The sequence below is a fragment of the Chiloscyllium plagiosum genome, unplaced genomic scaffold, assembly GCF_037043375.1.
Source record: "Chiloscyllium plagiosum isolate Xiang-an unplaced genomic scaffold, Cpla_swu_hap1 HiC_scaffold_21, whole genome shotgun sequence".
Taxonomy (NCBI): Eukaryota; Metazoa; Chordata; class Chondrichthyes; order Orectolobiformes; family Hemiscylliidae; genus Chiloscyllium; species Chiloscyllium plagiosum.
The window spans coordinates 63,637,698-63,709,786 of NW_028270159.1; the positions used below are offsets into that span (position 1 = coordinate 63,637,698).

The 72,089-nt window shown below is 44.7% G+C and overlaps 1 long non-coding RNA gene across 1 annotated transcript; it reads right to left on the reverse strand.

Annotated features, from left to right (window-relative positions):
• Window positions 1-8,244: 8,244 nt before the first annotated feature.
• On the reverse strand, window positions 8,245-40,924 carry LOC148146287 (uncharacterized). Its single transcript, XR_015760802.1, has 3 exons — window positions 40,862-40,924; window positions 28,849-28,934; window positions 8,245-8,348 (listed from the first exon to the last, which is right to left on the reverse strand). It is a non-coding gene; the product is annotated as an uncharacterized LOC148146287 (long non-coding RNA).
• Between the last annotated feature and the right edge of the window lie 31,165 nt (window positions 40,925-72,089).

A 72,089-nucleotide genomic window follows, 5' to 3' on the forward strand; every position in this document is an offset into this window, starting at 1 on the left:
ATCCTAGGCAAACTGAGCAATGGGAGAGTCTGACAGGAGAGAAACGACAGGAAGGTTCTGTTCGGAAGCAGGGACAGCTGGGAGACAGTATGGCCTGGAGGCTTGGGCATGTTTTCTAATCAGCCTCTTCAAAGATGCTGTTACTCAACTCTGAACCCGATCCTCCTGATCCAGAGGTAAGGACACATCCACCATTTCCTGGTGGGCTAGTGGAAAGAAGGGAAGATTTTCTCAATCTCACTCAACTGGAAACTCCATGAGCTCCTCACACTTATTGTCTACGGTGGGGATGGAGGAGACAGAGCAGATGGGAGTGGGTGAGGGATATAAGAACTGCTTTTCAAATGGAACTAACCCGTGTTGGTGATATTAATAAGAGTCAATGCACAGTCACTGACACAAAGCTAGTGTATGTGAACTTTATTGAGAATATTTAACACCGATAACCTAGTAACACCTGCGCAGATACCAATGTACAGAGTTAAGTCCAGTAAATTAATAACAGCTTTGCGCGTAGAAGATCATGTCTCATGAACTGGACTGAGTTTACTGAAGCAGTAACAAAGAGGATTGCTAAGCGACGAGCAGCGGACATGATCGACATGGACTTAAGTAATCCATTCAACAAGGTTCCTCATGGAAGACTGGTTAGCAATGTTATATCTCATAGAATACAGGGAGAACTCACCATTTGAATGCAGCACTGGATCAAAGGTAGAAGACACAGGGTGGTGCCGGAGGAATGCTTTTCGGGCTGGAGGCCTGTGACCAGTGGAGTGCCACAGGGATCGGTGCTGGATCCACTACTTTTCGTCATTTATATCAATGATTTGAATGTGAACATAAGAGGTATTGTTAGTAAGTTTGCAGATGACACTAAAATTGGAGGTATGGTGGAAAGTGAAAAAGGTTACCTCAAAGTACAAGGGGATTTCAATCAGATAGAATATATAACATAGAAAAATACAGCGTAGAACAGGCCCTTCGACCCTCGATGTTGCGCCGACCTGTGGACTTTTCTCAGCTCGTCCCCCTACACTATCCCAAAATCATCCATGAGCTTACCTAAGGATTGTTTAAATCTCCCTAATGTGGCTAAGGTGACTACCTTAGCAGGTAGGATAGTGAAGACGACAGTTGATCTGCTTTCATTTACTGGTCAGTGAATTGAGTTTCGGGTTGGGAGGTCATATTGCGGCTGTACAGGACATTGATTCGGCAACATTTGGAACATGACATGCAATTCTGGTCTCCTTCCGGTCGGAAGGATGTTCTCAAACTTGAAAGGGATCAGAAAATAATTACAAGGATATTGCCAGTGTTGGATAGGATATTTTCGTTGGGGCATCGGAGGCTGAGAGGTGACATTATAGAGATTAAAATAATCAGGCCAGACATGGGTAGGATAAATAGCCAAGGTCTTTTCCCTGTGATTGGGGAGTACAGAACTAGGGGATAGGGACGGGGGCTGGGTAGAGGGTGTGGGGTTAGAGAGGGGTGGCACAGAAACGGGTGGGGGGAGGGAAGAGGGGAACAGACTGGGGGACATGCAGGGGGAGACGAGGGGGGAAAACAGAGGGGGGGAAAACAGAGGGGGGGAAAACAGAGGGGGGGAAAACAGAGGGGGGGAAAACAGAGGGGGGGAAAACAGAGGGGGGGGAAACAGAGGGGGGGAAACAGAGGGGGGGGAAACAGAGGGGGGGGAAACAGAGGGGGGGGAAACAGAGGGGGGGGAAACAGAGGGGGGGAAACAGAGGGGGGGAAACAGAGGGGGGGAAACAGAGGGGGGGAAACAGAGGGGGGGAAACAGAGGGGGGAAACAGGAGTGGGAGGGGTAACAAAGAGACGGGGGAACAGAGAGAGGGAGAACGGAGAGGGGGAAGAGAGGGGGGGAACAGAGAGGGGGAAAGGAGAGTGGGAAACAGAGAGGTGGAACACAGAGAGAGAGGGCACAAAGAGAGGGGGGACACAGAGAGTGGGACAGAGAGAGGGGGGCACTGAGAGGGTGATAAGAGAGGGAGGACACTGTTATTTTATAGATCTACAACTCCATCCTGTTCCTGTTTTCTCCTCCTCACCTTCAATCCCTCTGAAGGGCTCAGAACAATTGCATAGTTACTGGAAAGTAGAGTTTCATGGAGATCACATGCTGATGGTGGCATTGGGACGCTGACCTTTATTGGTCTGTGCACTGATCAATAAAGAGACCCGGGTTCGATTCCACTCTGTGTGGTGATTGCATTTCTCCCTCTGTGCGTCTCCGTGGTGTTCCTCTGGGTGCTGTGGTTTCCTCCCACAATCCAAAGTCGTGCGAGTTAGGGGGATTAGCTATGGAAAAAATGCTTGGTTACATAGTTCAGGTGGGATGCTCTTCCGATGTTTGGTATGGCATCATGGGCCGAATGGCCTGCTTCCAAACTGTAGGGATTATGTCACTGAGTACCGGAGTTAGGAGATCATGCTGTGGCTGCATAGGGTATTGGTGAGGCCAGTTTCAGAATACTGCATTCAATTGTAGTCTCCCTCATTTCGGAAAGATGTTTCCAGGATAGGACACAACCTCATAATGGTAGGTTCCTGGGAAGTGCTGACGAAAAAATAGACCATGCAGTGTGGGTTGTTAGATCTTTGGAAGTGGGGTTAAATGTAGACAGGGTCGAGTTTAGAGTGGTGTTGGAAAAGCACAGCAGGTTAGGTAGCATCCAAGGAGCAGGAAAATCGACGTTTTGGGCAAAAAGCCTTTCATAAGGAATAGAGGTAGGGTGCCTGCAGAGTGGAGAGATAAATGAGAGGGGGTGGGGGTCTGGAGAAAGTAGCATAGAGTACAATAGGTGAATGGGAGTGGGGATGTAGATTAATAGGCCAGAGAGGAGGGTGGGGGAAGTTAGCAAAGAGTACAATAGGAGAATGGGGGTGGGGGTGGGGGGGGGGGGGGGGGGGGGGGCGAGGTGGGGATGGATGTAATAGGTTAGAGAGGAGGGTCAGGTAGAGAGGTGGAAAGGAAGATAGGCAGGTAGGACAGGTCATGAGGGCGGTGCTGAGTTGGAAGACTGGAACTGGGGTGAGGTGGCTGAAGGGGAAATGAGGAAACTGGTGAAATCCACATTGATTCCATGGGGTTGACGTGTTCCGAGGCAGAAGATGAGGCATTCTTCCTCTAGGCGTCAGGTGGTGAGGGAGCGGAGGTGGAGGAGGCGCAGGACCTGCGTGTCCTCGGCAGAGTGAGTGGAAGGGTTGAAATGTTGGGCAACAGGGCGGTGGGGTTGATCAGTGCGGGTGTCCCGGAGATGTTCCCTAAAGTGCTCTAGTAGGAAGCATCCTGTCTCCCCAATGTAGAGGAGACTGCATCAGGAGCAACGGATACAATAAATGATATAGATAGATGTGCAGGTGAAACTTTGATGGATGTGGAAGGGTCCTTTGAGGCCTTGGATGGAGGTGAGGGAGGAGGTTTGGGCGCAGGTTATGCAATTCCTGCAGTGGTAGGGGAAGGTACCAGGATGGGAGGGTGGGTTGTAGGGGGGCGTGGACCTGACCAGGTAGTCACGGAGGGAACGGTCTTTGCGGAAAGTGGAAATGAGTGGGTAGGGAAATATATCCCTGGTGGTAGGGGCAGTTTGGAGTTGGCGGAAATATTGTTGCATGTTGTGGTTTATGCGAAGGTTGGTAGGGTGGAATATGAGCACCGGGGGGGTTCTGTCCTTGTTACGGTTGGAGGGTTGGGACTTGAGAGCAGAGGTGCAGGATGTGGACGAGATGCATTGGAGGGCATCTTTAAACATGTGGGAAGGGAAATTGCGGTCGCTAAAGGAGGCGGCCATCTGGTGTGTTCTGTGGTGGAACTGGTCCTCATGGGAGCAGATATGGCGAAGGTGGAGGAATTGGGAATACGGGATGGTATTTTTGCAGGAGGTAGAGTGGGAAGAGGTATAATCCAGGTAGCTGTGGGAGTCGGTGGGTTTGTAAAACGTGTCAGTGTCAAGTCGGTCGTCATTAATGGAGATGGAGATGTCCAGGAAGGGGAAGGTGGTGTCAGAGATGGTCCAGGTGAATTTAAGATTGGATGGCAATGTGTTGGTGAAGTTGATTAACTGCCCAACATCCTCGCGGGAGCAGGAGGTGGTGCCAATGCAGTCATCAATGTAACGGAGGAAGAGGTGGGTAGTGGTGACGGTGTAATTACAGAAGACTGGCTGTTCTACGTAGCCAACAAAGACAGGCATAGCTGGGGCCCATACATGTGCAAATGTCTACCCTTTTGGTCTGGAGGAAGTGGGAGGAATCAAAGGAGAAATTGTTAAGGGTGAGGACCAGTTCAGCCAAACGAAAGAGTGTCGGTGGAAGGGTACTGTTGGGGACGTCGGGAGAGGAAGAAATGGAGGGCTTGGAGCCCTGGTCATGGCGGATGTAGGTGTAGGTGTATTGGATTTCCATGGTGAAGATGAGGCATTGGGAGTCAGGGAAACAGAAGTCCTGGAGGTACACTAGGGCGTGGGTGGTATCTCGAACATATATGGCAAGTTCCAGGATTGGGGGGGTGAGGACAGTGTCAAGGTAAGTGGAGATGAGTTCGGAGGGGCAATAGCATGCTGAAACAATGAGTCAGCCAGGGTGGTCAGGCTTGTGGATCTTGGCAAGGAGGTAGAACATTATGTGATGAGGTTCTGTATGGGCATGGATTTGATGGTTTGGTGATGGGGGGTGGGGGTCATGGTCGAGGGGTCGGTAGGAGGAGGTGTCTTCGAGTTGGCCCCTGGCTTCAGCGGTGCAGCGGTCAGTGCGCCAGACTACCACTGCACCCCTTTATCTGCTGGTTTGATAGTGAGGTTGGGATTGGAGCAGAGGTAGTGGGGGGTTGCGTGTTGTGAGGGTGAGAGGTTGGAGTGGGGGAGGGGGTAGACAGGTTAAGGTGGTTAATGTCCTAGCTGCAGTTGGAAATGAAGAGGTCGAGGGCGGGTAATAGGCCAACATGGAGTGTCCAGGTAAATGGAGTGTGCTGGAGACAGGCGAAGGGGTCCACGGAAGGTGGGTGGGCGGGAGGCCTGATTGTAAAAGTAAGCTCAGAGACGGCGGAAGAAGTGTTCGACGTCTCGGCTTGTAATAAATTCATTGATGCGTGGACGGAGGGGGAAAAAGGTGAGGATGTATACAGGTCAGTGAGGTGGTGTTTGGTATGCTAACTGTTACTGGGCAGTGTATTGAGTATAAGAGTTGGGAGATCATGTTTCAGCTGTATAGTGTATTAGCTCGGCCACTTTTGGAATTCCCAGACTGCTTTCACTTCCAATCTCCCTGCTATAGGATGGATGTTGGGAAACTTGAAAGAGTTCAGAAAAGATTTACAACGGTGTTGCCAGGATTGGAACATTTGAACCATAGGGAGGGGCTGAGGATATTTTCCCTGGAGCAGTGGACGCTGTGGGATAGCATTACAGAACTTTATAAAATTGTGAGGAGCAATGACAGGGTGACTCATCACAGTTTCTTTATTCCCAGGGTAGGGGAGTCCAAAAGCAGAGGGCATAGGTTTAACGTGAGAGGAGAAAGACTTCAAGGGGACCGTAGGGACAACTTGCTGCACACAGACAAAGGTTGGTGCATGTATAGAATGGGCTGGTTGGCATGGACGAGTAGGACCGAAGGGTCTGTTTCCATTCTATACATCCCTGAGTCTGTTTTTCTGAACTTGAAGGGTTTCAGAAAATATCTACAACGTTGTTGTTAGGATTATGGAGTTAAAGAGAGAGGTTGACTAGGCTGGGGCTTTTTTTTAAGATTAGATTACTTACAGTGTGGAAGTACGCCCTTCGGCCAAAGACGTCAATACCAACCCATTCCACTAACCGTACAGGCAATTTAGCATGGCCAATTCACTTAACCTGCACATTTCTGGACTGTGGGAGGAAACCGGAGCACACAGAGTAAACACACACAGACACGGGGAGAATGTGCAAACTCCACACAGTTTGTTGCCTGAGGCGGGAAATGAACCCGGGTTTCTAGCGCTGTGAGGCAGCAGACCTAACAACTGTGGCAAGCTGTGGCGCTTCAGAGACTGCAGGATTACCTTATAGAGGAGCTTCACCTTCTCCTTGTCTCACATCGCTCTGTTTACACCCAACTCCAAAACACTCTCATTGAGTCAAGCAGCACTCACAGTGCTGCCCTGTCATTTCCATCATCTGTTCACACCGACACTGCCCTCAGCCTCCTGTATAGAAGGTCAGGCATGATCGGAGGAGCTGGAAAGTTGACATTTTGGCTCAGGACCCTTTGTCAGTCTTGATGTAATAGTCTTGACCCGAAACGTTGACTTTCCAACCCCATCGTATTTATGCTGGTCACCTAGCCTCTATTTATTCGAGTTCCACGTTCTGGCACTCAGCATGTAATCGATATTGTAGTGCCTGGTGTGATCATCTCAGCACTTCTTCAAGGGTGCAATGTTTCCTGCAAATGGCACCATTTTAGATGCTGTCAGACCTGCTGATGATCTCCAGCAAATTTCGTATTTATTGTAGATTTCCACCATTTTGCTGAAGCACTTAGAGAAAGAGAGCTGTCGAGCTCCATATTTTGTTGACTCTGATTCCTGGGATGTCAGGACTGATGGATGAAGAAGGACTCAATTTTTGTTTAATCCTCCCTCCCTTTGGCTTTCTGAGCTGGTGACTACATCACTGATATCCTACCTCCCATTCCCTGACTTGAATCTGACCCATCTAAGCCTACACTTTAGTTCACATCCCCCTGCCAGACTAGTTAAAACCTCACCAATGGGACTGGCACCAGGAGATTTCTCCCAGCCCTACCCAGGGGTAGCCGGTCAGGCTTGTACAGGTGCCACCTAATCTAGAAACCGTCCCAATGCCTGAAGATTCTGAACCCTTCTCTGGTACACCATTTCTCTAGCCACACATCCAGTTGATCCACCCTCTTGTCCCTGCTCTCAACAGCACGTGACTATTAAATCCCCTGTCACGATAGCCCTGCCACTCTCATTCCTCCTCTTCTGTGCAGCAGAGTTCTGAGTGGCGTCATGACCCTGGCAGGTGCTGATTTCCCGAGTGGCCACCCTACCCATTACCGCCCTCTACAGAATCCCAAGCAGTGTACAGTATCTGTTTGAGAGGGGCATAACCATTGGGGAGTCCTGCACTCCCTTCCTGAGCCTTTTACTTGATCTGATGGTCATCCATTCCCTTTCTGCCTGTGTAACCCTCACCTGAAGTGTGACTAACTCACCAAATGTGCTGTCCATAACATTCTCAGTATCGCAGATGCTCCATAGTGAGGCCACTCACAGCTCCACCTCTGACAAGCAGTTTCCCAGTAGCTGCAGATGGACACACTCCCGGCGCACATTGCCGTCAGGGACACTGGAAGCATCCCTTATTTCCCACATGGTGCAAGTGGAGCACGCCACTGGTCTGGGGGCTACTGTCACACCATCTCTCTTGATTCAGCTAGTTACTCCCTTTAAGAGAATTGAAATGAGCTATCAATCTTCCTTAACTTCAAACATTTCCATTATAATCAAAAGCTGATATGTTACATTTTAAAAACTGTTCGAAAATGCTCCGTGGCATCGCTTACAAACTGGCTGCTCCCATTGGGGCAATGTGAATTTCTCAATGGCCTGAACTAAAACTGAGTTTCAGCTTCACCTTCTCCCTGTCTCAAATCACTCTGTTTACACCCAAGTCCAAAACACTCTCATTGAGTCAACCAGCACTCACAGTGCAGCCCTGTCATTTCCATCGTCTGCTCACACCTACACTGCCCTCAGCCTCCTATAGTGTTGCAATGCATCTCAATCGGAGCTCAGGAACAGCATCTCATCTTTCAATTCTGCCCTTTGTATCCCCAGAGTTAACATGGCACAGTTTCTAAATGAATGGACAGTTGTCAGAATCTGGAATATTCCACCTGAAAAGGTGCTGGAATTTGAGTCCATAAGGAATTTTAATGGGTAGTTTTCAGGGATTTGAAAATAAGGGGTTTACAGGTTAACACCATGAAGTGAGGGGCTGGGTCTAAATCTGAATGTTGCTACAAAGAGACGAGGTGTAATTTGGATAACTCTGTGCTCCCTCTCAGGGCAATATCTGCTTCCTCAACTGCAGTGCCTAGAACAGAACAAATACCCCAAGGTGATCCAACCAGGAGCATGAACAACATTTTGCTATTTGCTTGACAAACAAATATGAGATACTTTCCCACAGACAGAACAGACAAACCTTTCTCTTTCCACAGCTAAATGACAATAATATTCAGATCCTGATGACTCCGCTGACTGTAGAAACTTGCTTTTGAGATCCCGGACTCAATTATTCTCAATTAATATCCTATAAATAGAATTCACAAAAGAAAACTCAGTCAGTGCAGGGTGAATGGTAAAGACAAATAATTCTCTGGTATGTGTAAATGCTCCTCTTCAAATCCGCCCCCCCCCCACCCCCAGCCAGGAAGAGGACATGCGCATGTGCCTCGCTCTACCTTGTCCCCAGTAATGACGGTGACAATAACCCAGGACATATCACTGCCTGAGGGCCGCAGATATTTTCCAATTTGCTGTAAATGTGGGACCAAGAGTTTCTGATTCAGGAATAATGACCTGCACAGCGTGTACTTAAACACTCCCAGTCTAAACTGAATTATTTCATCCGGTTTCCGCTGCCACTCTCCCTTTTCCCGTTTTCGCCTCCTGCACACACCAAGGGTCATTCCGGATCCAGTGATCATTCCTCAGAACCGATGGCAACTGGGCAAGTTAGAATCCCGACAGTGTGGAAACAGGACCTTCGGTCCAACAAGCCCACACGCACCCTGTGAAGAGCATCCCACCCAAACCCATTCCCTGACCCTATTACTCTACATTTCCCCTGACTAATGCACCTATCTACACATCCTGGAACGCGACGAGAAATTTAGATTGGCCAATTCACCTATCCTGCATATCTTTGGACTGCAGCAGATAGGAGTTAAAGAGCGAATAATAGGTGGGGACAGAACCCAACGGAACATTTGGAAAGACAAAGGAGTGGATAACAATCTGGCTTGGAGGGTGCATAGCTGTTAATGGAGGGGACATTAATGTGTCAGTCAGCATCTCAGTGGAGGTGGTGGAAATGGTGGCTGATGATCTCCGTTCTGCTGCAAAAATACCCTGAGCTTCCAGTTTCCTGCTACTTTAACACACGAGCCTGTTCCCTGGCCAACATCTCTGTCTCATGCTTACTGCAGTGTTCTAGTTAAGCTTGATGCAATCTGGCAGAACACCCGAGAACATACCAAATGGTCTCCTATTTCAAAGACTGTAATTTTCCCTTCCATGTGGTCAACAATACACTCCAGTGTATCTCCTCGACTTCCCACAACTCTGCCGTTGAAATACACCCCTCCAACCCCAGCAAGGATAGTACCCTCAGTCCTCACCTTCCACCCAAATACAACTCATTATCCTCTGCCATTTCCACCACCTACAATTAGCCCCCACCACCAGAGAAACATTTCCATCCCCATCCCTTTCAGCATTCTGCAGAGACCTTTCCCTCTGCGACTTCCTCGTTAGATCCACGCTCCCGACCAACCCACCCTCTGCTCCTGGTACCTTCGCTTGCCACTGCAAGAGTTGTAAAACCTGTGCCCACACCTCCCCACTCACCTCCATCCAAGGCAGCAAAGGATTCTTCCACATCCAGCAGAGACATTCCTGCACATCCAAACACCTTCACCTATTGTGTCCTTTGCTCTCTCCCCTGCACTGGGGAGACAGGACGCAAACTTGCAGAATATTTCAAGGAACCTTTCTGGGACACATGCATCAACCAACCCGAGTGACGTGTTGTCAACCACTTCAACTCGCCCATCCATTCCACCAAGGACATGCAAGTCCTAGGCCACCTCCAAAGCCAAATCCGAGCCACCCGACGTCTGGAGGATAAGGCACCTCATCTTCCACCTTGGGACCCTTCAACCACACGGCATCAAAGTTTCCTCATCTCCCCTCCCCCACTTTATCTCTGATCCAACCCTCCAACTTCGCACTGGCCTCCTGAACTGTCCTACCTGTCCATCTTCCTTCACAATTATCCAGTCCACCCTCTCACCATTAGCCCCACCTGCATCTACCTATTCCCTTGCCAGCTACCTGCGCCCCCAACTCACACATTCCTTCTACTTATCTCTCAGTCCACTTCTCCATCCCCCACATTCCTGATGAAGGGCGTATGCCTAAAACATCAATTCTCCTGCTCCTTGGATGCTGCCTCACCTGCTGTGCTTTTCCAGCACCACATTTTAATGTAAGCTGGAAGAAGAACACCTCATCACCCACTTGGGGACCCTGCAACCCTCTGGTGTCAATATCAAATTCAATAATTTTAGGTCCTGAACTCTCTCACGTACTAGCGCCTTAGTCCTCACCCCACAGACCAGTCCTTGTTATTACATAGCCTGCCAATACCCAATACATATGGTTATCCACTAACAGTCCCCATAAACAGCTATTCACCCTCCCCCAGCCAAATCGTTATCCATTCCTTTGTTCAACTGCTCCCATCTCTTTTATTGGACTATATCCCCACCTATCATTTACTCCTTAACCCCTACCTTCTGCATATAAACTGACAATTGTTTCTCAGTTACATCAGTTCTCAGGAAGGGTCATGGGAACCAAAATGTTAACTGTGATTTCACTCACAGATGGTGTCAGTCCGGCATTGATTTACCAGTACCTTTTGGTTGCTGTATGATTTACTGCATCTGTAGTTCTTTTGATTCTAATTTTCCCAGAAATTCTAATTCAGGTCGAGCAGCCTACGCTGTATGTTTATTAACCCTCCCACTCTCTCCCACTCCCTTCACACTCACTGAGTCCCCCCTCACAGTGACACTGCGCCTGCACAGCTGGGCATGTATGGGCCTGCTGGACCCAGCTCCTCATTCACTCCCATTGGCTAGACGATCACGCCAACTCTCCTGAAGCTGCCGTCAATCAGCCGGGCCCCATTGTGACATGGTGTTGGGCTCCGCCCAGGAGCATTGGAGGATGAGGGTGGCCTCATAGAGGTTTATAAAATCATGAGCAACATGAATGGGATAATTAGACAAGGTATTTTCCCTGACGTGGGGTGTGGGTGGGGTGGGGTGGGGTGGGGGGCGAAAGAGTCCAGAATGAGACAGCATAGGTTTAAGATGTGAGCGTAAAGATTTAAAAGGGACCAGAGGGTCAACTTTTTTCACACTGAGATTGGTGCGTGTATGGAATCTTCGGTCAGGGGAAATGGTAGAGGCTGGTACAATAATGCCATTTGGCATCAGGATTGGTATATTAATAGGAAGGGTGGAGAAGAATATGTGCCAAGTATTGGAAAATGGGACTAGATTAGTGTAGGATAATTGGTCAGCATGGACGAGTTTAACCAAACGGTTTGTTTTCGTGCTGTACATCTGTATGCATCTGCCCTGGGATGAGCTTCAACATTCAAAGTGAATGGGGCAGTATCACAGAGCGCAGGGTCTGGGGGCTATTCATCCCATTGGGGCTGTACTCTCTCACTCTGGAGATGGCGCCAGTCAGTCCCAACTCACCTCCCATTTGCCTGTGGCCCTCCAAAGTCTTCCTTAAAAACGTTAAATTCCAAATTTGTTTTGACAATAACTATGAAATCTGCATCCAGCCTCAGTTCAAACTGTTCCAAATGCTCAGAACGTAGTGAGTAAAATGATCTTTGCATTTTTACACTGCATTATTTGTCAGGCACCTGAAAGTAGTTACTAAAAATTATGACGTTGATACTTTCTCAGTCTGTCTATCTGCAAATTAAATATCCTGGAAACAAATCTGCTCCTGGTTGAAATCACACCTTAACCTTCTCAGCTCCAAGGAGAATTGTCTGACCTTCTGCTGCCTCTTCATAAAAGAGAAAACTATCTTAATTTTAATTTATTAGTATCATAGAGATGTACAGCACAGAAACAGACAACTTGTCCATGCCGACCAGATATCCTAAATTAATCTCGTCCCATATGCCAGTACTTGGCCCATATCCTTCCAAACCTTTGCTAAGCACATACAACATTTCAAAGTCATAATTGGGTAATTATACCAGCCTCTACATTTTCTCTGGCAGCTCATTCCCTTCACATATCACGTTCAGCTTGAAAACATTGCCTCTTAAATCTCTTTTACATCTTTTCCCTCACACATTAAGCCTGTGCCCCCTAGTTCTGGACTCACCTAACCAGGGAATAAGACCCTGACTGTTTACCCTATCCATGCCCCTCACGATTGTATCAACCACTAACGTCATCTCTCAGCATCGGATGCTCCAGAGACAACAGACCCAGCCTATTCAGCCTCTGTCTATATACCTCAAAATCTCAACTCTGGCAACATCTTTGTACATCTTTTCTGAACCCTCTCAAGTGTTACAATATCCATCCTTCAGCAGGGAGACCAGGACTGAAAGCAGAATTCCAGAAGTGGCAGAAGCAATGTCCTATACAAAAACAAAATGATGTCACAACTCCTATACTCAATGCAATGACCAATAAAGGCAAGTACACCAAACACCTTCTTCACTACGCTGCCTATCTCTGATTCCACTTTCAAGGAACTATGAACCTGCACTCCAAGGTCTCTTTGTTCAGTAACACTCCCGAGGGCCTTCCCATATAGTGCATAAGTCACGCCCTGATTTGATTTTCCAAAATGCAGAACCTCACATTTATCTGAAATAAACTCCATCTGCCACTCCTCAGCCCATTTGATTGAAGTCCCATTGTACTTTGAGATAACCTTCTTCGCCATCCACTGCATCTCCAATTTTAGCGTCTACTGTAAAACGACTAACCATACCTCCTATATCCACATAAAAATCAATTATATAAATGATGAAAAGCAGTGGACCCAGCACTGATTCTTCCAGCAGATTGCTCATCACAGGTCTACAGTGCGAAAAGCAACCATCCACCCATTATTCTCTGTCTCCAAGCTTCTAAACAATTTTGTATCCAAATAGCTAGTTCTCCCTGTATCCCATGTTGTCTAAATTGCTGACCATTCTGTTATGTGGAACCTTGTTGAACACCTTTTCGAAGTCCAAGTTAGTCATTTATGTACAAAGCCATGCTGACTATCCCTAATCATTTCTTACCTTTCCAATTACATGCAAATCCTGTCCTTTAGAATGCCTTCCAACAACTTTCCTGCCACTGACTTCAGCCGCACCGCTCTATACTTAACTGTCTTTTCCTTACCACCTTTCCCAAATAATGGCACCTGTCTTGCAGCACCCCACCTGAGGCAATCGATGATACAAATATCGCAACGAGGGGCCAGCAATCACTTTCCTAGCTTCCCACAAAGTTCTGATCACGTACACCTGATCACGTACCAGAGATATTCAGCTTTATGTATTATAAGATATCCAGTACCTCCTCCTCTGTAATATGGACACCGGTCAAATTATCACTATTGATTTCTCCAATCTCTCTGGCTTCCATATCGTCTTGCAGTAAAAGCTGACATGAAATCCTCGGATAGTATCTCTCCCACCTCCTGTGGTTCCACAGACACCCTTGCTCGTCTTTGCGGTTCCTTATTCTCTGCCTGGATGCTCTTTTGTCCTTCGTGTACTTGTAGAATCTCTTTGGATTCTCCTTAAACCTGTTTTCCTAAGCTATCTCATGTCCTTTTTGTGCCCTCCTAGTATACTCCTACTGCCCCATACACCTCCAGGTTTTCACACAAACCCAGCTTCTGTACCTGTCATATCCCTCATTTATTTTCTCTGCCAGAGCCTCAATTTCTCTTGACAGGCAGCATTCCCTACACCGACCAGCCTTGGCCTTAACAGGAACATACTGTCTGTGTACTCACATTGTCTCCATAGGCCTGAAAAATGAGACAATTTGAATAAGTAATCAGTAAAGCAGCAATGTTGGGAAAGATAATAGCCTAAAGGTAGATGCATCTCCTGGCCATGATGGAATGTATCCCGGGGGACTATAAGAGACGGTGAATGGAATATTGTCCTTCACTGCTAGAGGGATGGTTGTGCTGAATCTGTATAGGGTGCCAGTGATGCCACACCTCGAATACTGTGTACAGGTTTGGTCTCCTTACGTCAGCAAGAATGGACTGGCACTGGAGGGAGTGCAGAGGAGGTTCACTAGATTCAGCCTGGAGTTGAGAGAGTTGGCGTATGTGGAGACATTGAGTAGACTTGGACTATATTCTTTGGGATTTAGAAGAATGCGACGTTGCATCGGAAAATAATAAATTTAAGAAGGGAATAGATAAGATTGAAGCAGGGAGTTCATTTCCACCGGGGCCGGTGAAACTAGACAACATAGCGTCAAAATAAGGGGGAGTAGACTTAGGACTGAGTTGAGGAGGAACTTCTTCAGCTAAATGGTTCTGAATCTATGGAATTCCCTGCTGAGTGAAGCAGTTGAGGTTTTCATCTTGAATGTCTTTAAGGCAAAAGCAGATTTGTTAAATGGAAAGGAATTCGGGGTTATGGTGAGGGAGTAGGAAAGTGGAGCTGAGGACATGAAAGGATCAACCCTGATTTTATTGAATGGCAGAGCATGCTTGAGGGGCCAGATGGCCTCCTCCCGCTGCTATTCCGTATATTCCTATGTTCCCACTTTCCAGCCGTTCCTTTACCTGGGAATAGCAAAGAAATATTGAAAGTTCTCGCCTTGTGCCGTCAAAATTCTCCTTTTTTCCAATTTAAAACACCAACTTGTAGGTCTGGTCTATATTTTCTGTAACTGTTTTAAATCTAGTAGAATTATCAGAGAATTCTGACAGTGTGGAAGTGGACCATTCGACCCATCACATCTACAATGACCCTGACAGCCTCCCAACTTACCTCTGTAAAACTGCATTTCCCATGGCTCATTGAACGAACCTGCACATCCCTGAACACTATTGGCAATTCAGCCTGGATAATCCACCCACCCGGCACACCCCTGAACACTATAGGCAATTCAGTCTGGATAATCCACCCAACCTGCACATCCTTGAACTCTATGGGCAATTCAGCCTGGATAATCCACCCAACCTGCACATCCCTGAACACTATGGGCAATTCAGCCTGAATAATCCACTCAACCAGCACACCCTAGAACACTATGGGCAATTCAGTCTGGATAATCCACCCTAACCTGCATATTCCTGAACAGCATTGTCAATTCAGCCTGGATCATCCACTCAACCTGCACATCTTTGGACTGTGGGAGGAAACCAGCGCACCCAAATGAAATCCACACAGACAACTGCAAAAAAGTGATCATCCCTTTTTTATTTCCCAGTTCCACCCAAATAACTTCACCGGACGTACTCCAGGAATATTCTCCCTAAGCACAACCATAATCAAAGATACCACTCTGCCTCCTCTCGTCTCCCTTTCTGTCCTTCCATAGCATCTATATCCTGGAATATTAAGCTGCCAGCCCTATCTATCCTTGAGCCACGTTTCTTTAATACCCATGATATCCCAGTCCCATGTTCAAAACCATATCCTAAGCTCACCTGCTTTCCCTGTCAAGCTCTTGCATTGATATCGAAAGGACAGACTGATGGGCAGATGGGGGATGGTGGCCCTGTTGGTGAGGGATAATATTCAGTCCCTTGCGAAGGCGGGCGCGTGGGGGTGGGGGTGCGACATAGAATCAGGAGATGTCGTATCAGTATGGATAGAGCTGAGAAATTGCAAGGATCGAAAGACCCTAATGGGAGTTATCTACTTGCCCCCAGACAGTAGTCTAGACGTAGCTTGTAATTCGAAGAAGGAGTTGAAATTAGCCAGTTGCAAATGTATGACGACAGTTGTTATGGGGAATTTCAACATGCAGGTGGACTACGAGAATCAGGATGGTACTGGACTCCAAGAAATGGAGTTTGGGGAGTGTCTCCGAGATAGATTCTTAGAACAGCTTGTACTGTAGCCTACCAGGGAGAAGGCAATACTGGATCTGGTGTTGTGTAACAACCGGATTTGAACTGGGACCTCGAAGTAAAGGAGCAATTAGGAGGTAGTGACCATAATATGATCAGTTTTAATCTGCAACTTGAGAGGGAGAAGGGCGAATCACAAGTGTCAGTATTGCAGTTGAACAAAGGGAACTATGGAGCTGGTCAAAGTTCCATGGATTAATCGCCTAGCAGGGATGGCAGGGGAACAACAATGGCATGTATTTCTGGATACTATGCAGAAGGTGCATGATCAGTTCACTCCAAAGAGGAAGAAATATCCTAAGGGGAGGCAGGAAGTTAAGGACAATATGAAGATAAAAGGTAAGAATAACATAGCAAAGATGAGTGGGAAGCCGGAGGACTGGGCAAACTTTAAAGACCAACCGAGGATATTGAGAAAGGCAATACGTGGTGAGAACATGACGTACAAAGGCAAACTGGCCAAAAATATAAAGGAGGATAGTAAAAGCTTTTTCAGGTAAATGAAAAGAAACAGAATTGTTAAGACTAAAATTTGCCCCTTGAAGACAGAAACGGGTGAATTTACTACGCGGAAGAAGGAAATGGCAGAAGAGTCGAATTGGTACTTTGGATCTCTCTTCACTGGGGAAGACTCAATCAATCTCCCAGATGTAATAATGGCTGAAGGACCTAGGGTAATGGATGAACTGAAGGAAATGTATCTTAGGCAGGAAATGGTGTTGGATAGACTGTAAGGTCTGAAGGTAACTAGTCCCTGGAACCTGATGGGTTGCATCCTACGGTACTTAAGGAGGTGGTTCTGGAAATCATGGACGCATTGGTAATCATTTTGCAATGTTCTATAGATTCAGGATCAGTTCCTTTGGATTCGAGGGTGGCTAACGTTATCCCACTTTTCAAGACAGGAGGGAGAGAGAAAACAAGGAATTGTAAACTGGTTATCCTGACGTCAGTAGTGGCATAGATGCGGTAGGCAATTATAAAAGATGAAATTACGACTCATTTGGAGAGCACTAATAGTATTCATCAGGGTCAGCATAGATATACGAAGGGGAAAGCGTGCCTGACGAACCTCTGGGATTTTTTGAGGATGTAACTATGAAGATGGACAAGGGAGAAGCAGTGGATGCAGTGTACCTGGACTATCAGAAAGCCTTTGATAAAATCCTACATAGGAGATTAGTGAGCAAAATTAGGGCACATGGTACTGGAGGCAAAATACTGACTTTGATTGAAAATTGGCTGGCTGGCATGAAGCAGAGAGTAGTGATAAACATGTCCCTTTCAGAATGGCAGGTGGTGATGTGGTGCCACAAGGTCCGGTGCTGGGACAGCAGCTGCTTACAATATACATTAATGGTATAGATGAAGGCATTAAGGTAATATTAGCAAATTTACTAATGACACAAATTTGGGTGGCAGGGTGAAATGTGAGGAAGATGTTATGAGAATACAGGGTGACTTGGACAGGATCGGTGAGTAGACGGATGCATGGCAGATGCAGTTTAATGTGGATAAATGTGTGGTTATCCACTTTGGTGTCAAAAAAGAAAGTCAGATTACTATCTAAAAGGAGTCACATTTGTTAAAGGGGAAGTACAATGAGATCGAGGTATTCTTGTACATCAGCCAATGAAAGCAAGCGTGCAGGTACAGCAGGCAGTAAAGAAAGCTCATGGCATTCTGGTGTTCATAACAAGAGGAATTGTATCGAAGCAAAGACGTCGTTCTGCAGTTGTATAGGGCCCTGGAGAGAGCGCGCCTGGTGTATTGTGTGCAGTTTTTGTCTCCAAATTTGAGGAAGTACATTCTGGCTATTGAGGGAGTGCAGGGTAGGTTCACGAAGTCAATTCCCGGAATGGTGAGGCTATCTTACGCTGAAAGATTGGATCGACTGGGTTTGTATACGCTTGAGTTTAGAAGGATGAGAGGGGTCTGATTGAGGCGTGTAAGATGATTAAAGGATTGGACACTTTGGAGGCAGGAAGCATGTTTCCGCTGACAAGAGAGTTCAGCACCAGAGGACATAGTTTAAAACAAGGGGTAGGTCATTCAGAACAGAGTTGAGGAGAAGCTTCTTCACTCAGTGAGTAGTGGACACATGGAATGCTCTGTCCTAGAAGACAGTGGAGGCCAAGTCTCTGGATGCTTTCAAGGAAGAGCTGAATAGAGCTCTTAAATATCGTCGAAACAAGGTTTATGGGTTAAGGCAGGAACAGGATACTGATTGTGGATGATCTACCATGATCATAATGAATGGTGGTTCTGACTCAAAAGGTCGAATGGCCTACTCCTGCACCTATTGTCCATTGGAACTTGTCAGTCCTACGTTATTCTGTGCCTTCCCCTTGCCTGTCCTGGCTGTCTAACTTCTCAACTGTACCAGCCTCAGACATACCTCTTTTCTCACTATCACTTTGGGTTTTGCCCCCCTCCCTCACTGGTTAAATGCCTCACGAGTAGCGCTAGCAAATCTCTCTACCTGGACTTTAGACACCTTCCAATTCAGGAACAATGCATCCTTCTTATGCAGAACAATTCTACCCCAGAGATTCCAAGGGTCCAAAAATGTGAATCCTTCTCCCCTGCTCCAGATTCTTAGCCACACATTCTTCTGCTCTATCATGCGATTCCTACTCTCACTAGGATTTGGCACCAGGATATTACTACCCACGAGTACCTACTTTTTATCCTCCACGCTAACTTGCTATATTCTCTCATCAGGACTACATCCTTTTCTCTTTTTATGTCATAGGTACCAATGTACAATGATCTCCCACTGATCATTCTCCGCTTTCAGAATATTCTGCACTCCATCCTTGACCCTGCCACCAGGAAGGTCCCAACCAATTCTGATATCTCAATGTCAGCTGCAGAAACGACGTTCCGTGTCCCTGGCTAGAGAGTCCCCAATCATCATTGATCATTTGGAACCTGATATATCTCTCATTACATTCGAGCCAGTCTCAGTACCAGTAACTTGGCTGTCAGTGCAACATTCACACAAGAGTCTGGGACAGCCTACATTTTCCAAAACAGTATACTTGTTTGAGATGGAGAGAACCACAGGAGACTCCTGCACGACTTGCCCTCCGCTCCTACCTTTCCCAGAGGTGTAACCCATTTATCTGACTACATCTGCAGTTTTCCTACTTTTCTGAAACTGCCATCTATCACCACCCCTCCAGCTCTGGCAAATTCTTCATTCTTTAATCAAAGTTCCATCTGATCCATGAAATCCTATAGGATTTGTGCCCTCACCTCCTGCAGACAATCATGAGAACCATTGAAACTTTCCCTCATCTCCTACATCCAACAGGAAGAGCACATCCCTGTACGAATGCCATCTCTGCACCTTAACATTTCACAGACCCAGACAAAGGCACAGTCTTGCTGCTTCACAAAACACTACTCGAGCATAAATTAGTACCAATATGTTATATTTAAAAACTTAATCAAAGTATCATAAGATGCGAATATAAATAAATAAACCCTCACCTACTGAATGTCGTAGCTTTACAAAAATAAGACAGTCGAAGATTTATCTTTGAAGAGACCGAAACCCACTGAGCTGTGAGTCACAGATGAACAGCACCTAACAGAACCTTCCGTCAAATTTGTCCATGCCGACCAGATATCCGAACCTAATCGAGTCTCTTTTGCCAGCACCTGGGCCATATCCCTCTTAACCCTTCCTATTCATAAGTATCCAGATGCCTTTAAAATGCAGTAATTGTACCAACCTCTAACATTTCCTCTGGCAGCTTATTCCATATACGCACCACCCTCCGAGTGAAAACGTTGCTCCTTAGTTCCCTTTCGAATCTTTCCCCTCTCACCCTAAACCTATTACCCCTATTTCTGGTCGATAGTTCCCTGGCTTGCCCTTACCCCCTTTCTTAAATAGCGGCAACACGTTAACCTAACTCTAGTCTTCCGAAATCTCACCTATGACATTCAACAATGCATTGATGGACGGCATGGTGGCACAGTGGTTAGCACTGTTGCCTCACAGCGCCAGACACCTGGGTTCAATTGCCGCCTCAGGCGACTGACTTTCTGGAGTTTGCACATTCTTCCACTATCTGCGCGGGTCTCCTCTGGGTGCTCCGGTTTCCTTCCACAGTCCAAAAACGTGCAGGTTAGGTGAATTGGCCATGCGAAATTGCCCGTAGTGTTAGGTGAAGGGGTGAACTGTAAGGGAATGGGTCTGGGTTGGTTGCGCTTCAGCAAGTCAGTGTGGATATGTTGGGCTGAAGGGTCTGTTTCCACGCTGTAAGTAATCTAATCTAAAATATCTCTGCAAGGGGCCCAGCAATCGATTCTCACAGAATTAGAGAGTACACCTCATCCGTCCTGGGGATTTGCCAAGCTTTACGCGTTACAAGACACACAGCACTACCTCCTCCGTAAGATGGACATTTTCATGATATCACCATCTATTTCCCCACATTCTAAATCTTCCATGTCCTTCTCCACAGTAAACATTGATGCAAAATACTCAGTTAGTATTTCCTGTGGCTCCACACATAGGCTGTCTTGCTGATATTTGAGGGGCCCTATTCTCTCTCGAATTAGCCTTTTGTTCTTAATGTATTTATAAAAACCCTTTGGATTATCCTTAACCATTTTTGCCAAAGCTATCTCATGTTCCCTGTTTGCCGTCCTGACTTCCCTCTTTAGTGTGCTCCAACTGTCTGTAGCGCTCAGGATTTTTTGGATTTTTGGATTGGAATAAATGCAAAATATTACATCTTGATAAAACAAACGAGGGCAGGAACCGATTAAAAGTAGGGCCTCGAGTAGTGAAATGGGAACACAGAGATGGAGGGTTACAGGTCTTTGAAGCCTGTGTCACATGTAGACAGGGTGGTTCAGGTGTTTAGCATGCTTGCAATCATTGCTCAGACCTTTGAGTATAAGATTTGGGATATTATGTTGGAGATTGTACAGGACGTTGTGGAGGCATCTTCTGGAATACTGTGCCCAGTTCTGGTTGTGTTGTTTTCGGGAGGACATTATTAAGTTGGAGCGGGTTTAGAAGAGATTTACCAGGATATTGGTGGGAATGAATGGTTTCAATTATAAGCAGTCACCTGAGGCTGGATAGGCTGTGCCGTCTTTCATTGGAGTGTATGAGGCTGAGGGGTGATATTATCAGAGGTTTATAAAACCATAAAGGGTACAGGTAATAAAAAAAAGAGTACAGGTTTTTAAATAAAAGCGAGGAGCGGACCCGGAAGCTGTTGTAGCGCAAACTTACCTGGGTAGGTTTTTTTTCCCTATAAAAGCGCGCAGAAGAGGAACCCGAGGCACGGCAACGGTAGTGCCTCCCACCCGTTGTGGTAAGTACTGCATTTTGCTTGTTCTATTCTTGGACCTAGTTTGTTTTTAAAGGTTGCTTTTAGAGGGATGGCAGTGAAGGCAGTGCAATGTTCCTCTTGCAACATGTTTGAGGTGAGGGATGGCATGGTCGTCCTTGCTGATTACACTTGCAGGAAGTGCACCCATCTCCAGCTCCTCTAAGACCGTGTTAGTGAACTGGAGCTGGAGTTGGATGAACTTAGGATCATTCGGGAGGCAGAGGGGGTCATAGATCGGAGCTTTAGGGAAGTAGTAACTCCAGATATTGCAGACAGATGGGTGACAGTGAGGGGGACTGGGAGGAAGCAGCCAGTGCAGGGACCCCCTGCGGCCGTTCCCCTCAAGAACAAGTATACCGTTTTGGATACTTGTGGGGGGGACGACTTACCAGGGGTAAGCAATGGGGTCCAGGCCTCTGGCATGGAGCCTGTCCCCGTTGCTCAGAAGGAAAGGGTGGAGAAGAGCAGAACAATAGTTATTGGGGACTCGATAGTTCGGGGCACAGTTAGGCGGTTTTGTGGGGGCGAGAGAGACTCACGTTTGGTATGTTGCCTCCCAGGTGCAAGGGTACGTCACGTCTCTGATCGTGTTTTCCAGGTCCTTAAGGGGGAGCAGCCCGAAGTCGTGGTCCACATTGGCACCAACAACATAGCTAGGAAGAGGGCGGAGGATGTTAGGCAGGCTTTCAGGGAGCTAAGTTGGAAGCTGAGATAGAACAGAGTTGTTGGCTCTGGTTTGTTACCCGTACATGATAGAGAGTCGAGGAATAGGGAGAGAACAGTTAATTGCGTGGCTACAGGGATGGTGCAGGAGGGAGGGACTCCTGTATCTGAATAACTGGGGTTCTTTCTGGGGAAGGTGGGACCTCTATAAATAGGATGGTCTACACCTGAACCTGAGGGGCACCAGTATCCTTGGGGGGAGGTTTGCTTGTGCTCTTTGCGGGGGGGGGGGGGGGGGGTTTAAACTAACTCTGCAGGGGCATGGGAACCTAGACTGTAACTTTAGGGTGCAGGACCTGGAGTGTAGGGAGGTTAGGAACATGACATCAATCTCAAAGGAGGGTGCGTGTAAACAGGAAAGTGGCTTGAAGTGTGTATACTTCAATGCAAGAAATATACGAAACAAGGTAGGTCAACTTGCAGCGTGGGTTGGTACCTGGGATTTCGATGTTGTGGCTATTACGGAGACATGGGTAGAACAGGGACAGGATTGGCTGTTGCAGGTTCCAGTGTTTAAATGTTTTAGTAGGGTCAGAGGTGGGGGTAAAAGAGGGGGAGGTGTGGCATTGCTTGTCAAAGATAGTATTACAGCGGTGGAAAGGACGATGGATGAAGACTCGCCATCTGAGGTAGTTTGGGCTGAGGATAGGAATAGGAAAGGTGAGGTCACCCTGTTAGGAGTTTTCTACAGGCCTCCTAATAGTCCAAGAGACGTGGAAGAAAGGATTGCGAGGATGATTCAGGAGAAGAGTGAAAATAATAGGGTGGTTGTTATGGGGGACTTTAACTTTTCCGATATTGGCTGGGAAAGCTATAGCTCGAGTTCGTTAGATGGGTCGATGTTTGTCCAATGTGTGCAGGAGGGTTTCCTGACACAATATGACGACAGGCCAACAATAGGTGAGGCCATACTGGATTTGGTTCTGGGTAACGAACCAGGCCAGGTGTTAGAATTGGAGGTAGGTGAGCACTTTGGGGACAGTGACCACAATTCGGTGACTTTTACTCTCGTGATGGAGAGGGATAAGTGTGCACTGCAGGGCAAGAGTTATAGCTGGGGGCAGGGAAATTATGATGCGGTGAGTCACGACTTAGGATGCGTGGCTTGGAAAAGTAAGCTTCAAGGGAAGGGCGCAATTGATATGTGGAGCTTGTTCAAGGAGCAACTATTGAATGTCCTTGATAAGTGTGTACCTGTCAGGCAGGGAGGAAAGGGTCGTGTGAAGGAGCCGTGGTTTAATAAGGAATTGGAATCCCTTGTTAAAGGGAAAAGGGTGGCCTATGTAAAGATGAGGTGTGAAGGTTCAATTGGGGCGATTGAGAGTTATAAGGTAGCCAGGAAGGATCTGAAGAGAGCTAAGAGCAGCAAGGAGGGGACATGAAAAGTCCTCAGTTGGTAGTATTAGGGGAAACCCGAAGGCTTTTTATAGGTATGTCAGGATTAAAAGAATGACTAGGGTAGGAATAGGTCCAGTCAAGGATAGTAGTGGGAATTTTGTGTGGAGGCTGAAGAGATTGGGGAGACACTGAATTAATACTTTTCGTCGGTATTCACTCAGGAACAGGACATTGTTGCCGATGTGAATACTGAGTTAGAATTAATTAGAATGGATGGCTTTGAGGTATGTAGGGAAGAGGTGTTGGAAATTCTGGAAAGGGTGAAAATAGATAAGTCCCCTGGGCCTGATGGCATTTATCCTAGGATTCTCTGGGAAGCAAGGGAGGAGATTGCAGAGCCATTGGCCTTGATTTTTATGTCCTCGTTGTCTACAGGAATAGTGCCAGAAGACTGGAGGATAGCAAATGTGGTTCTCTTGTTCAAGAAGGTGAGTAGGGATAACTCTAGTAACTATAAGCCGGTGAGTCTCACTTCTGTTGTGGGCAAAGTCTTAGAGAATTGTAAGGGATAGGATGTCTGAACATCTGGATAGGAATAATGTGATCAAGGATAGTCAGCATGGTTTTGTGAAGGGCAGGTCGTGCCTCACAAACCTTATTGAATTCTTTGAGAAGGTGACTAAGGAGGTGGACGAGGGTAAAGCGGTATATGTGGTGTATATGGATTTTAGTAAGGCGTTTGATAAGGTTCCCCATGGTAGACTACTGCAAAAAATACGGAGGTATGGCATTGAGGGTGAGTTGGAGGTTTGGATTAGGAGTTGGCTGGCTGGAAGAAGACAGAGGGTAGTAGTTGATGGTAAAGGTTCATCTTGGAGTGCAGTTACGAGCGGTGTTCCGTAAGGATCTGTTTTGGGACCATTGCTGTTTGTCATTTTTATAAATGACCTGGAGGAGGGGCTAGAAGGTTGGGTGAGCAAGTTTGCTGATGATACGAAAGTCGGTGGAGTTTTTGACAGTGAAGAAGGATGTGGCAGGTTACAACGGTATATAGATAAGCTGCAGAGCTGGCAGAATGGTGGCAAATGAAGTTCAATGTAGGTAAGTGTAAAGTGCTTCACTTTGGGAAGAGTAACAAGAAGATGGGGTACTGGGCTAATGGTCAGATACTTGGTAGTGTAGATGAAAGTTGCCACCCAGGTAAAGAATCATGTGAAGAAAGCATATGGCGTACTGGCTTTTATTGGTAGAGGAATTGAGTTCCGGAGTCCTGAGGTCATGTTGCAGTTGTATAAGACTCTGGTCCGGCCGTATCTGGAGTATTGTGTGCAGTTGTGGTCGCCATACTACAGGAAGGATGTAGAGGCACTGGAATGGGTGCAGAGGAGGTTTACCAGGATGTTGCCTGGTATGGTAGGAAGATCGTATGAGGAATGGCTGAGGCACTTGGGGCTGTTTTCATTCGAGAAAGGTTTAGGGGTGACTTGATAGAGGTGTTCGAGATGATTAGGGGTTTAGATAGGGTTGACCATGAGAACCTTTTACCACATATGGAGTCAGCTATTACGAGGGGGCATAGCTTTAAATTAAGGGGTGGTAGGTATAGGACAGATGCTAGGGGTAGATTCTTTACTCAGCGAGTCGTGAGTTCATGGAATGCCCTGCCAGTAGGGCCTCTTTATGGGCATTTTAACGGGCATTGGATAGGCATATTGAGGATAGTGGGCTAGTGTAGGTTAGATGGGTTTGGATCGGCGCAACATCGAGTGCCAAAGGGCCTGTACTGCTCTGTATTTTTCTATGTTCTATATTCTATGTAATGTGAATAGCACGCGTCCTTTCCAGGAGGGGGCGCGATCCAAGATGTTAAGAATTTTTTTAAAAAGCTTTTGCACAGACAGTGGTTCATATGTGGAATGAACTTCCAGAGGAAGTGGTGGCTGTGAGTACAATTACAATTTCAGGGTGGCACAGTGGCTAGCACTGCTACCTCACAGCCTGGGGCCGATTCCAGCCTGGGGCAACTGTCTCTGTGGGGCTTGTATGTTCTCCTAGTGTCTGCATGGGTTTCTTCCAGGTGTCAGTTTCCTCCCATAGTCTAAGCATCTGCAGGCTACGTGAATTGGCCATAGTAAATTGCACCGAGTGTTCAGGGATGTGTACGTTGGGTGAATTAGTCAAAGGTGGATGTAGAGTATGGGCATGGAATTCTATGAGAGACATTTGGGGCAGCTACATTATTGTATGGGTGTGGACCAAGTAGAGGCAGGTGAGATTAGTCCAGTTTGGAAAGATAGTAGACATGGATTTGTTGGATCTCAGTGTCTGTTTCTGTGTTGTTTATCTGTATGACTAACTCTCACTATCTGTTAATTCCTGTATTCTCACAACTCCATCACTGTCCCGTCATCCAGCCTTACAACTCTTCCTTATATCTAATTCCTCTCCAGCCTCAAAACCCACACTATCTCTGCTATCACAAACATCTCTATCTCTAACATCCTCCAAACTCACAATCCTCCCGGACTCTTCCAGCCTCATTATTCTCCTACCTCTAATCTCGAGTGTCTCCAAGTTCTGCTATGTGTGCATTTCTTTAATTCCAGCCTTGAGGATACCTCACTTTTATTTCACCCGTGATGATGGCATCATCAAATTCTTGCGCCCAAAGTAGCAGAATTTACTCCAGAACCTCTCCGTCTCTTTCCTCCTAAAAATCGTCAAACAATCATGTCTCATCTGATCTAACATCAACTTCTCAGACCTAATTTTAAATTCGGCACGTCGTATTCCTATATTAGGCATCTCAGTCGTCTGCAACACAGAAAACGTCTCTGTTATCCATCGGGTCTGTCTGTGACAAAAAGAAAACAACCTCTTTACTATCCTAATCTATTTTCTAATATTTGGTCCAAAATTTATCTGTAGTGGCATCGCAAGTGTACACCCAAATACACCTTAAATGCTATTGGGATTTCTGTCTCCCACCCTGAGAGACAGTGAGGTTTAGTGCAACTGTTGCTCTATGATGACATCACCCACAGGAGCACAGAGCAGCTGGGTCTGTGCAAACTAGAGGTTCCCCACACATTGGGAAGTTTGGCAGGGTCCCTAAGACGGGGCACAAGAGATTTACCAGGATGGTTCAGGAATGGGGGATTTTAGTTGCAGGACATCAGCGTTAATAATGCACAAAAATGTTCATCTCCAATAGATGGACTCTCCTTCCCAACCTCTCCCCTTGTCTGGGCTGTGGTAAACATCATGCTAAACCACCAGCAGACATATCTCCCTAATTAGAGAGCAGCCCAATGGTCTGGTTGGACAATGCTGACTTTCCCTTTTACACAGTGATGCCACTGTGCCTAGGGGGTGGAAAGAGAGATTGCTGAAGTTGGTGGATGGGACACCACTCAGGCACAGTGCTTTATCCTGGAGGATGTTCACTTTCTTTAATAGTGTTGGGGGCTGCACTGATGCAGGCAAGTGGAGACTGTTCCAACACAATCCTGATGTGTGCCTTATAGAAAGCAAACAGACATTGGGGAAACACGGGTTTGGGGAAACTGAGATCGTTCTCCTTGTCGCAAAGAAAATTGAGCGGAGCTGTCATAGAGAGTTTCACAAGACATATACATCAAGATGATAAACTTAACACTCGTCAGCTCATCATAAAAGGATTTAAAGGACACATATTGAAGATTTGGGGGAAGACCAACTCAGAGAATGGGATGATTCAAAGGATAACTTTTATGCAGCAAGTGGGAATGAGCTGGAACACAGCACTCTCTCACAATGTGATCATCCAGGTCCTGATGAATTGAGTAATTCTGTCAGAGGTTGACGTTACAGTTACTAAGATGCCCATCTGAATGTCCACCTGTAGTATCCTGTAATACAAGTTTATAAAATCCGTCACTGTCAGTTCAGATTGGAAACTCACACCATCTCCTCCTCCGAGCACAAGATGACTGTACACATCCCCCCTCGTGGAGACCAGCAGTTTGTTCAGAGGGAAATCTATGTGGGTTTGTATGAGTTTCCACCTTGGGACTTCATGTGACTAAACAGGGCAGATCTTTTTCACATGGGACAGAATATTCCAAGATTCAGTGAGATGTGGAGAGCAGGATTTGCTTCCTTTTCTCTCATTCCGTGCTGCCGCTGTGCCTCATCAATAAGATATGGGGGGTGAAAGGCTCATGCATCTTAATGGGCAAGTTATCTCCATTCTGACCAATGGGTAGCAAGCTCCTCCCAGTCATCCCACAGAGTACCCATAAAAACATCGCAACTTTGCACACTTTAGTTAAGGAAACATAACATTTCATCAGAAGCATTTCAGATAAGATTCACTGGATGATCCCTAGCTGGAGGGAGTATCTTTTTAAGAAAAGGCTGGACAAGTTGGGAAACTTCTCACTGGATTTTGGAAAAATGAGAGGTGATCTCATTGAAACATATATTCCAGGTAAATACTGAGGTGGTGTGTCCCACCATGGGGGAGTCTGGAACCAGATTCTGGGTCAGTCACGAATCTAGGTTTCTGTTTCAGATTCGTCAAGTTTAAAGCAACACAAACATGGGTATGAGGTTTCAGTGCAATGGAGCTGGGGTGAGGTGGAGACAAGCAACATTTTAGAGATTGGAATTCCTGATGTTTGTGATGACTGATCAGAAGGTCACCTTGGGGTCAGAAATGAGAGCAATATTGTGAAGTGTGTAGTTCTGCCTCAGACAGTTCTCAGTGAGAGGGAGGGGCTCATAAGTGTGGGGAAAGTAATTTGTAATAGCAACTGAAGAGGGAAGTTGCTGGGCAGGGGAGGGGGATTTGAGAGGGAAGGAGCTGGGGTGGGTGAGGCGGAAGTTGAGAGATGAAGTGCTGGGGTGGGAGGGGGACATTGAGGTGGAAGTTGCTATGGTGGGGATGGGGATTTTGAGAGGGAAGATGCTGGGGTGTGGAATGGGGATGTTGAGAGAGAAGGTGCTGGGTATGGGGAGGGTTATGTTGAGAGAGAAGGTGCTGTAGTGGGAAGGAGGGATGTTTAGAGGGAAGATTCTGGAGTGGGGAGGGGAATGGGTGAGAGGGAAATTGATGGGGTGGGAGTGTGGTATGTTGTGAGGAGTGGGGCTTAGGTGAGTAGGGGGCTGTTCAGAGGGAAAGGTACTGGGGTTGGGGAATGGGATGTTGAGAAGGATGTTGCTGGGGTTGGGGATGGAGTTATTGAGGGCGAAGGGGCTGTGGTTTGGGAAGGGAATGTTGAGTGGTAAGGTGGTAGGGTAGGGAAGGCGATTTTCAGAGGCAAGATGCTGTGCTGGGGAGGGGGATGTTGAGAGGGAAGGTGCTAGGGTGGGGAGGGGATGTTAAGGGGGAAGAGCTGGGATGAGCTTTCCTCACAAAAACATTAAACAATCATGTATCATTCTTTCTAATATCCCCTCCCTTACCTGGTTCCAAATGTGGCGTGACATATTCCTATATTAATTGTCTTGAATTCCTTCAGTACAGAAAAAGGCTCTGTGGTCCATTGGATCTGTGCCATAAAGGAAACTACCAGATAAGTATTCTGATCCCATTTTCCAGCGCATAGCCCATAGGCGTATCTGCCTTGGCATTGCAAGAGTATATCTAAATACATCTTAAATATTGTTGGGATTTTTGTGTCTCCCACCCTTATAGACAGTGAGATTTAGTGCAACCATTGCTCTACGACGACATCACCCACAGCAATACAGAGTAGCTAGGTCTGTGTAAACCAGAGATTCCCCACACATTGGGAAGGATGGCAGGGTTCCTGAGAGGGGGTACAAAAGATTTACCAGGATGGTTCAAGTAATGACGTTTTTCGTTGCATGATTAGGGTTTTTTTACATGAGTCAGTGACACTGCGCCTGCATGGCTCTTGGTCACGTGTTGTCCACACCAACTCACATCCTTTGGGCCTTGAGCTACCATCAATCAGCCGGGCCCTGTTGTGAGGTGAGTGGTGGAATCCTCCCTCTCTCTGCCCTGGTATGAACTTCATCATTCACAGTAAATGGGGCAGTATCACAGAACACAAGGGCTGGGGGCAATTCAGATCATTGGGGCTGTGCTCTCTCCCTCTGGAGATGCTGGAAATCTGTCCCAATCCCTCTCCTTATTGTCCATATCCCTCCAAATCTTTCCTCAATAAGTTAAATTCCAAACCATTTTAAGAATAACTTCTGAATCTGCATGCAGCTGCCTTTCAAACTGTTCCCGATGCTCAGAACTAACCAAGTAAAATAATCTTCACATTAGGTTAAAGGGGTAAAGGTAGGGGTATGGGTGGGTTGCGCTTCGGCGGGTCGGTGTGGACTTGTTGGGCCGAAGGGCCTGTTTCCACACTGTAAGTAATCTAATCTAATCTAAAAAAAAAAAAAAAATTTTCACCCTGCATGTTTTGCCAATTTTATTAGTTACTAAAAGTTGTGACAGTGTTAAATGATTTATATCTCGGTCTCTCTGTAAATTAAGTATCTTGGAAACAAATCTGCTCCTGTTCGAAATCACTGCTTAAACATTTCAGCTTGAAGAAGAATTATCAGACGTTTTGCTACCTCTCCATAAAATAAAAGGAAATCTATTTTAATTTATTAGTTTCACAAACAAAGACTAAAATATAATGCTGAAATATTGAACACATTTACTGCACTAGAAAATAGACAGGCAGAAGGGCTCAGAAAAGGGGTGAACTTTAAGAATGCAAAAGATATTGACACCTGGGGTCAGCAAATGATAACACGATGCTGTAAGACAATTAAGAACATTTGGCTTAGTATCGGTGTATCTGTGTGAACAGGACACCAAGTGATAACATTGACAGGCATTTCCTTGTGAAAGTAATGACAGTGTTTGAATCTGACCCTGAAACGAAAATCGGTACTATCAAATGCGTTGTAATTAACGGTCAGACGCTGCCGATTATAATGGATTCTTATTAGCCCTTGCAAGCGGGGCTGTCACAGAGAGAAAATAAATGTTTGCTTGAGAGTTCAAAAGGACACGAGAGAGGGAGAGAGACCATTTTAGTACTGAGGCTGTTGAACGCAGTCGTATATTAACTCTTAGTGCTCATCTGTTATAGATTGAATTTAATTGCACTTTGAGTCTTTTTGATGATTTTGAGTAGCAATTACTCGTTATGAAATGCAAACTCTGTAAAAGGAAACATTGATAAAGCTTTAACTTACTTACTGTTTTTACAGACCTTACAGACTGCTGCACTGTCAATTCTAACTAATCAGATCTAAAAAAAACCTTCAAAAAAGTACGATTTGTTTCCCCAAACAGATTATTCTCGCTAGATTTTTGAAGAAGTCTTTGGAGATGTCTTAATTCATTTCCTCAAATTACAAACATAGAAGGAGATCTTTATTTTTAACATCATTATCAGGGGAGGGGATCACCTAAAAGGTATTGTCACCTGGAGGAGTAATCTGGACACCCAGGTAATGTTCTGGGGTCCTGGACTTAAATTCGACCATGGCAAATAGTGGCAATTGAATTCAATAAAATCTGTAATGAAAAGTTTAATGATGGCCATAAAACCATTGTCGATTGTTCGGAAACACCCATCTGGTTCACTAAAGTCCTTTAGGGAAGGAAACTGCTATCCTTACCTGCTCTGGCCTACGTGAGACTCCACACGCACAGCAATGCGGCTGACTCTCATTGCCCTCTGGGTTATAAAGCATGGACAATGAATGCTGGCCTGGTCAGTGACACCCACATCCTCTGAATATTCACAAGGAAAACTGAAATCGTGGAAGACAGCTTTGTTTTTGAAATGCTGTGCTCACAGAGGCTTTCAAATAAACAACAAAAAATCACCTTGTTCGATGGCACTATAGACCCTGCAATAATCAGAGGGAACTTGTGGAACAATGTACAGAGAGAACTCAGGAATATGGCAGAATAATAAGTTTGTAATAGTAGTGAATTAAATTTTCCAAATATTGACTGGGACTACTATAGTGTGAAAGATTTAATTGGTGACGAAGTTATGTTCTTAAATGAGTTCAAGAACATTTTCTTTATCAATATGTAAATGTTCCTGTCAGAGAAGGAGCGAAACCTGACTTTTTCTCAGTTAATAAGCAGGGTAAGTAATTGAAGTGAGAGCAGGGGAACACTTTGGGTGGGACGAAATTGTCGGCTCCTTTTGGAAAGATTTGTACAATCAAAAATGGCGTCTGAGTTGTCTGATGACTGGAGAGCGGCCAATGTTGTACCGTTGTCTGTGAAGTAATATAAGCAGAAGCCTGGGAACGAGAGGCCTGTGAGTCTGACTTTAGTGATGGGTAAGTTGCTGCAAGTGATTCTGATGGATAGGATACATTTATTTGGAGAGATATGGAATGATCAGTGATAGTCAGAATTGAAATAGTAGGCGAGAGAGAAATAGTGGAGGGTTGTTTTTCAGACTAAAGGCTTGTGACTAGTGGTGTTCCACAGGAATCAGTGCTGGGTCCACTTTTATTTGCCATTCATATGAATGATTTCAATGAGAATATGGAAAGTTTGGGTTGTAAGTCTGTGGGTGACACGAAAAATGATGTTAAAGTGGAAAACAACAAAGGTTTTGTACGATTCCAAAGAGATCTTGATCAACTGGGTGAATGGCTGAAGAGTGGCAGATGGAGTTTAAATTGAATAAATGCAAGATATTACATTTTCATAAAACAAATAAGGGCAGGAATTACACATTGAAGGTCAGGCCTTGAGAAGTGATAAAGAACAAAGAGTCTTAAGGGTTCAGGTTTTTGAAATTTGTGTCATATGTAGACAGGGTGGTTAAGAAGGTGTTTAGCACATTTGCCTTAATTTCTCAGATCTTTGAGTATAAGAGTTGGGACGTTATGTTGAGACTGTACAGGATGTTGGGGAGGTCTCTTCTGGATTACTGTGCCCATTTCTGGTTGTGCCGGTCTAGGAGGGATATCATTAAATTGGATTGGATTCAGAAGACATTTAACAGGATGGTGATGGTGATGGTAATGGATGGTTGCGGTTATAAGGAGACACAGGGACTTCTTTTCACTGGAGTGTCGGAGGTTGAGGGGTAACCTCATTAGAGGCCCTTTCCAGCAGGGGATGCAATTCAAGAGAGGGCTGCATAACATTACAGATGAGGGGAGAAAAGGCTTTAAAAAGACATTGGAGATTTTTTTTTTAACACTGAGTTGGTTAATGTGTTGAATGAACTTCCAGAGGAGTGGTAGATGTGAATACAATTACAACTGCTGGGGAGCACGGTGGCTCACAACACAGGGATTCGCGTTCAATTCCAGCCTCCAGCGACTCTCTGCGTGAACTTTGCACATTATCCCCGTGTCTGTGTGGGTTTCCTCCCACGAGTAAATTGGCCATGCTAAATCGCCTACACTGTTCAGAGATGCGTATGTTGGGTGCATTAGTGTGGGGTAAACGTAGGGGAATGGGTGTGGGTGGATATGTTGGGCAAATGGCCAGTTTCCACCCTGTAGGGATTCTACGAGAAAGTCATTTAGACAGGTATCTAATAGGAAATTCTGGATCAGTGGTGCTGGAAGAGCACAGCAATTCAGGCAGCATCCAACGAGCAGCAAAATCGACGTTTCGGGCAAATGCCCTTCATCAGGAATAAAGGCAGAGAGCCTGAAGCGTGGAGAGATAAGCTAGAGGAGGGTGGGGGTGGGGAGAAATTAGCATAGAGCACAATAGGTGAGTGAGGGAGGAGATGAAGGTGATAGGTCAGGGAGGAGAGGATGGAGTGGATAGGTGGAAAAGGAGCTAGGCAGGTCGGACAAGTCCGGACAAGTCAAGGGGACAGTGCGGAGCTGGAAGTTTGAAACTAGGATGAGGTGGGGGAAAGGGAAATGAGGAAGCTGTTGAAGTCCACATTGATGCCCTGGGGTTGAAGTGTTCCGAGGCGGAAGATGAGGCTTTCTTCCTCCAGGCGTCTGGTGGTGAGGGAGCGGCGGTGAAGGAGGCCCAGGACCTCCATGTCCTCGGCAGAGTGGAAGGGGGAGTTGAAATGTTGGGCCACGGGGTGGTTTGGTTGATTGGTGCGGGTGTCTCGGAGATGTTCCCTAAAGCGCTCTGCTAGGAGGCGCCCAGTCTCCCCAATGTAGAGGAGACCACATCGGGAGCAACGGATACAATAAATGATATTAGTGGATGTGCAGGTAAAACTTTGATGGATGTGGAAGGCTCCTTTAGGGCCTTGGATAGAGGTGAGGGAGGAGGTGTGGGCACAGGATCAGAACTACCCCTAATTCTAATCCCCTCCAGTCTCTCAAATCTCTACTACATGTGCCTTTCTTTGACTCCACCCTTCAGGAGAGTCCATTTTTATTCCTCACTTGATGACGGCCCTTTCAGATTCCTGCACCGAGCTCCAGAAGTTCCTCATAAATCTCTCTCTCACTTTCCTCCCAAACACATAGACCTATCATGTGCATTCTGTTCTAATATCGCCTTTTCTGGCCTAGTTTCAAATGTGGCCTGTCATATTCCTACATTAAGTATCTAGAGGTTTACAGCACAGATAAAAGGCTCTGTGGTCCATTGAGTCTGTGCCAGTAAAGAAATCTACCACTTAACTATCCTAATCCATTTTTCAATACTTGGTCCATCGCGTTATCTGTCTTGGCATTGCAAGCGTGCACCTAAATATGTCTTAAATGCTATTGGCAATTCTGTGTCTCCCACTCTTCAAAAAAAATGAGGTTTAGTGCAACTGTTGCTCAATGATGACATCACCCACAAGAACAAAGAGCAGCTGGGTCAGTGCAAACCAGAGATCGCCCACACATTGGGAAGGATGGCAGGGTCCCTGAGAGGGCGCACAGGAGATTGACCAGGATGGTTCAAGGAATGGGGGATTTTAGTGGAGTGTTTTGGATATTCTTTTTCATTATTCATTGGTATGATATAGTTGTTGCTGATACATAGATAATATCGATCTACAATAGATGGACTCTCCTTCTCAACCTTTCTCTTTGTCTGGACTGTGGTAACCTTCAGGTCATACCACCACCCTACATCTCTCCATAACGAGAGAGCGGTCGTAAGACCTACTAGGACAATGCTGACTTTACCTTTTCCACAGTGTCACTGTGCCTCAGGGGTGGAGAGAGAGAATGCTGAAGTTCGTGGCTGGGACGCCACTCAAGCACAGTGCTTTGTCCTGGAGGATGTTCACTTTCTTTAATATTGTTGGGGTTGCACTGATGCAGGCAAGTGGAGACTGTTCCAACACAATCCTGAGGTGAATCTTATAGAGACAAAGAGACATTGGGCAATCAGGGGTTTGGGGAAATAGATTGTTCTCCTTGTAGCAAATGAACTTGATGGGAGCTGTGAGAGAGGGGTTCACAAAAGTTACACGTTATAATAATAAACCTTACACCCATCAGTTCAATATACAAGGGTTAGAGGACACATTGATGATTTGGGGAGATCTATTAAGAGAATGGGCTGATTCAGAAGGGAACTTTTATGCAGAAATCGGGTTCGAGCTGGAACATAATCCTCACACACAATGCAAATATCCAGGCCCTGATGAATTCTGTAATTCTGTCAGGGTTTGGCATTACAATTACTGAGATTACCATCTGAATGCCTACCTGTAGTATCCTGTAATACAAGTTTATAAAGTCTGTCACTGTCAGTTCATATTAGAAACTCACACCATCCCCTCCTCCTGTCCCAGGATGACTGTACACATTACCCTCGTGGAGACCAGCAGTCAATTCAGGGGTAAATCTATGTGGGTTTCTAGTAGTTTCCACCTTGGGACTTCAGGTGACTGAACAGGACAGATATTTGGCACATGGGACAGAATGTTCCCAGTGTTAGTGAGATGTCGAGAGCAGGATTTGCTTCCTTTTCTTTCCTTCCGTGCTGCCACTGTGCCTCGTCAATAAGACATGGGGTGTGAAAGGCTCATGCAGCTTGATGGGCAAGTTGTGTCCATTCTGACCAATGGGCAGCAAGCTCCTCCCAGTCATCCCACAGAGTATCCCTAAAAACAACGCAACTTTGCACACTTCCCAGTGCTCCCAGTAAATGTTTAGAAGAATGGGGGTGGGGGGAGGGGAATCTCCTCGAAAAGGCATAGCTGTAAAGTTCTCAGAGGATTGTGAAGAGAGAGAGATGCACAGGAGATGTGGGAAACAAGTTGTCAGATGGAGTATAATTTGGCAAAAAGGGAAATTGGTCATTTTGGAGGACACAATAAAAGAAGAGTGCTATTTAAACGGTGGAAACTGTAGAAAGCTGCACCACAAAGGGAGCTGGGTGAAATTGTGAGGAAACACAGAAAGCCAGCACACAGTTACAACAGGTCATTAGGAAGGGGAATGGAATGTTTTGTTTCAAGGGTTTTCAGTATGAGAGTTTGGAGTAACCTGAGAGTAACTTTATGCAGTGCTGGTGAGAGCACCGTATCTGGAGTAATGAGAGCAGTTTTGGTCCCTTTAGATAAGGAAATGTGTCACTTTATTGGAGGCATTTCAGGCAAGGTTCACTGGGATGATCCCTGGTTTGGAGGGATTATTTTTTAAGCAAAGGCTGAACAAGTTGGGTATCTACTCACTTCATTCTGGAGAATGAGAGGTGATCTTGTTGAAACATCTGGGATTCCTAAGGTGTTTGACAGGATAGAAACTGCGAGGATGTGTCTGAGAGTAAATACTGGGAGGGGAGTCTGGAACCAGATTCTGTGTCAGTTACTGAATCAAGGTTTCTGTTTCAGATTCGTCAAGTTTAAGGCAACACATAGTCGGATAACGGATTTCAGTAGCAATGGAGCTGGGGTGAGGTGGAGACAAGCAACGTTTTAGAGACTGGAATTTCTGGTGTTTGGGATTGTGTAGATGTCTGATCAGAAGGTCACCTTGGGGTCATATATGACAGCAGGATTGTGAAGAGTGTGGTTCTGCCTCAGATAGTTCCTAGGGAGAGCGATAGGCACAGCAGTAAGGGAAAGTTATTTGAAATAGCAACTGAAGGCAATGGGTTTAACCATTGCAACTTTTCATTTGAGGAAAGTGTAGCGAATCGAGTAGTGGGAACGTGGTAAGCAGTTTGATAACAGAGTATCAATGGAGCAATGGAGAGGGATGATGGGGAGGGAGAGCTGAGCATTGTCAGTGTAAATGTGAAGGCCAACACTGTGCTTTTGTATGATGTCACCTCCTGGCAGTATGTAGGAAAGATACAGGAGGAGCCAAGGATAGAGGTACATCAAATACAATGAATTTTGAAAGGGAGAGTGGAGATGGAACAGAATTTTCCAACGATGGTGAGGTCAAATATTAGTTTTTAGCAGAATGAAAGAGAAGGACATAACCAGAAAAGACAAACACAAAAAGGAATAATATCTGTGAATTGGCGAGGCGGAGTGATGAGGAGGAGGAAGAAACAGAGATGTAATGTTCGGAATTTAAAGAGACTAGGGTAAAAGGTCAAGATGAGCCCTGATAAGGCTTGACAAGAAACTGGAGAAAGATGTAATTTTGGGACAAAAACCAGGAACACCACGTGAGATAGGCACACTGCTGTGCCTATCCCTCTCCCTGGGAACTATCTGAGGCAGAACCACACTCTTCACAATCCTGCTGTCATATATGACCCCAAGGTGACCTTCTGATCAGACATCTACACAATCCCAAACACCAGAAATTCCAGTCTCTAAAACGTTGCTTGTCTCCACCTCACCCCAGCTCCATTGCTACTGAAAACCATTATCCGAGATAGTTTGGCTCCGTGTGCTAGTGGGAGGGAGAGAAGCAGCAGAGGTGGCTGATCGGATTGTCTCAGTCTTAGTGAAAGAGAAACTCAATGTGCTCCTTGCTCTTGATGTTGGAGGGAAGGATGAAGGAGTCAGGATGATGGGCAGTGTTTACAAAGAAACAAAACCAGGGTTAGTGATATTTAATTTGTGTGAACAAACCTGATGTATTTAACTTTTATTCAGAATATTAAAATGTACAACTGAAGTCCTGGTTCGAATCCTAGCTCGGCAGATGGTGGAATCTGAATTCAAGTAAAATTTAACTGGAATTAGGAATCTCCTGATCTCCGCGGAACCATCGTCAATGGCGGAAAAAATCCTGCCAACCTGACAGTCGCCCAACAAGCTACTCACTGTATAAATCACTGCAAAGTCTCAACAAAAGAATTAAATTGGATGGACCCACTCGGCATCTAACAAGGCATTAGGAAATATAACCACAGAATCAGCCCTCTTGACCGTGCAACATCCTCCAGACTACCATCTGTTTTTTTTTTGTGCCAAAATGTGGAGAGCTGTCTCACAGACTAGTCAATGAACAGCCTGACAAAGTCATACTCATGGAATCATCCGTTACAGACAATGACCAGACACGGTCATCACCATCCCTCGATATCGAGATTGTGGTGATGGAAAAGCACAACAGGTCAGGCAGCATCCGAGGAGCAGGAGAATCGATGTTTCGAGCCTAAGCCCTTCATCAGCCTGACCTGCTGTGCTTTTCCAGCACCACATTCTCGACTCTCATTTCCAGCACCTGCAATCTTCACTTTCTCCTGAAATCTCTGAATATGTCCTGTCCCACCAGCAGGAGAGACCAGGCAGAGGTGATGGCACAGTGGTGTACACACAGGAACCATTTGCCCTGGGAGTACTTAGCATTGACTTTGGACACCAGAAGGTCTCATGGCTCCTGCTGATTATTACGTACCGTGCTCCCACAGCTATTGAATCAGTGCTCCTCCATGTTGAACAATACTTGGAGGAAGCACTGAGGCAGTAAAATGGTGTCACAAGTACTCTAGATACAGGATTTCAATGTCCTCCACCAAGAGTAACTCAGCAGCAGGATTACTGACTGAGTTGGTAGGGTCCTTAAATTTGAGAGTACTCTCCATAGTACCACTTGTTGAGTGGTACTATCACCGTGATAATTGGGACAGACTTCGAACAGATGTAGGAACTCAAACTGGATACCTGTGAGGCACTGTGGGACATCAACAGCAGCAGAACTGTACTCCAGCACAAACTGTAATCTCATGTGTTTGTAAATCCCGCACTCACACATCAGAATTGACAAAAAAGGAGGGCATGGCATGAGCAGCACCAGGCAGACCTAAACATGAAGTGCCAAACTGGTGAAGCTACCAAACAGGACCATCTGCATATCAAACAGCATCAGCAACAAGTGATAGAGCGAAGCGATCCCACATCCAATGGATCAGATCGGAGCTCTGCAGTTGTGTCACACCCAGTTGTGAATGGTAATGAACAATAAAACAACTTGTTGCAGGAAGCACTACAGATATCCCCACCCTTACTGATGGAGGGGTCTCACACATCCATGCAAAAGATAAGATGACAGCATTTGCAGTAATTTTCAGCCAGATGCAAAATGAGATGATCCATCTCAGCCTTCTCCAGTGATTCCCTACGACACAGATGTGAGCTTTAAGCCAGTTCAATTTAGTTTGAGTAATATCAAGTATGGACAAATAGTGTAAAGGCTATGGGTCCTGCTAACATTCTGGCAATAATACTGATGGCTTGTGCTCCAGAACTTGCCTCCCACCAAGCCACCTACCGCTCCAGCACTGGCGTCGACCGACAATGTGGAACATTGCCCAGGGATGTTCAACACAAAATCACAGGTCAAATCCAACCGAGAAAATTTCCGTCTGTCAGTCCACACTCGATCAGCAGTAAAGTGATAGAAAATGTCATTAACAGGGCTATCAATCAGCAGGTGCTCAGCAACAGCCAGCTGAGCGACACTCATTTTAGGCTCCACCAGGACCACTCAGCTCCCGATTGTGTTACAGCCCTGATTCTTAACCTGACAACCAGCTGAATCCCAGAGATGGAGTGAAGTTGACACCCAGTCACACTCCAACACCACTATTTCCAGCTGATTACACCCTCATCTCAGCTAATATACTGAAACTCTCATCCATTGTGTGTTATCTCCAGACTTAAAGATCCAAACACACTCCTGGCCAGCCTCCCAAATTCAACCTCCCTATAATCTCAAGAAAATCCAAAACTGTCGCCCACGTGCTCACTTCTCCCCAAACATGTTAATCCAACCTATTCATAAGCAACATCATATTAATAAGCAACAACAATTTAAAATTCTCACTCTTGACTTTTTTCCTGGCTGTGATCATCCCTCACTCCCCGCACCACACACCCTTTGAGACCTCGACAACCCATTTTCTTCGAGGCTCCCAGTGTTTGAGAGAAGATCTGTAGCTCGGGTGCTCGTTGCTGTGGTTCTGTTCGCCGAGCTGGAAGTTTTTGTTGCAAATGTTTCGTCCCCTGTCTAGGTGACATCCTCAGTGCTTGGGAGCCTCCTGTGAAGCGCTTCTGTGGTGTTTCCTCCGGCATTTATAGTGGCCTGTCCCTGCCCCTTCCGGTTGTCAGTTTCAGCTGTCCGCTGTAGTGGCTGGTATATTGGGTCCAGGTCTATGTGTTTGTTGATGGAGTTTGTGGATGAGTGCCAAGCTTCTAGGAATTCCCTGGCTGTTCTTTGTTTCGCTTGCCCTATATTGGTAGTGTTGTCCCAGTCAAATTCATGTTGCTTGTCGTCTGCGTGTGTGGCTACTAAGGATAGCTGGTCGTGTCGTTTCGTGGCTAGTTGATGTTCGTGGATGCGGATCGTTAGCTGTCTTCCTGTTTGTCCTATACATGACCAAACCGATACCCAGCATGAGCAAAACTAATTTAGTGTACAAAATCCCATGCAAGGACTGCACAAAACACTATATAGGACAAACAGGAAGACAGCTAACGATCCGCATTCATGAACATCAACTCGCCACGAAACGCCTCCCATTATAGGGCAAGCCAAACAAAGAACAGCCAGGGAATTCCTAGAAGCATGGCACTCATCCACAACCTCCATCAACAAACACATCGACCTGGACCCAATATACCGGCCACTACAGCGGACAGCTGAAACTGACAACCGGAAGCGGCAGGGACAGGCCACTATAAATGCCGGAGCAAACACCACAGAAGCGCTTCACAGGAGGCTCCCAAGCACTGAGGATGTCACCTAGACAGGGGACGAAACGTTTGCAACAAACACTTCCAGCTCGGTGAACAGAACCACATCAGACTCCCAATAATTTGTTACTTCATTGCTTCATCTGTCTGGCTGTTTCCACATTTGCTAAAGCAACATTGTCTGGAATTCTCAACTAAAACCTCATAGGTCTGTTTTTCATCTTTAAGACATTCATCAAAACCTGCTTTTTGGCAATGCTTTTGGTCACCTGACCTAATATATTCATCTCTGGCTTTATGTCTAAAGTTCTCAATAATATTTTTTATGAAATTATAAGCATGATAATAATAAGACAAACCGTTGTTGATTTAGACATTATCTTCAAATTTTTACTGTTGCTGAATGAATAATCTTTAATGTCTCTTACCTCGCCACATTGTGGGAACACCTATACCATACCAGCTGCAGCTATACAAGAAAGTTAAACATCACCCTCTCCACGGGCAACAGGGCTTTGGCATTGATCACTGGTATCTGTGGAAGGAGAAACACAGTTGATGTTTCAGGGAGTGCAATATAGATTAGAGGGAATGAAAATGGTGCAGAATTTGATAGTCAGAAATGGAAGGAAAATGCACTTACTTATTTGGAAAAATAATTCTTGACTGTCAAAGATATTCTAGAAAAAAATAATCTGGTAATAGAGCAGCACATGGTCAGTGTCTGGGCTGCAGTGAAAAACTCATTTACAAAGGGTCTATAAAAGTAATATTACAGTACAAAACAGACCAAAATACATCCATGGTTCCAGACCGAGGAAGCTACGACGAAGTGGTCATGTTGGATCCCAGAAGTGAATCAGAGCAGTGTGAGCTGCTATGATCACAATGACTCTCTCCCAGGGAAAGGCTGCACATGCGCATGGCTGCACCTTGCCCCCTACAAAGATGGCGGCCGCGCACGTGTTCAGTGAATCGTTGCCCCGAATAAAGATGTCAGCGCCCTGAGGCAATTCCCCGTTTACTGAAAACACGGGACTGGGACGTTCAAATGTGCGTTTTGCGACGCGCACAACATGTTTGCAAAACCTCTCTGTTCATAGCAACACAGTTTTCCTCCGGTTTCCCTCTGTTTATTTCTTTCCTTAACGTATCATTTCGCTCCATAACTTCCCGAGCATTCATTTCAGCGACTCTGCACCGCGCGCGAGGGTGATCACGTGGTTTAGTCTAGTTCCGCCCCTCATTCACTTTGATTGGTTGGACCCCAAACCGCCCCGCCAGGTCGTCCAGCTCCGCCAACGTCCTTTCATTGGTCCGGTGTTGACATCAAACACCCGGGGTACGTTTGTTAGCTAGAGTATGCGCAGTACGTCCTGTTTTTGCTGAGATGTTGGGTCATGTGATGGGAGAGTTTACTGAGTGTAAGAATTCCCTTTGTGTGAGCTCTGCAGTAGATTTCCTTTATTCATGGAGGGATTACCTTCCTACTCATGACTGCATAGCTGTGATTGATGAATCAGTGCCATCTGAATCAGTACATAAACACCTCATTTTCACTCCTTTTCACAACATCTGAGATCTTTAGCACATTGTATCACGGTCTACTTTGGAGCCAAAAAGCATGAAATGGAGCCTCAAGGAATTGAAGCAATAGTAGGGCATTGTGAGAAACAAAAGCTCACTCACTTTAATAATTTCAGTTCGAGACAAATATCTGAATCCGCCATTTATTTATACACCTATAGATGGGTGCCCTGTCTCAATACCAGGTAAGGTAATGACAAAATGCACACTAAATCCAACAAACTCTCGAAATTTATACAGTTTGAATCCCCATATTTTTCCTTATTCCATTGTCTGTTCCCTGCTTCGCTTACGTCACTCATTTCCTTAAGACTGATCACAAAACTTCTGTTTATCCTGTTTTGTCCGTGACAAACTCTTATCTCTGACTCCCATAAGGGTGTTTGACGTCAGTCTATTATAGATTATTGATTAGGCATATCTTTTCTTCTATCAGCATCTATTTCCATCCAGAGGCCACTTTGACCTCTTTGATTAGGGTTTGTTCCTGTGTCCCCGTGTAAGGGGGAAACAGATGCTTTCCTGTTTGCCCATATATCCACCATTGTTCTGTATTCATGTCTCATGCTTTCTTTTTGCTGAATATGTATTTTCTCATTCCTATTCTGTATCAGAATTTATACTTGCAGAAAAAACATTAATTCATTTATATCCCACAATTTCCCCTTTTTCTTTTCATTACTATCTGTTATCTTCTGCATTTTTGTCTCTTTTTTTTTTAAACATTGTTCCCAAAATTCGCAAGCATCATTTCAGAGATTTCATCCAACTTAGTCTCACTCATCTCCTTATTATTTAGTTGATAAAGTTGCTCTGTCTGATTCCCCTCAGGGGCATTCGTTTCATCAAAGCTGTTTCAATCAGCCTCTGGGTGAGCCCTCGTATACAGGGTATGACACAACAGCCAATGGCCACCAATACCCCGACTACTACTATCAGGGAAGTAAGGATAAAAACCACCACCCCCTTTCTCTGCTAAAATCATATCAAGGGCTATTCTGTTTTCCCATGCCATCCTACTTGTCGCATCAAGCTGTTCTGATATTCCTTTAACCGCCTCTCTTGTATAATTTATAAATCGCTGTTGATTATAAAAAAATGTAATTTATCCAGTCTACATTTTTATTAATTGTTGCCGACCAAAAGAGAGCTGACTCAAAGCCTGCTGCAATCTGGTTACGAGCTTTGAATTCAGGTACTCCCCTAGGGACTCCTACCGAATCAAGATAAATCCTGTCATCAAAAGAATTATCTAACAGTAATCTCTTACCCCTTCCCTTTTTCCCTACTATCTTTTCCTTCTCAAATGCCAGGGTAAATGGAATTGCCAATTGTACAATTGCGCATATCCCTTTCCAATCCGGAGGTAGGGTGGGTCTCAATATTTTTCCTCCACAGTACCACCACAGATCCGCTCGGGGAACTTTGAATGCTGAGTAGTTCCCTCCCTTCTCCGTTTCGGTAACATTCTTAATCTCTGTACATAATTTCAGCTCCCCCAAATGTCTCGACCGACTCGTACCTCGCCTGTGCACACATGACGTGTGATTTCCAACTACGGCGGAAAATGTGGGAGGAACTTTTGCATCTTTCTCCTCCAAGGGAGGGAACATCAGAGATAGGGAGGTACAATTCCTATCATTCCATGCAGTCTCATCCTGATACAGGGCTATCATACATTTCATGCCCTTCCTGTCTCGCTTCCACCCGAGCGGAAAGGGAACCACCTGGGCCACTGGCCTACCGGAGGCACATACATAGCAATTGCTTTTGTTCAGACTTTTTACAGTATACTTTACCCATTCAACCCAGGCATTTGCATCCCCGTACCCAGTCTCTATCTCGATGGTCTGTTTCAAATCCTTTACCTCTATAATTTTTACTACTGTAGGATCATTGGGAGGAGTGAAAGGTTGTATCTCATTACCCAGTAATTCTACCCATTTTCCCTGTCCTATGCTAATTCGAAAACAACAGCCCACAAACTCCTTCCCATTTGCTTTCATTTCAATCCCAAATGTTTCATTTAATTGTACCTCATAAGTGCCACCTCCCAAAACTGCTTCGTGCCATGTGGTTTTTCTTATCGTTAAATATATGGGGCTACACTTTTTATCGGGACAATCGCGTGCTGGTCGGAAGGGGGCCCGGTGTATTGTGACAAGACCATTATACCAGGTACCATCCCCGAGGCCATCCCCATAGGACTTAAGATGTATCTCTGAGTTGCAGTATTGTCTCTGATTAGCTACATTCCCACAATTTACTAAGCTACATATATCAGTGTCTATTACTCAGGAACCATTAATAATACATATGAAAATGATATGTGACAAAATCCCAATACCAAGAGGGCTAGCATCATAACTCTAAGCATTCCCAGTATTCTGATCATTATGCTAGAACACAAAAAGGCTTAATATACAATCTTACAGAAATAATCCCGCGCTCGCGTCGCCACTGTATAGTCAATTACTCAAAGTCTCTTTAGTCTGAGTTTCAGCGGGTCTTGTGTTGATTCAGCTGTCCAGACTTCTTCCTCAACTGGAGGGTCCACTGGCCCTTTGATCCGAGTATAATGAGTCCAGCCTTTCTCCGCCGTCCTTATTGCCGTTTCGGTAGTCAAAAGAGCCTGGTACGGCCCTTCCCAGTCTGGCTGCAGCTTAGTCTCTGTCCATGATTTTATTAAGACCCAGTCTCTTGGCCGGATGGGATGAACAGCAAATTTAAGGGGCGGAGTCTGTGCCAATAGACCCTGTTTTCTGAGGAAAGATAAAGAGGAGGACAAGCCCAGTATATACTTCTTTAAAAACAAATCTTTAGTTTCGGGAATTGGCAATTCTCCCTGTGTTCCCAGATAAGGTAATTCAAATAAGATTTCATAGGGGGATAGTCCCAAATCTTTCCTCCGCCAAGGGACAAGCCCAAAAGGCATCCTTTAAATCTATCACACTAAACCATTTGTGATCATGAGGGATCTTACTTAATAACATGTAGGGGTTTGGCACTACTGGGTGCCTGATCTGTACTATTCGATTTAATGTTCTCAAATCCTGCACCAATCGATAAGTTCCATCAGATTTCCGCACTGGTAGAATTGGGGTATTATAAGGAGACATACATGGCTCCAACAAACCATCTCTAATCAGTCCTTCAATTACTGGCTGCAGTCCTCATTTACCTTCTATGGAAATAGGATATTGTCGCTCACAGACAACGTCCCCTTTCCGTTTTAAATTTATTGTAAGGGGAGGGATCTGTAGTTTTCCACGATTCCCTTCTCTAGCCCATACAATAGGGTCTATCTCTCTCTCCACATCCTCTGTCAATATTGCCAGTTGTACAACTAATTCTTCTTCCTGAATTCCAATCTCCAGTCCTAAAAGGATAATTAAATCTCTCCCCAGTAAGTTACTTCCTATATCAGGGATATACAGCAGTTCCCCTGTGATCCTATCCTTAGGACCTTCTATCATCATAGGTTCAAATACTGGAACAGTAAATCCTTCCCCTTTCACCCCCGAAACAGTAATTGACCGTGTTAACATTTCTACTTTCTTTGTTTTAAATTTCAGCAATGACCGTGCTGCCCCCGTATCTACTAGGAAGACTACCTCTTCCCTACAGGGTCCCACCTTCAAGTTTATCAAGGGTTCCTGGTGGGCCCCCGAGGGCAGGAACCCCTGACACCCCTATTCTTCATCATAATTCATAAGCGGAATTGCCTTTTCTTCCCTTTGTAGATCAGGACACTCCCGCTTAAAATGCCCTATCTTTCCGCAATAATAGCATCCTGCCTGTAGCGACTTCCATCTCTGCCCCCGTCGCTCAAACCCTCTATCAAATGTTCCCCCTTGTCCTCTCCCTCTTTACAAACACTTTCTGTGCCTCTCTCAACAATTCATCTAATGGTTTTTCACTCCATCCTTCTATCTTCTGTATCTTTCTCTGTATGTCTGGCCATGCTCTTGTCACAAAATGTACTTTCAAAAGACCCTGTGCCACTGGGTCCTCAGGGTTAATTCCCGAGTAGTTCCGCATTGAGTCCCTTAATCTTTGCAAGAAAGCTGAGGGAGTCTCATCTTTCTCCTGTCTAATTTCAAAGGTTTTAATCAAATTCTGTGACTTCGGAACTGCCTCTCTTATTCCTTTTAGAATCAGGTCTTTCAATTCCCTCATTTCTTCTCTATGCTCCGGGTTTTGGTTTTCCCACTGGGGGTCTCTGAGGGGAAACTTCATCTCTCCCTATCCAGCATCCCCATCTCTAATCGGGTGTTCCCTGTCCCATATTTTAATGGCAGCTCCTCGTACAAGTCCCCTTTCCTCCCCAGTAAATAATATATTCAAAATAGACATTAATTCAGCCCAGGTATACAGACTGGGCCCCAAAAATTGATCAATTTGTTCAGACAACCCCACCGGATCCTCAACCAGGACCTTCATTTCCTTTTTAAATGTTCTGACCTCCCCACTGGTGAGGGGGGCACTTACAAACCCAATCTCTTTGTCCCCTATAGGTACCTCCCGAAGGGGATAAGTCGTTACGTTTTTCCCCTTTATCTTTTTTTTAAAGAAATATTGCAATATTTCTAGCTCCCCATAACTTCAAACACCAATTCATCAATTCATGCTTGACTAACCTTCAAAGCCTGTTCCTAACGTATAAATATATTTATATATATTTACGTTCATTTCTTCAGTATTTAATAGTTAAATGCAAAATGCATACAGTTCCCAATTTTGAAATTCACTGTAATTACCCAGTTTTAGTCCTTTAATTTAGATCCAGAATTAGTTTCCTTAAATAGTCCTGACCAATCATTGCTCAATTACAATACTATAAGTTGTAAAATAATCAGAACTTGCCTTAAAAGAATTTGTCTACTCAAGGTTTTTTAAAAAACAACTTCTAATGCATGAACAATGGCTGAATCCAAGGTCACAAATATTAACCATAGAATTTTGCTTTTACTACAATCTAATGTTGAACTGAAACTTCAACTGTCCTCCATAAATCGCTTTTATGTAAAGATAAAAGAGATTAGTTAGAAACTGATAGTAAGGCAGTCATGATCTGTAAAAAGAACAGGAGTTATCATTCCTTTTTTTTTTCTTCATAATCACAATAGAATCCTTAACCTTAAAAGAAATCATGTTAAGTTTCCATAACAAAATCAGATTCGAAACAGTCCTGGAACTCAAGCTCCAGGGAATAAAACACAAACATTCAATCACCAACAAACAAATGTTCACTCAAACCAAATCACAAAGGGTTAAACTTCCTACCAGCTGTACAGCTCTTTACATTCTCTCTCTCTCTCTCTCTCTCTCTCGCACATGGACATATAAACTCAGATATTCACAAACCCAGTCTTCGTCCGATCTGTACTTTGGCCAGAAGACAGCGGGACGAAGAATGGAGTCCTTAGTCCATACAAAGCAACAATATTTAATCATCTTTCTCCCTTGCACAAGTATTATTTTGCCATTTTCCACAACATCCTGCCCAAAGGACTTTCCGGAGGAATGTTGTAAGGGACCCCGCCTCCATTTCCATTGTCTTTTCCTTACTTTGTTTCCCCGGAGGCTTTTTTCTTACCCAAAGCGCAAGCCATATTGAGTTCCTTCGTTAGTCCCTTATTAACTACTAAAACTCAATCCCGGCCACCAAGGCAATACTTAAAAGTCAATTTTCTTACCTTGGTCTGTGCACAGAGTTGCCTGGCCCCTTTTGTCACCGTATTTTCTATCGAGCTCCTATCACTGTCTGATTCAGATGTCTCTCTTATAGGATTCACACCAGTCACCCAAGGGAGCAGACCAAACCGGGACACGAGACCGCTCCTCAATGGGGAACGGGACGCGTCTTCCCAGTGTCCAAGGCCAGCCACTCCCCCCGGTGATGGAAGAAAATCCCGGACACGAGCCCCCAATTGTGAGAAACAAAAGCTCACTCACTTTAATAATTTCAGTTCGAGACAAATATCTGAATCCGCCATTTATTTTTACACCTATAGATGGGTGCCCTGTCTCAATACCAGGTAAGGTAATGACAAAATGCACACTAAATCCAACAAACTCTCGAAATTTATACAGTTTGAATCCCCATATTTTTCCTTATTCCATTGTCTGTTCCCTGCTTCGCTTACGTCACTCATTTCCTTAAGACTGATCACAAAACTTCTGTTTATCCTGTTTTGTCCGTGACAAACTCTTATCTCTGACTCCCATAAGGGTGTTTGACGTCAGTCTATTATAGATTATTGATTAGGCATATCTTTTCTTCTATCAGCATCTATTTCCATCCAGAGGCCACTTTGACCTCTTTGATTAGGGTTTGTTCCTGTGTCCCCGTGTAAGGGGGAAACAGATGCTTTCCTGTTTGCCCATATATCCACCATTGTTCTGTATTCATGTCTCATGCTTTCTTTTTGCTGAATATGTATTTTCTCATTCCTATTCTGTATCAGAATTTATACTTGCAGAAAAAAACATTAATTCATTTATATCCCACAGCATTCATCCCCATCAGCTTGTTCCCCCATTCTATCAGATCATGGCTGGGCCAACCCAGGCTTCAACACCTCTTTTATGCTTGATCCGCATTGCCCTCAACTGCTCAATATTTCAAAAATCTATCTGCACTCTTTTAAAATAATTTGAGATATAATCATAGATTCTCTACTGTGTGGAAACAGGTTCTTCAGCCCAACAAGCTACACTGACCCTCCGAAGAGTAACCCAAGCAGACCCATTCCCCTACCACATTTAACTTTCACAATTCTTTGGGCTAGAAAATTCTAGCCATTCACTGAGAGTAAAAATTCTTTACTTTTTTTAAAGAAATGAATGTTCCCTTCTGTAATGTTCCCTGGTTTGAAACTTCACTGGTGCTCGAAGATCTCGTCAACATCTACCCTGTCAAGCTCCTCAGATTCTTGTTTCCATAAGATCACCCCTTATTTGTCGAGATTCTATTGAATAATGACCCAACTGTTTATCTATTCTTGATAGGTCAATCCTTTCATCCTCGAAGCACCTAAGTGAATCTTTTTTTGAATGGACTCCAATGTTGTTTTACCCTTTATTAAATATAGGAGCATTATTACATATAGTACTCCAAATGAGGTCTCAGCAACAGCCAGTGTGGTTAACCAATCCTCAGTCTATGCAAATACATTATCCCGATACAGTGAGCTCCTATATTATGCAATTAACGTTTGTGTAGCACCTTATCATTTGCATTTTTAAAATCCATATACAGAACATCATTGGATTGCTCTTTATCAGCCCTGCTTGTTGTCTCCTCAATGAACTGTCGCAAATTCGTCAAATATAGTTTCTCTTTCACAAAACCAAGTCTACCATGTTTAATGATAAGCTTTTCTAAATGTCCTGCTCTTTCATACTTTAATATTCGACTCTGCTATGTTACCAAAACAGATATTAAACTTACTAGTCTATAGTTTCCTGATTTCTGTCTCCCTTCCCTTCTTGGACAGTTGATCAATCTACTGGATGCTCCCTGTTTCCCCTGATTCTGGAATATTCTAATCGATGCCTTGAATGTCTCTGCAGCCAGTTACCTCAAAGATGTTTGATCCAGACCATGAGGTCCTGTCTGCCTTTAGTCCAATTAATTGGTCAATATTTTGTCACTTGTGACAAAGACTGTTATGACGTTTTTCTCCCCATGGTTAACTTGCTTATTTGCTACCTTTGGGATGATAACGGTATCCTCCTTCATGAAGACCAATGTGAAATATCAGCTTAGATTATCTGCTGTTTCCCTGTACCCATTATCAATTACAGAATCAGAACCTCCAAGGGTTCTATGCTGACTTTAGATACTCAACTTTTATATTCCTGTATAACTCTTGCCTTTCATTTTTGTTTCTTGTCAATTTAATTACATGTTCATTTTTCTGTCTTTTTAGTCATCCGCTGCTATGTCATTCTTTTCCTTGTGGGTACTGCCCTTGACTGCCTTTGTTACTCACGGGTGGCTCACCTTTCTCATAGAGCTCTCCTTGTAGGATGAATTCAGATTTCTCCATCTTTCTAATTTCCCCCCTCCTTCCACCTCATTTCAGTGCCAATCCTCGGACTCAGCACCGCCTTCTTGACCTGCAATCTTCTTCCCGACCTCTCCGCCCCCACCCCCTCTCCGGCCTATCACCCTCACCTTAACCTCCTTTCACCTATCACATTCCCAACGCCCCTCCCCCTAATCCCTCCTCCCTACCTCTTATCTTAGCCTGCTTGGCACACCATCCTAATCCCTGAAGAAGGGCTTATGCCCGAAACGTCGATTCTCCTGCCTCTTTGATGCTGCCTGACATGCTGCGCTTTTCCAGCAACACATTTTTCAGCATTCTGGAGAGCCAGGTTTGAATCTTGCCACAGGAAATGGTGGAAGTTGAATTCAGTGAATATCTGGAATTAAAAATCTCATCACAAGAGACAATAGACAATAGATGCAGGAGTAGGCCATTCTGCCCTTCGAGCCTGCACCGCCATTCAATGTGATCACGGCTGATCATCCTTAATTAGTGTCTTGTTCCTGCCTTATCTCCATAATCCTTGATTCTACTATCCTTGAGAGCTCTATCCAACTCTTTCTTAAATAAATTCAGAGACTGGGCCTCCACTGCCCTCTGGGGCAGAGCATTCCACACAGACACCACTCCCTGGGTGAAGAAGTTTCTCCTCATCTCTGCCCTAAATGGTCTACCCCGTATTTTTAAGCTGTGTCCTCTGTTTCGGCACTCACACTTCAGCAGAAACATGTTCCTGTCTTCAGAGTGTCCAATCCTTGAATAATCTTATCTGTCTCAATGAGATCTCCTCTCAGTCTTCTAAACTCAAGGGTATACAAGCCCAGTCGCTCCAGTCTTTCAGTGTAAGGTAGTCCCGCAATTCCAGTAATTGACCTCATGAACCTACGCTGCACTCCCTCAATAGCCATGAATCATTTGTTGAGTTTCGGAAAACCCATCTGGTTCAGCAACATGCTTGAGGTTAGAAGCTACCATCCTTACGTAGTTTTTCCTACATGTGACTCCAGACACACAACAATGAGCTTTATTCTTAGCTGCCCATTGAGCAATTAGAGATGGACAATGAATGCTGCCGAGCCAATGACACTCTCATCCATGAACTTCTTTTAAAAACTCGACGGAGAGAGCAAGCTAACCTTTTGAGTCCAGATGACTCTTCATTAGTTTGCTTGGTCTCTATGGATTATATCTGACCTGCTGTCAGCTCCAGCATTTGTTGTTTTCAGTACAGATTCCAACACCTACAGTAATTTCCTTGCATACTTCTCCATTATGGTGTCTATTAAATGCCCACTAAATTGCAGCTACTACTCAACACCTAACCGATAGAGTACTGTGGCCCTGGTGCCAAACGCCTCCATTGACTTGTTCAATTACACCATAGTTTAGGACAATTGCAAAATACTACCGTGGCTGAAAACAATATAATCATAGTCATGCAACATGGAAATGAATTCTTCGGTCCAATACATCCATCCCAACCAAATTTCAAAAAGTACGCTCGTGCAGTTTGCCTGTGTTTGGCCCAAATTCCTCAACCTTTCCTATTCAAGTACCTCTCCAAATGTCTTTTAAATGTTGTAATTGTACTTGCATCTACCACTTACTCTGGCCGTTCATCCCGTGTCCCAACCAATCTATTCGTGAAGAAGTTGGCAACTGATAGCTTCACTGTTAATTACGTTGTGTGAATCGCTGGGGATTATTATTCATTCAGGACCACCCCTTTCTGAGCACGGCTCATGGGCCTCAAGAGATTCCTGAATGTGGCTTGGGTCTCCTTGTAGGCTACCACATGCTGCTCAAGGCTTGTGTTTCCACAGCGCAGCTGATTTTGGGTGGGAGTGTTGTGGAAGGAAGGAGGAGGCGTTAAGGAATTAATTAATTTGTGGAATGTGGGTGTCACTGGTTGTGCGAACATTTATTGCCTCATTCAAATGCCCTTGAGAAGATAGTTGTGAGCTCCCTTTATGAATCACTGCAGTCTGTGTGGGTTGTAGGCCTATTGGCAGTGCTGTTGGGAGAGAGTTCCAGAATTTTGGCTCAATGACACTTCAGGAAGGCTGAAAGATATTCAACTCCAAATGGTAGTGGCTTGGAAGGGAACCTGTAGAACGTGGTGTTCTCATGAATCTGCTTCCCTTTTCATTTTAGTTGGCATTGGTCATAGGTTTGGAAGATGCTATTGAAGTGTTATGAATTGATATAATGTATCTTGTAGATAGTACATAATGCTGTTCTAGGCATCAGTGGAGGAGGGAGTGAATGTGGTGCCAATCAAGCAGTCTGCTTTTTCCTGATGCTGTCAAGCTTCTTGAGTGTTCATGGAGCTGCACCCAAACCTAGCCAAGTAGCGGATATTCTATTGCACTCCTGAGTTGTGTCTTGTAGATGGTGGACTGACTTCAGAGATTCGGGGAGTGGTTTATTTACAGTAGTTGTATGGCTAGTCCACTTCAATTTCTAGTCAACAGTAAACCTCCAGAATGTTGATGGTGGGGGATTCAGCAATGGTGGGTTTGGAGAAAGAGGCTGCAAGGTTTTTGGTGAAGGAGCTTCAAGTTGAAAGCTAGGGAGGAGGGAATAAGGTCGAAACTAGAAATGGATAGGTGGGGAAAGATGCTGCAAAGGAGACATCACGGTCTTTTCTCTGTGCTGGGCCCAGCTGGTCTGCTGACACTACTGTAGAGATATTGTAGCTCACCTCACCAAATCAAACAGCCTCTCACCATAGTCTTTCCAATACCATGCCCATTAAACACCTTTAATTAGTCCATGCCTCTTACTTCCTCCTTTTGAAATAAGAACATAAGAACATCAGAATTAGGAGCAGGATTATCAATCCAACCCCTTGTACCTGCTGTGCCATTTGATACAGTCATGGCTAATCTCATCTTGGCCTTAACACTAATACTACCAGCTCTCCTTAACTCTTCAACCCATTACTAATTAAAAACCTGTGTATCTCATATTTAACTTTACTTAATGTCCCAGAATCCACATTGTTCTGAGGTAGTGAATTCCACAGATTCACCAACCTCGAAGAGAAGTAATTCCTCCAGCTTTCTCTTTATTGTAAACTTACGACTCCTCATTTTAGATTGAACCATCTTCTCTGCATCTACTCGGTCAATCCCTAGACCATTTTATAGACTTCAATGATACCACATCTCATTCTTGGGCTGCAATGAATATGAATGCAAATAGTGGTTGTAGTTCAGCTTGTGACATTTTAATAACTGTTGCAGAGGATGTTTGTTCAAAACTGAGCTGGACAGTTCGTGCTTTTCAAATAAGAAATAGTTGACGAGATTAATTACATTAATATATTGGAGTTTTGTCTTTAAGAAGACTTACTGTTGGGAGGATTTGGTTAAGGGAATATTGCAGTCAAAGCTGTGGAAGGTTAACTTCCACCCATGTGTGAGGTAGTACACTGTGATCAAACGAATAAAGAGACCACTTTCTCATTGTTAATATGTCCTTAAATAGGGCAGAGGGATCTGGAGATAAGAATGAGTCACTGACAGTAAATGACACCGGTTTGTGAGGTTACATAGAAAAGTAGAGCATGGCTTTATTTCTGGGTTAACAGAATGGAAATGTGTTAGATATGTGTAGAACCATGGACAGATCACCCTTGGAGCACTGCAAATAATTCTAATCTTCATACTGTAATATGGATGTACAGGCAGTAGGGCAGATAAAGAATAGTTACTGGAATTATATCACAACTGAATTTGAATTCATCAAGTAAGATTGGACAGACTAGTCTCATTGAAAAAGAGTGACATGGTCCAGTTGCATAGGGGTTTGATAGAGTTAGAAAATATATTTCTGCTTGTGAATGACACTATGCCCTGGAGCTGTGGATATAATTGTAGTCACTATTAAATCCAACAGGGAATTTGCAGAGGGCGACAAAGTCTTTACCCAGAAAGGGGTTTGAATGTAGAACTTACCTCATCAGAAATAATTCAAACAAATAACAGATGAATTCAAGGAGGAGCTTGGAATACACGAAATCAAAGAAAACTATGTTGATGGGTTTGGGTTGAGAAGGAAGCCTGTGTAAATCACAAATACTGAGAACCTGTTTTTGTGTCCTGAAACTATGCATCTGTGTTGATCTGTAACATTCTTATAGTAGCAGCAGCGGCAATAATAAGTAAGGGTGGCATGGTGGCTCAGTGCTTAGCACTGTTGCCTCACAGCACCCGTATTTCAAGTTTGATTCTAGCCTCGGGTGACTGCCTGTGTGGAGTTTGCACATTCTCGCTGTGTCTGCATGGGTTTCCTCCTGGAGCTCCAGTTTCCTCCCACAGTCTATATATGTGCAGGTCAGGTGAATTGGCCATGTTAAATTGCCCATGATGTTAGGTGCATTTGTCAGAGGGAAATGGGTCTGGGTGGGTTACGTTTTGGAGGGTTGGGGCGAAGGGCCTGTTTCCACACTGCAAGGAATCTAATCCAAAAAAAAGACAGCTCACCCTTATCATTTTTGGAGAAAATAAGAAGCTCTAGCCACACAAAGGGAAATATTGAGAAGGTGTTTCTAACAGTGGACAATGACTCGATCCACAGAAACAGTGTGCCTTTATTACCTGGTGAGAAAGGTGAATTCTTTAACCAGAAAGGATGTTTTGTCCTTCCACTGACCTCATGTCTTAACGGGGAAATGTGTCTCTTTGGTTAGATGATTCGAATCAATCAAATGTATTGCTACGTTAGCACTCCTTCCCTATCCAAAGATATGTGGGTCAAATAGGCACATGTCTTGCACTGATTTATTTCAAGACTCGTTTATTCAGTCATGTGCTTCAGCTATTCAATCCAAGTTCCTTGTGTTTCCCCTGGATCTGTGGGTTGTGCATGAGCAATCTTAAACAATGTGTGATTCAATATCAAAGTTGTGTTGAATCAATAATTGTAACCCCACTCTGCTCCTTGAGCAGATAATTAATCCGTGGATTCCAGCTCAGCCCTTAACTTCAAGTTCAAGTTCTAAACCTGTCAGTGAGCAATGGAAAATAACAAAGAACAACGTAAATCATTTATTGTCTCTCTAGACTCTGCTTCTGTTGCCACTGAGTACTCCCATAAGTTCGACGAGTCAATGACTGAAGATGAGATTTAAGATAAATCCTTTCGTTCCCTTCTGCCATCAGAGAGCCATCACCGCTTTAATATGGGGAAGAAATGCAGCCAGCAGGATGATTCAGATGAGGACATGGTGCGGATCAATCGGCTTCTACTATGGTTTAAGTTGAGAGGTGGTGCTCATTAGTGGGATTTCAGGGCTGGGAATCGTTGTTCCTCTCCATGCTCGAGATAACTTGCCATGAGATTCAGATGGAGAGGATGAGGACCATATGGTGTAACGAGTGTTAGCCAACAGTTGGACGAGGCCTGTGGTTTTGAAAAAAAAGCGAGTACCACTCGGTAACAATGTGCCCAGAGTTTATACAGCTTGAAGAAGAATAAATATTTCACATTGTTAATCTTTGTGATCGAGTTCCCATGTAGTAAAGACGAAGATTAATATTTACTGGGATTCCTTGCTCACCCAGTCAGGTAAACACAAGCTAAATTTGACTGCTAAGAATGTCCCTGAATTTACACCTTTCTACTTTCCATTAAGGATGGTAATAAGATGCAAAACGCAGGGGGAGTTTGCAGAGGAATTTGATTTGAACAAGAGACATTTGTGCAGATAATAAGAGATATTCGGATTGGAAGGATATGGTGAGTGATATCCTGCAAGCATCGATGTTGGAGCCCTAATTATTCACTATTCATAATGAAAGGAAAGCCACATTCAAAATTTGGGGCCACTCTGCAGATTACTGCGATTCCAAGTGTAGGTAGATGAAGCATAGCATTAGAAAGCAATATTGATAGATTCAGTAAATGACAAAAAACAACAACAGATGAGTTTGTGAGAGGTTGGATCAAAATAGGATATTTCTTGATTATGAAAATTGAGAGAGAGTGGAGTCCAAAGAAACTTGGTGGGATTGATCCAGCTGGATAGTCTATGAAAATGTCACAAACAGGTTCAGAAAAATGATCAAGGGGCCAGTGGAATGTTGACATTGATCTCTACAGAAGTCTAGAAAACAAAGGATTAGAAGTCATGCTTCAGCAAATCAGAACCTAGTTAGACCAAGCTGTCAGGGCTGGGTACCATGGCTTAAGAAGAGTATCATTCTGAGTGAAAGTGCAGTGTAGATTTACTGAAGTGATATTTGGGTTCCAAGGCTTAACTTAAGAATAAAAGTTAAACAGATAAAGTGTTAGAATCAGAACATTGAGGTTTGAAATCGGGAAACACTTTTATGCACAGAAATTGATAAAGCTTGATAAAGCTCCACAGGCAGCGGTTGATGAGAAATCATTGGTAAATTTTAAATCTAAGGTTGGTAGATTTTGAATGATTATGGGACAAAGACAGGGATTTGTTATGGTGATGAAGATTACCATGATTTGGGTGAATGGTGGAATAAGTTTAAGAAGCTAAGTAGCCTCCTCGTGTTCTGATGTTGATGTAACCATGGCACCCTTATTCTCTGCAAGTGCAACTCCTGTTGTGTTTTTCGTTATTTATCAGAACCTGGCAGCAAATTAGTGACTGGAGTCCTGACCAGAAAATTATCAGGATGAGGTACTTCGCCGGTCTTAAAGTGTTTCACAGATGATGAATTGACACAGCCAGCATTTACCAATCCTGATAAATATTAGGATAGTTTGATGGGATCACTTGTGATGCAGCATGATTAGCATGTCAGATGATACTCCAACTACTTTTAAGTGTTGCTGTTGTCTGCACTCAGTCCAGTGTTTTTGTGGATTACAGAGCAAGTTTTACTTGAGTCAGGGGAAGCAGATCACTTCACTCTAGTTTGTCTTCCTGTCTTTCACTGTCCAGTATTATTCGAGCATGCTCTTCTCGGGGAGACAAGACAGTTTCTCTGCATTCACCATGGAGATGGTGCGACAGTACATGGAGGAGGAGGAGCTGCGTGCACCGCACCAGGTGGCCCTCCTCAAACTGCGAGGACAAGCCTTGAAGTAAAATCCCAAACAGAGCTGGACTGGTTGGATCCCCAGAAAAAGGTAGGAGCTGACCTATGCAGTGATGTTAAGCTTAATAGCCTTTCAAAAATGCGATGTTAGAATGTGCAGCTCCTTCCAGTAATCCTTCCCAGAAAAGGGAGGGAAACCGTTGTCTTTTCTCATTGCAGACGTGCTGTTGTCGAGAATCGAGGTATTCACATCATCTTTCCCTTATCGCTTTTGTGGATTGAGAAGAATGAAGTCAAATTTGATTTTTTTTTGTTTCAGATTTTTAGTTCGTTGTTTGAATTTGGATGTTTGCGGTAATGCTGTTATTTGGTACCTTTCCCTCGTTCTCGAAATGGTCACGGTGGTGAGCTACCTTGAGCCACTGCAGTCTTGCTAGGTAAACATAAATATATAAACCCTCACGCGTTGTTAGGTTTGGAGCTCAGGGTTCTGTAGCAGACTGATGTAAGACTGTTGTCCTAACCCACGGGTCAGGCTTTTAAACATTTTATTTTCAATGGATGTTAGCACTGCTGGCAAGGTCAGTGTTGTCATCACTTCTTCATTGCACTTGGGAAGTTGATAGTGAGCCATTTCCTCAAACATCTGCAGTCACCTGCTACAGGTACAATGACAATGCTGATAGGAAAAAAGTACCTGGGATTGTGATCCTATAGCAGTGAAGGAATGATATATTCCTAAGTCAGGACGGTGTGTGGCTTGGAGAGGAACTTACAGGTAATGGTGTTTCAATGTTATCTACTTGCCTGTGTCCTTTTAGGTGACAGAGGTCGCAGTCTTTGAAGATGCTGTTGAAGGAGTTTAGTGAGTTGCTGCAGTGCATCTTATAGTGCACATAGCTCTCCCTGTTTATTGATGAAGGAAGTGAATGTATAGGTTGGTGAATGGGGGTGCTGATCAAGCAGGTTGCTATATCCTATCTGGTGTTATGTTTCTTGGGCATGTACTGGGAGACTGGAAGTGAGTTACTTAGTGAAGAATTTTCATCCTCTGACCTGTTTTTGTTGACATAATGTTGTATAGTTGATCCGGTTCAGTTTCAGGTCGAGGTTAACTTCATTGCGTTAATCGTGAGGGAATCAGTGATGATAATACCACTTAATATCAAAAGATTGCAAGAGATTGGTATGTATGGTGTGCATGCAAACCATACTGCCATGATACTGTAGTCACATATGCCAGATTAGTTGTGGGCAGAGGATTTAGTTCTTAAAAGACCATCCATTAATTAGTTGAGTTTTTATGGCTGCTTAACTTCTTTATGGATACTTTTACTGACACCAACTCTTTATTTCCAGACTTTCTTTTAAAGTACCCTTTTTAATTTTGTGCGCATAAACAATGTCCAGTTGAAATAAATATTCTCCAAATTGAGTATGACAAGCATGTAGGGGCATTAAAGTTATAAAATATCAAGAAGAATTTGCTGTTTAACAAAATCATAAATCCTGATCATTCTCTTTATGGTTTAGTTGCTAATTCAGCAGTGGTGAAAATGTGTGATCCCCATGGGCAGATTTACCCAAGTTTGTCTGTAAATTAGAGCATCATTATACCATGTGTTGGGAGCCGCCGTTTAACAAAGAATTTGAATCTCTTGTCAAGAGGAAGAAAAGGCTTATGTTAGGAAGGGATGTGAAGCTCATTTAGGACACTTTGAGTTACAAGTTATCCAGAAAAGACCTAAAGAGGGAGCTAAGAAGAGCCAGGAGGAGACTTGAGATGTCTTTGCCAGATAGGATCAAGGAAAACCATAAAGCTTTTTACAGATATACCAGGACTAACAGAATGACTAGATAAAGTTTAGGGCCAATCAAGGATAGTTTTGGGAAGTTGAGTGTGGAATCCGAGGAGATGGGGAAGCACTATTTTTTTGTCAGCATTTACACTGGAGAAAAAGCAGTGTTGTCGAGGAGAACACTGCGATGCAGGCTACTAGACGAGAGAGGATTGAGGTAAATGAGGATGTGTTAGCAATTCTGGAAAGTGTGAAAATATATAAGACCTCACGGCCAGATGGGATTAATCCTGGGATTCTCTGGGAAGCCAGGGAGGACATTGCAGAACCTTTGGTTTTGATCTGTATATCGTCATTGTCTACAGGAACAGTAGCAGAAGAATTGAGGAGACCAAATGTTGATTCGTTGTTCAACAAGGGGAGTAGAGACAATCCTGTTCATTATAGATCAGTGAGCCTTACTTCGGTTGTGGGAAAAGTGTTTGAAAAGCTAATAAGAGATAGAATTTATAATCATCAGAAAGGAATAAGTTGATGAGTAATAGTCAACACAGTTTTGTGAAGGTTAGGTCATGTCTCACAAACCATTTTGAGTTATTTTGAGAAAGTGACCAAACAGCAAGATGAAGTTAAAGCAGTTGATGTGGTTTCTGTGGATTTCAGTAAGGCATTTGATAAGCATACCCACGGGAGACTATTCCACAAAATCCGGAGGCATAGGATTCTGGGGATTTAGTGGTTTGGATTGGTAATTGGCTGGTGAAAGAAGACAGAGGCTGGTGGCAGATGAGAAATGTTCATGCTGGAGTCCAGTAACGAGTGAGGTACCGCAAGGGTCTGGTTTGGGTCCACTGCTGTTTGACATTGTTATAAATTACCCAAATGAGGGCATCGAAGGGTGAGTAAATTTTCAGGTGATATTAAAGTTGATGGAGTCATGGAGAGTGGTGAAGGATGTTGTAGGTTACAGAGGGATCTCGATAAGCTGCAGAGCTGGGCTGAGAGGTGGCAAACAGAGCTTAATGCAGAAAAGTGAGAGGTAATTCACTTAGGAAGGAGCAACAGGAGTAAAGAGTACTGGGATAATGGGAAGATCCTTGGCAATGTAGATGAGCAGAGAGATCTCGGTGTCCATGTACATAGATCTCTTAAAGTTGCCACCTAGGTTGCTAGGGTTGTTAAGAAGGTATACGGTGTGTTATCTTTTTTTTTGGTAAAGGGATTGAGTTTCGGAGCCATAGGGTCATGTTGCAGCTGTAGAAAACCTTTGTGGGGCCGCACTTGGGGTATTGGGTACAGTTCTGGTTACTGCATTATACAAAGGATGTGGAAGCTTTAGAAATGGTGCAGAGGAGATTTTCTAGGATGTAAACTGGTATGGAGGGAAGGTCTTATGAGGAAAGGCTGATGGACTTGAGGCTGCTTTCATTGGAGAGAAGAAGGTTGAGAGGTGACTTAATTGAGACGTATAAGAAAGTCGGAGGGTTAGATTAGATGGACAGAGAGAGCATTTTTGCTCAGATTTAGATGGCTGGCATGAGGACACATAGCTTTAAATTGAGGGTTGATAGATATAGGACAGATGTCAGAGGTCGTTTCTTTACCCGGAGTTGAAGGGGTATGGAATGCACTGCCTGTAACAGGAGTGGACTCACCAACTCTAAGGGCATTTAAATGGTCATTGGATAAATATATGGTTGATAATGGAATAATGTAGGTTAGATGGGCTTCAGATTGTTTTCACTGGTCAGCGCAACATCGAGGGCCAAAGGACCTGTACTGGGCTGTAATGTTTTATGTAAGTAGTTAATGTTCAAAGGAGCTTGAGCTTACATTGTATATATTAATTTGATTTACTTATACTTCAAAAGTGTTCTGTTAAAGTTCTGTTAATCCATGCTTGCTATCGGCAGAGTTTTTAGTCTACATTGTCATTAAAATATACATTTTCTTCGTATTTTAAGGAAAAGATACGGGTTTTATAATGATCTGATATTAACACATTCCGAGCATATATTTTACTCCTCAATTTCTGTGTTATCCTTTTTTTTCTGAATAATGTAAGAGATTTAATTATACACTCTGGTGAGTTGTACGTTAGATTAGTAGTTAGTTGAGTTTTGTTTTTTTTTTCTCTCGGCATTTCTTTTTTCTGTTTGATAGATGTTAGTTATTATTTATTTAAGATTTAATTGTATATCAATGTTTATACTTTGGGTTTTTTTTCTAAACTTGAAAAACATGTTAAATTTTCAATAAAAATATCTATATAAGAATGGTTTGCCTGCTAGTGAGAAACATCAACTTGAAACTCAGTACTTTTATTAAGTTGATAATATGTGCACGTTTATTTATGTAGAGGTCAAATCTCTGTAACCTAATCCTGTATATTCAGGAATATCTGCTGCTGCTGAAAATACCATCCTTTGTATTCAAAGTTATTGCGTTTTATTCTGCATTCTGTTGAAATGACAGTTCAAGACATTGAGCTTTAAGCCGAATGTGTATGTCCTTCTGTTTTTTCGCTTCCTGTAATCTGGCTACTACCTGTTATCAGCATATCCTACAAAGGAGTCAAAACATCTTTGCACTTGATCATGTGCATAGGAATGGGACTAGGTTGTTGAGCCACTCATCTGTTTGCCTTTAGCAATAATACTTATTTTATAGTAATAATAATTATTTTATAATTGATCTACATCTCCCTGCTTGGTCTGTTTCCCTGAATAATCATTCCTAAAAAGCAAAAACAAATCAGTATCACATTTTAACTTTTCAATTTATTCAAAGCCTAATTTTCTTTTAAATGGGCCAAAGCAGGGAGGGGTAAGAAAGGGTAAATATTGGGATTCACACAGCCCTATATATCAAAGGCCTTTCCTGAATGATTTGGAATTGGTTTTAAAATTATGACCCCTTGTTCTGGTCTCCTACAACAGAAAAACCCTCACTGCGACGGGTCTCCAAGTAGTGCAGTGTTTTTCTTACCCTCATCTTTTTTTATTTACCCCCATTGCCCTGGTATAACAGTCTCAGAATTGTTTTGCAATGTAAAAATGTTCACGAGTGCTAATCTTGCTTTGCATTTCAGTGGTATGATGGGAAAATTGAGGTCCATGCAAATGTTGCAGCAATTGTTCTTCCTGGTGGGATTATCAGCGTTACATCATTGTGTAAGCTTTTTTTTTAATCCTCCGAAGGGGATTGTATAAACAATAGAGGATGCAAACAAGCCTTATTAATGCGGCACCATGCTTAATTGTCTCAAAGTGCAAAGAACCCGACACCATGCATAACAGTGCCAGGAACCCAGGTTCGTTTCCACCTTCAGGGGCCTGTCTGTGTGGGGTTTGTACATTCTCCTCATGTCTGCGTGGGGTTCCTGCCTCAGTCCACAAATGTGCAGGTTAGTTCGATAGACAATGCTAAATTGCCCATAGTGCCTAGGGATGTGCAGTCTACGTGAATTAGCCATGAGAAATGCAGGATTACAGGAAAAGCGTAGGGGAGTCAGTCTGGGTGGCATGCTGTTCGAAGGCTCATTGTAGACTCAATGGGCTAAATGGCCTGTTCCAACACTGTAGGGATTCTTTGATTTGTTCCAATTAGTTCACATCAGTGTTACTGCTCCACCCGTGTCTCCTGTCACCTTTACTCATCTATTACTTTAACCCTCTATACCCCTATGCCTCTTCTCTTGTCTATCTTCCCCTTAAACGTATGAGATTGGACTCAACCACTCCCTGTGCTTCATTTTTGTAATCCTATTCTGCAGAACTTCCGTATCTCCCGAAGTAAAAAACAAATTACTGCAGATGTTGGAATCTGAAACCAATAAAGAGAAAATGCTGGAAAATCTCAGCAAATCTGGCAGTATCTGTAAGGAGAGAAAAGAGCGGACGTTTCGAGTCTAACTGACCGCGTTGACAAAGGGTCAGTTTGATTCGAAACGTCCACTCTTTTCTCTCCTTACAGATGCTGCCAGACTTTGCTCAGATTTTCCGACATTTTCTCTTTTTTGGTTCCATATCTCCCTGTTGGACTTCTTGGTGACGACTTTGTGACTTCAAGGTATGCTGTTCCATTTGAAAATAAACATTCTTTCTGTATCCAGTCTGTTAAATCCTCTCATCATTTTAAAGACCTTTATCACGTCTCTTTTTGGCCTCCTTTCAGAGAGACGCAGCCTGTCAACCCTTTGCTGACATGTAAACCCACACATTTCTGTGATCCACCTTGTCAATCTTTTCTGTGTACCCGCTTCGGTTTCTTTTTTTCTAATGATTGTATGATGATCTGCCAGCACACAGTATCCAAATGTGGCTTAAGCAAGGTTTGATTCAGGACTAGCATATTTAATACATAATTAGATGGGGATGATGTGCTAAACTACTGGTGCTTTTTTTCTGATCTAATTAATTTAGATAAATGTGAGGTACTGCATTTTGGTAAGGCAGATCAGGCAGGACTCAATGGTAAGGGCCTGGTCAGTGTTGCCGAAGAAAGAGACCTTGGGGTTCAGGTTCGTAGTTCCTTGGAAGCGGAGTTTCAGTCAGACAGGCTGGTGAGGAAGCCGTTTGGTATGCTTGCCTTTATTGAACAGTGCATTGAGTGTAGGAGTTGGGATGTCATGTAGTGGATGTGCAGGATATTGGTGAGACCATTTTTGGAATAATGCATTCAGTGCTAGTGTGTTGTGAAACTTGAACGGGTTCGGAAAAGTTTTACAAAAATGTTACTAGGGGTGAAGGCTTTGAGCTATTTCGAGAGGCTGAAGGATATTTTTCAAAGTCTATAAAATAGTAAGGGGCATGGATAGGGTGAATAGCCAAGGTCTTTTCCCCAGGATAGGGGAATCGAAAACTAGACAACATAGGTGCGAGAGGAAAGATTTAAAAGGGACCTAAGAGGCAACTTTTTCACGCAAGTATGGAATGAGCTGCCAGGTATGGCAGCTCATTCCATGCCAAGTATGGAGGCATGTAGAATTACAACATTAAATGAGCATCTGGATGGGTATATCAATATGAAGGTTTTAAAGGGATATGGGCCAAATGCTGGCAAATGAGACTCCATTAGTTTAGAATATCTGGTCAGCATGGATAAATTGGACCAAAGGGCCTGTCTCCAATTTGTATATCTGAGTCTAACTGACCATCTGTATTTTGAGAATCACCATTTTCTTTCATTGTTGGTTGATGCTCCAATCCTTTGCTTGGTGAAACCCATTTTTCTCTCCCATGTTGTTGCACGTGCTGTAATAAAGGTTAGTTAGTTTGGTTGGCTGGATTGCTAGTTTGCAATGCTGTGATGCCAACAGCACAGGCTCAATTTCTGTATCAGCTGAGGTTACCCTGAAAGCTTCACCTTTTCAAACTTGTCCCTCACCTGAGGTGCGGTGACCCTTAGGTTAAAGCACCACTTTTTCTGTCATGACAGAGCAGCCCTACTGCCTTCCAGTGCTATGGTGACTACTTTTACTCAGTGATAAGTGATTAGAAATTTTATATTCTTTATTGTTTGGTGAATTTCCTTTTGATGACTTTTGTTATGAGACCTAAGGGCAGGGAAGGAAAATGTCTGATCATTAGAAGTGGGGATAAAGTAGGCTTACAGGGAGGAGAAAGTAAGGACTGCACATGATGAAGATCAGAGTCAAGAGTGTAGTGCTGGAAAACAGAGCAGGTCAGGGAGCATCCGAGGAGCAGGCGAATTGACGTTTCGGGCATTAGCCCTTCATCAGGAATGAGGCTTGTGGGTCGGGGCTGAGAGATAAATGGGAGGGGGTGAGGTTTGGGGGAAGGTAGCTGGGAAAGCAATAGGTCGATGAAAGTAAGGGAGAAGGTGATCAGTCAGAGTGGGGAGTGATGGACGTGTCTGGAGAGCGGTGCCGAGTTGCCAGGGCAGGAAGTGCAAAACCTGAACCCACACCACACCCCTCACCTCCGTCCAAGGCCCCAGTGAATCCTTCCACATTCGTCAGAAATTTACCTGCTATCAATGTCATTTATTGCATCCGTTGCACCCGGTGTGGTCTCCTCTACATCGGAGAGACGGGACGCATTTTTGCGAATCGTTTCAGAGAACGTCTCTGAGTCATCCGCACCCACCAACTCCACCGCCCGTGGTTGAACACTTCAACACTCCCATCTAATCCATTAAGGACATGCAGGTTCCTGCACCTCATCCACGTCCAAACCGTTGCCAACCAACGCCTGGAAGAGGAACGCCTCATACTTTCTGCCTTGAGACCCTGCCACCACACTGGATAAATGTGTATTTCAACAGCTTCCTCATTTCCCCTTACCCCACATTATCCCAGTCCCAAGCCTCCAACTTGGCACCGCCCTCCAGACCTGTCCATCACTCCCCCTCTGACTGATCACCATCTCCCCAACTTTCAACCACCTATCGCTTTCCCAGCTACCTTACTCTAACCCCACCTCTCCCATTAATCTGTCAGCCCCCCGACACAAAAGCCTCATTCCTGATTAAGGGTTTATGCCTAAAATATCAATTCTCCTGCTCCTCGGATGCTGCCTGACCTGCTGTGCTTTTCCAGCAGTACACTCTCGACACTTGCCTTCACAGCAAAATGCTTCGAGTTAAGTGTCAGTTTCATAGATAATTGTGGAATTGATTTTGTTAATTGAGAAATTTGGGCTACTCCACTATCAATGATGACAGCCCTCAGGGTGAACAGTTCTTACCGGAAAAATAGCAGTGAAGATTCACGATGCTAAATGGGACAAACTTGAGCCATTTTAGGAACTTGAGACTGGGCATCCATGAGGCACGGTGGGCCATCACCAGCAGCAGAATTGTACTCCTCAATCTGTAGTCTCATGGTTTGGCATATCACACATTCAACCATTAGCATCAAACCAGGAGATCAGCCCTAAAATAAGGTGCACTATAGCAACTAACCAAAGCTGTTTTGATAGCAGCTTCTAAACCCATTATCTGTGCTATCTTAAGACAATGTTGGCTACTGCTCCCTTATTAATGCTACCACCACCCAGTTCCCCTCCAAGCTGCATTAAGTTTTGAATTGGAATCATATCACTAAACCTGGAACACATCCTGACTGCACTGTGGGTGTACCTTCAAGAGGGCAGCATACCACCACTTAAGTGCAATTGGGAATGAGCAAAAATGCTGGTTTCATTGGCAATCCTCCTATTCCATGAAACCATCTTCAATAAAAGTAAGCAACACAAATATACCCTGTGGTTACAGCGCAGCTGTGTACACAATCTGCACGGTGCTATGAACTTAACCTGTTTTAAATAGTATTTTTGCTAGAACGCTGCATTTAACTGAACATGTATTCATTAATTAAGCATGAGGAGGAAACAACTTTGTCATTTTGCAACAATGTAATGGTATTTCATGATAATCCAATTTAATTGAAGACCTCTTTGTCTTATACAATGTGATGTGAAAGTTTTGATATAATGGTCTTGATTATATGGTAAACTGTACAAACTTTTTGAAAAAAATTCAGTCGAATTACTGGATTTTTTAAAAAATCATGCAGAATTTTAAACATAAATTGTATTTGTTGTGTGAATGTTGAAATATTGGAAAACTAATAGAAACTTGCACCCTTTCCCAGGGTGAATTAAATATCACTGGAACTTTGTAATAATTGTGTTCATGTAAAACTTTAAAGAGGCTGTTAAAAAAATTCTTTTGTGATCCAGATAAGCAATTGCCAGGTTTTAGAAATATTTGACTTTTTTTCCTGTTAGAAACATAAAAAGCAAGAGTAGTAGTAAGCCACTTGAGCCTGCTCTGTTATTCATTAGGATCATGGCTGATTATCCAATTGCAAACCTTGTTCCCACTTTCTCCACATACCATTTGATCTCTTTAGCCCTAAGAACTATACCTATCCCTTAAAAATATTCAATATTTTGTCCGGAAATACGTTTTGTGGCAGACAATTTTGTTAGTTCACCACTATCTGGATGAAGAAATATCTCCTCATTTCACTTCTAAATAGCCGAATCCTATGTCCTTTCGACTATGATCACTGGTTCTGGCCTACCCCACTATGAAGGCCAACATATCATTTACCTTCATTGCCTGTTGCACTTGCATGCTTAGTCTCAGTGACTGGTGGTCAAAGACACCTTAAGTTGCACCTCCAACTTTCCCATTCTATTCAGATAGCTTCCCTTTCTGTTTTTGCAACCAAAAATCTGACATTTGTCCAAAGAATATTTCATCTGGCATGCATTTTCCCTATCACTCAACTTATCCAAATCACACTGAAGCATCTCTGTATCGTCCTCACAGTTCATCCTCCTCTCAGTTCACCCTTCCACCCAGCTTTGTGTCACCCACAAATCTAGAAATAGTAATAGATCCCTCATATAAATCATCTATAAATATTGTGAATAACTGGGTTTGAAACACTGATCTCTGTAGTACCTCACTGGTCACTGGCTGCCACTCAGAAAATTTCCTGTTTGTTCCAGCTCTTTGTTTCCTGTCTGTCAACTGGCTGTCTGTCTATGCAAATACACTACCCCCAATCTCACATGTTATATGCTAATTTCTTCTGTGGGAGCTTATCAAAAACCTTCTGAAATCAAAGTAACACCCACTGGTTTCACCTTATCAATGCTACTAGTTATATCCTCAAACTTTCAGTAGATTTACTAAGCATGACTCCCCTCTCTTAAACTCATGCGGACTCTGTCCAATCCATCCTCATGACACAAGAGGCCCGGCAATCCTGAAGAGAAAAGATAATGTGAATGGCAGGTGCCCTTGACAGGAGGCGGTGTATTTTAAGACTAAAGGTGCTGGTGTGTGGGAGGGGGATGTTGAGAAGGAAGGTGCCGGAGTGGGGGAGTGGAATATTGAAAGAGATGGTGCTGGGCTGTGGGAGGGGGTTGTTGAGAGGGAAGGTGCTGGGCTGTGGGAGGGGGTTGTTGGGAGGGAAGGTGCTGGGGTGGGGCAGGGTGAATTTGAGAGAGAAGGTGCTGGGGTGGGGGAGGGGGTTGTTGAGGGGGAAGGTGCTGGGGTGCGGGAGGGGGATGTTGAGGGAGAAGGTGGTGGGGTGGGGGAGGGGGATGTTGAGAGAGAAGGTGCTGGGGTGCGGGAGGGGGTTGTTGAGAGGGAAGGTGCTGGGGTGGGGGAGAGGGACGTTGATAGGGAAGCTGCTGGGGTGGTGGAGGGGCATGTTGAGAAGAAAGGTGCTGGGAAGGGGGTGGGGAAGTTGAGAGGGAAGGTGCTGGGGTGGGGAGGGGGAGGGGGATGTTGAGAGGGAAGGTGCTGGTATAGTGGAGTGGGACGTTGAGAGGGAAGCTGATGGGTGGGGGAGGGGGATTTTGAGAAGGAAGGTGCTGGGAAAGGGGTGGGGGAAGTAGAAAGGGAAGGTGCTGGGGTGGGGAGGGGAATGGCGAGAGGGAAGGCGCTGGGGTAGGGAGGGGGATGATGAGAGGGAAGGTGCTGGGGTGGAGAAGGGGAATGTTGAGAGGCAAGGCGGTAGGGTGGGAAAAGGGTTGTTGAGAGGGAAGGTGCTGGGGTGGGGAGCGGGTTGTTGCGAGGGAAGGTGTTGTGGTGGGGGAGGGGGATGATGAGAGGGAAGGTTCTGGGTTGGGTAGGGGGTTGATGAGAGGGAAGGTGCTGGGGTGGGGGAGGGGGATGTTGAGAGGGAAGGTGCTGGGGTAGGGAGGGGGATAGTGAGAGGGAAGGTGCTCTGGTGGGGAAGGGGGATGTTGAGAGGGACGTTGCTGGGGTGGGGGAGGGGGCTGTGGAGAGAGAAAGTGCTGGGGTGGGGAGAGGATTGTTGAGAGGGACGGTTCTGGGGTAGGGAAGGTGTATGTTCAGAGGGAAGGCAGTGGGGTGGTGAGCGGATTGTTGAGGGAAAATGCTGCGGTGGGGGAGGGGGATGGTGCAAGGGAAGGTTCTGGGGTGGGGGAGGGAATTGGTGAGAGGGAAGGCGCTCTGGTAGGGAGGGGGATAATGAGAGGGAAGGCGCTGAGGTTGGGGAGTGGGACGTTGAGAGGGAAGCTACTGGGGTGGGGGAAGGGGATGTTGAGAAGGAAGGTGCTGGGAAGGGGGTGGGGAAGTTGAGAGGGAAGGTCCTGGGGTGGGGAGGGGGGAGGGGGATGTTGAAAGGGAAGGTGCTGGTATGGGGGAGTGGGACGTTGAGAGGGAAGCTGCTGGGGTGGGGGAGGGGGATGTTGAGAAGGAAGGTGCTGGAAAGGGGTGGGGGAAGTAGAAAGGGAAGGTGCTGGGGTGGGGAGAGGAATGGTGAGAGGGAAGGCGCTGGGGTAGGGAGGGGTATGATGAGAGGGAAGGCGCTGGGGTAGGGAAGGGGGATGTTGAGAGGGAAGGCGGTAGGGTGGGAAAGGGGTTGTTGAGAGGGAAGGTGCTGGGGTGGGGAGCGGGTTGTTGTGAGGGAAGGTGTTGGGGTGGGGGAGTGGGATGATGAGAGGGAAGGTTCTGGGTTGGGGGAGGGGGTTGTTGAGAGGGAAGCTGCTGGGGTGGGGAGGGGGATGTTGAGAAGGAAGGTGCTGGGAAGGTGGTGGGGAAGTTGAGAGGGAAGGTGCTGGGGTGGGGAGGGGGGAGCAGGATGTTGAGAGGGAAGTTGCTGGTATGGGGGAGTGGGACGTTGAGAGGGAAGCTGCTGGGGTGGTGAAGGGGGATGTTGAGAAGAAAGGTGCTGGAAAGGAGTGGGGGTAGTAGAAAGGGAAGGTGCTGGGGTTGGGAGGGGAATGGTGAGATGGAAGGCGCTTGGGTAGTGAGGGGGATGATGAGAGTAAAGGCGCTGGGTGGGGAAGTGGGATGTTGAGAGGGAAGGCGGTGGGGTGGGAAGGGGGATGTTGAGAGGGAAGGTCCTGGGGTGGGGGATGAGCATGTTAAGAGAAAAGGTGCTGGGGTGGGGAGTGGGCCAGAGTGACCAAGAAAGTGGACAAGGGAGGAGAGCGGAATATGTCTGATGGTGGCATCTTGGAGTCGGCCGAAATGCCGACAGATGATTTATATTCTACATGTAAACAGAGATCCTGAGCTTCCAGTTACCTGCCACTTTAACACACCACCCTGTTCGCTGGCCAATATCTGTCTCACGCTTTCTGCAGTGTTCCAGCAAAGATCAGCATCAGCTGGAAGAACACCACCTCGTTTTCCATTTGGAACCGTGCTGCCCTCCAGACTCAATACCAAGTTCAGTAATTTTACAGTCTGAACTCCCCCCCCGCCGCGCCCACACTACCTATGGTTAACCACCAAGTCTCCTTTAACAGCAATTCACCTTCCTAACAACATTCTTAATACAACTGTTCTTCTCACTCTATCCCTATCTATCCTTTACTCCTTACTTCCTCCCGCAACCTTTCCTTCTGCATATAAACCAACATTTTCTGACTATCAGCTCTGAGGAAGGGTGACCGGATCCGAAATGCTAACTCTGAAATCACTTCGCAGATGTTGCCAGACCTGCTCAACTTGTCCAACACTTTCTTGTTGTTGTTTATGATTTACATCATCCGCAGTTCTTTTGATTTTACTTCACTGGGAGTTTCTAATTCAGGTCTAGCAGCCTACACTGTGTTTATAAACCTTCCCAGTCCACACTAACTCCATTTCTCTCCCAGTCTTTGCTGTCTCTTCCACTCCCTTCACACTCACTGACCACACCCCCACAGCCTCACAGTGACACTGCGCCACAGCTCATGGTCAGATGTCACCTTGTTGGCCACGCCCCTCATTCAGTCCCAGTGGCTGCAGAACCAAACCTGTTGGTGAGAACCTGGAGTCAACAGCTCATGGTCACATGTCATCCAGCTGGCTCCACCCCGATTTTCTCTCCCATTGGCTGCAGCACCACACTCCTATTGGTCTGCAGCTGCCATCAATCAGCAAGGCCCAATTGTGAGGTGAGTGCTGGGATCCTCCCTCTCTCTGCCCTGGGATGAGTTTCATCATTCACAGTGAATGGTGCAGTACCACAGAGCACAGGGGCTGGGGGCTATTCAGCCCATTGGGGCTGTACTCTCTCCCTCTGGAGATGTTGCAAATCTGTCCCAACCCCCCTCTCATTTGTACACAGCTCTCCAAATCTTCCCTCAAAAAGTTGTTCCAAATCTGTTTGAGAATAACTGCTGAATCAGCATCCACCTGCCATTTCAACTGTTCCAGATGCTCAGACCTTACTGAGTAAAACAATCTTCACATTTTCACCCTGCATTATTTGCCAATGAAAGAAGTTACTAAAAATTGTGACAAAGTTTATAATTTTTCTCTGTCTCTCTGTAAATTAAATATCCCTGAAAACTATCTGCTCTTGGTCGAAATTACTGCTTAACATTCTCAGCTCCAAGGAGAATTATCTGAAATTGTGCTACATCTCCATAAAAGAGAAACCTATCTTTGTTTTAATTTATTAGTGTCATAGAGATGTACAACACAGAAACAAACCCTACGGTCGAACACATGCATGCCAACCAGGAATCCAGGATTCCCATTTGCCAAGAGCTGGCCCATATCCCTCGAAGTCCTTCCTCTTCATGTACCCAATCAGATGCCTTTTAAATGTTGTAATTGTACTAGTCTCCACTCCTTCCTCAAGCTGCTCATTCCATACAAGCACCACCCTCGATGTGAAGAAGTCGCCCCTCAGATCCCTTTTAATCTTTTCCCTCTCACATTAAGCATGTGCCCTCTAGTTTTGGTCCAACCACACATGGGAAAATGACCCTACCTCTTCACCTTATGCCCATCATGATTTTATAAGTCTTGAGAAGATCACCTTTCAATCTCTAACTGTAAGAAATGGGGAAGTGTGTTGTTTTTACAGAAATAGAAAAGGAAGGGAGTGTATGAGTATAAAAGGGGTCGAAGCAAGTATTAGGGAAATGTATCTTTACTTTTAATGCATAATTATGTATAATTAAGTACTAACTTTAATGTAGAATTATGAAAGAAAATAATTCCTTTCATCACAATGTTTAAAACAACAGTCTCAGCAAAAAAAGATAAGATTGCTGAAACGCATAATCTAGGCAAGAAAAGATACATTATCAAAACGTATGTTCAGGAATGGAATGTACCTATGAACAATGGAAGATGTTGCAAGCAAAGTAAAAGAACATCAAGATACAAGTTTAGCCTATGTCAGCACTTACAGAGGGAAAGGTTGCCAACTTGGAGAGGGGGGAGACA